Source organism: Equus quagga, chromosome 17 (assembly GCF_021613505.1).
Source record: "Equus quagga isolate Etosha38 chromosome 17, UCLA_HA_Equagga_1.0, whole genome shotgun sequence".
NCBI classification, from domain to species: Eukaryota; Metazoa; Chordata; class Mammalia; order Perissodactyla; family Equidae; genus Equus; species Equus quagga.
This window is the reverse complement of record NC_060283.1, coordinates 19,433,281-19,505,369: the sequence shown is the minus strand read 5'-3', so window position 1 is coordinate 19,505,369 and position 72,089 is coordinate 19,433,281. Positions and strand designations below refer to the sequence as shown.

General features: G+C 34.2%; 4 protein-coding genes and 3 pseudogenes across 4 annotated transcripts in view; 1 reads left to right on the top strand and 6 right to left on the bottom strand.

Annotated features, from left to right (window-relative positions):
• Window positions 1–10,733: 10,733 nt before the first annotated feature.
• Window positions 10,734–12,471, bottom strand: LOC124229581 (olfactory receptor 10AG1-like). The gene is made up of 2 exons (XM_046644870.1): window positions 12,460–12,471; window positions 10,734–11,678 (listed from the first exon to the last, which is right to left on the bottom strand). The coding sequence occupies exons 1-2, from the start codon at window positions 12,466–12,468 to the stop codon at window positions 10,734–10,736; spliced, it is 954 nt and encodes a 317-aa protein (XP_046500826.1). The 5' UTR covers window positions 12,469–12,471.
• Window positions 12,472–27,585: 15,114 nt separating this feature from the next.
• On the top strand, window positions 27,586–28,535 carry LOC124228567 (olfactory receptor 10AG1-like). Its single transcript, XM_046643095.1, is given in 2 exon segments — window positions 27,586–27,994; window positions 27,997–28,535. Coding segments are annotated over 2 exon segments (948 nt in total).
• Window positions 28,536–33,596: 5,061 nt separating this feature from the next.
• On the bottom strand, window positions 33,597–34,589 carry LOC124228566 (olfactory receptor 10AG1-like; annotated as a pseudogene).
• Window positions 34,590–37,427: 2,838 nt separating this feature from the next.
• On the bottom strand, window positions 37,428–40,170 carry LOC124228563 (olfactory receptor 10AG1-like; annotated as a pseudogene).
• A 3,318-nt stretch (window positions 40,171–43,488) lies between these two features.
• On the bottom strand, window positions 43,489–44,447 carry LOC124228562 (olfactory receptor 10AG1-like). The gene is given in 2 exon segments (XM_046643094.1): window positions 43,489–43,742; window positions 43,745–44,447. Coding segments are annotated over 2 exon segments (939 nt in total). The 5' UTR covers window positions 44,430–44,447.
• A 7,255-nt stretch (window positions 44,448–51,702) lies between these two features.
• LOC124229577 (olfactory receptor 10AG1-like) lies at window positions 51,703–52,683 on the bottom strand (annotated as a pseudogene).
• A 19,184-nt stretch (window positions 52,684–71,867) lies between these two features.
• The window catches only part of LOC124228561 (olfactory receptor 10AG1-like), a 2,624-nt gene continuing 2,402 nt past the window's right edge, over window positions 71,868–72,089 (bottom strand). The window contains exon 2 of the mRNA XM_046643093.1: window positions 71,868–72,089. This exon is cut by the window's right edge and continues 735 nt beyond it. Coding sequence (XP_046499049.1) covers window positions 71,868–72,089 — 222 coding nt within the window.

The following is a 72,089-nucleotide window of genomic DNA, read 5'->3' as shown; positions in this document are numbered from 1 at the left end:
TCCTTAAGGTTGTGCTAATTGCTGCACTCCCACCCACCATCTTTGAGAACACTTTTGTCCACATTTTCAAGTACCTGATAAATGTTTATGGTGTATGATATCTGAACAAAGTTATTTTATTTCATTTACAAAAAATTCTTTTGATCATTGAGTTTGAGTATCTTTTCACATGTTTAGCATAGTTTGTGTTTCTTTTTCTGTAAATGTGTATTAATATCTTTTATCTATTTTATTCAGTTGATCATTTGCGTACTGATTTTTGTGAGTTATTTTATACTAAAAAATATTCTTTTTACTATTGTATATGTAATTATTATTTTTATGGCTTGCATTATGTTTTGACTTGTTATAGTACATATATTGCTTTTGGCATGTAATATTGTTTTCTTTAATTTTTTTTGTTTTTGTGTCACTCTTAAAAAGACTATCCACTTCACTCCTAACAATATATTCTTCAACTATTACTTAGCATTTTTTTTAAGCATTTTTCTGGTCTTTACCTTATTTTAAAACTTTTGAGGGGCCAGACCCATGACTGAGTGGTCAAGTTTGCACACTGTACTTTGGTGGCCCATGGTTTGGCTGCTTCGGGTCCTGGGCGTGGGCCTAACACCACTCATCAAGCCGTGCTGGGGCTGCATTCCACATAGCAGAACTAGAAAGACCTACAACTATGTACTGGTAGGTTTGGGAAGAAGAAAAACAAGATTGGCCACAGATGTTAACTCAAGGCCAATCTTTAAAAAAACCAAAAAGTAAAAAGCAAAACAAATGTTTTGATCCATCTGGAATTTATTTCGATATAGAAATTAAATAGGGATTGCATTTAGTTGTTTTCTAAAATTTTGGTTGTTTTTCATAGTTGCATTATTCTCTTTTTACCATTGAATTGAAATTCGGTCTACTTTATTATCTACTACCGTTTTGTCTTGTGGAATATTGCATGTTCACTTGAGAAGAATATATATATTCTGTTTGTCATTTTATTTCCAAATATTTGGGAGATTTCATAGATTTTTTTATTGATTTTTGATTTATTTTCTTTTTTGCCAAGGAGTATGGTATGATCAAATTTCTTAAGAATTCATCATTTTTTAGTCCCAATACAGTTTATTTTGGTGAACGGAGTATATTACATATGAACTTGGAGAAAATGGATATTCTGCTGTTTTTGTCATTAATGTCAAGTTGTTTAATAGTGTAAGTCAGTGCCATCCAACTCCTTACTGATTATCTGTCTACATTTATATTGAGTAATGGGGGAAATAAATTGCATTCATTAATTAAAGTGTAGATTTGTTTATTTTGCTTTTATTTCTTTATTTTCCTGTGCATGAGTTTTGAATTTCTCTTATTAGGTGAATACACATTTAAGGTTTTTATGTGTTTTTGGTGAATTGACTCCTTTTTCATTATGCTACAGTCCTCTTTATTCCTGGTCATATTTATTTATCTGAAGTCTGCTTTATCAATATATTTACACTGGCTCACTTTTTATCAGTGTTTGCATCATATATTGATGTCCATTCCTTCACTTTGGAATATCTATTTATTTATATTTCAACCAGCTTTCTTTTAGTAAACAGCAAGCATATTGTGTGGTCTTGCTTTCTATCCAAACTGAAAATCTTTATCATTTGCTTATTGCGTTTAGGCCACTTATATTTAATAGAATCTTTGATTTCATTTTCTCAAAGTGATCTCTTTACAGTTGGTTGTTTTTATTATCAAACAGACAAGATCCAGCCGTTACATTTGTTTGGTATTCTTTCAGGTCACTTTATTTTGCAATATTCATCCCTCATTTTAATCTATTTAGTGACAACTTATTATGTTTTAATCCCCAAATGGTCCATTTAATGGCCATTTTAAAACTATTGATTTGTTAGAGATACCTGGTCAGTTGTCTTACAGGATATTCAAAACTTTTAAATTGTTTGAGTTCAAATTCTGGTATTATTTAAGTTGTTCCTTACATTTTGGTACTTCCTATGAGCTAGTAGCAACTAGAAGTAAAGGCTTCAATGGATTCAAGTTCAACTTTTTTTAGCAAGAATTCTTTTTTTTTTTTGAGAAAGATTAGCCCCGAGCTAACATCTTCCACCAATCCCCCTCCTTTTGCTGAGGAAGACTGGCCCTGAGCTAACATCTGTGCCCAACTTCCTCTACTTTATATATGGGACGTCTACCACAACATGGCTTACCAAGCAGTGCCATGTCCACACCCAGGATCCAAACTGGTGAACCCCGGGCCACCAAAGCGAAATGTGTGCACTTAACCCCTGTGTCACCAGGCCAGCCCCTGATGCTTGATTCTCATCTGTGATTAGTGTTGCCCTGATTGAGGCACAAAAAGCAACTGCTCTGGGGAGCTCCATCTTGTGCAATAGTAAGGAAGCTGTCCTTAGTATAAACTCCCTTTCCTGTTCATTCAACTGATTCCAAAGGGTCTAGGAAGGAAATAACTCACTGACCACCATAGTCTCTGCCAAGGGACTGAGGACACGGGAGGCCACACACTTCTGTAAGTAGGATATACCAGAGAGCTCAGGGTCAGCTCTATCCTTAGCAGGGAGGCCCCAGAGGCTGCACTAAGCTTGTGGGTGTGCTGCTTTCATGGCAAAGGTCATAATGGACACCTAAGGGTAGAGGCCTGTAAAAGCCTTTATTTTCAGGAGAGCCCAGTCCCTTGCAATTACCACTCTGATGGTGTGTAGCATGGACCTGAGGAGGGCAGTTTCTTGTACCAGAATTCCTTGTCAATTTATGACCATCTTGGGAGATCCCAAGACTCTAGGACCATGAGGAAGTTGCTAAGGTACCTATAATGAAGGAGCCTCTTGGACGCACCAATGCGCGAGCCAGTGTGTTGCAATTTGGATAGATTCTAGAATCTATCCAAATTTTTATCCTTCTTTTTAGGAGGCTTTGTTAAAATTGGGCCAATTTGTGAGTAAGAGGGTAAATTGGCTTAAGTAAAACTTGTAAATTAAGATATAACATCATAGTAATGGCTTTCTTACTTGACAGTATTTATTTATTTTTTTAACTTACACACAGTAAATTTTAAATTTGCATACAAAGTAAAATATACTATTTTTGGTGTAAGTTTTATGAGATTTGACAAATCCATAGAATTGTGTTACCACAAACATGATCAAAATACAGAACAGTTCCATCACTCTCTAAAATTCTCACTTCTTGTCCCTTTGTGGTTAACAACTCCCACCAACTTTATGACCAGGTAATCTATCCTATTGTTTTCACCTTTCCAGAATGTCACACAAATGGAAGCACATAGTAAATGCTTTTAAGTCTAATTTTTGAGTTGGCATAAAACATTTGGCATTACTGTGTCATTGCATGTATCAATATAGTCTGTTCTTTTATATTGCTTAGTAGTATTACAATTGCTATGATATTATAAATGGCCATTCCCCCAATCCATCTAAAAAGTACATTTTATTGTCATTTAACAACTAATCTCCTTTAGCAACTCCATTTAAGAAACTATCATCCAAGATCAGCCTGCATATTTCATAATAAACTCCGATATTGGCAGGAGGGCTTTGTTGCTCACCAAAGGTCACTTGTTTATCCTGGACATTCTCATGCACTTGGCCAATACAGATAGACAGTGGTGAATGATAGAACAAAATATGTGTAGTTTGTTATGTCACAAATATTATTAAGATATTTGAATAATATTGTGAAAATTGCCGTATTTCAAATACAACAAACTGAAATCTGTGAAGACATGAGCACAACTAATTCTTTCTTATGAGACCATTTGTGAGTATTTAGCAGACTTTATCTTAATGATGAAATTACAGTTATAGGAACTCATTATCATGATTGTATGAATGTTCAAAGGAAAGATAGATTGAATCATAACCACAATCTGTACTGATACAGATACTATTAATCACAAGCTCTTGAAATAGTTTTCCCTACTTTAGGATATTATCTTAAAATAATGGTGAAAGGGTCATATTCTTTGTAAGCCAAGTTATAAGGAAAAGCTGTAAATTCTGCAGTTTTAATAATGCTGTTTAATGTCAAAATCATATAGGAGGAGCAACAAAGTTGATGACAAAGTGAAATATCTTTTAAAACGTAAGAAATTTGTGCAGAAACTGCTTTCAAATCATCAAATGTCTAGCTGTAGGTTATCATAATCCACACCTAAAGAAACATGCAACTCTTTTCTTTGAAATATCAATAGGTCATTCTAAGACCTTTCTTGCTACTCCTCTATTGCTACTTGGAGTATGCTAAATTCTTGAAAAGTACTAGTGAAATGTGTCTGTACCACAGCTGTATATATCCACCAAAGGTCATACATCAGATGAAATCATGTTAAACACAAGCTTTGCAAAGAAAAGCGCTCTTTGAACACCTAAAGTGTTCAATCATACCATGCTTACTAAAAGTACCAAGATCCGCATTCCTGAGAAATGTTTCCTACCACAAAAGGACTTCTGCACCAGCAGAAAAGACACTAGGAGGTACTATCCACCATACATAGTGAAACATTACTATTGTAGATATTTTCTTCTATAGAATCACACTCAAGCCTCTACAAAAAAACAATTATTTACTACATATGGCAAAATTTCTGGAGGGATTGTGTGAATAGGCCAGTGTTTTTAAAATAATGATGTCACAGTGCCAATTTTCTTGCATCTTCCTCCTTTCCCATTCTTATATTGACTTCTGCAACCTTCCAGGAATGAAAGGAAATGGAAGCAAAAAACATAGCACTTGCTCACATCTAAAGTCATCTCATTAGCAAGAATTGAAACATCTCCTCATACTTATCTGGAAAGGAGGTTGGGAAGCTGAATATTTCAAACCCCCAAACTCTACATTTAAATTGCTTACAGGATAGAAGGTTTAGATTGGTATATCTTAAGCAGGGCTACAACGTCTCCTACATCATTTTGCATGAGTCAATGTATAGTCTTCTATTCCTGTTGTAATAAATTGCCACAAATTGAGTTGCTTAAAACAATACACATTTATTATCTCACAGCTCTGTAGGTCATACGTCCAAAATAGAGCTCACTGAGCAAAAATTAATTAGTGGGCATGGTTGCCTTTCTTTCAGTATACTCTAGTGGGGTTTCCATTATTCTTGCTCAGTTAGATTATTGGCAAAATTCACTTCCTTTAGGTTATAGGACTGAAGACCCTGTTTCCTGGCTGATTGTCAGCCAAATATCATTTTCAGCTTCTAGAGATCACCACATTGCTTGGCTTATGACCCCATACCATCAGTCTTTAATACCAGCAATGACAACTTGAATCCTCCTTTTCTCTACTTTTTCTGTCGTAACATATCTTTGGACTACCTTTCTTTCTTTCACTTCCCTTTTTAGAGCTCGTATGATTAGACTGGGCCTACCCAAATAATCTCCCCATCTCAAGACCTTTAACTTTAATCATATCTCTGCAAAGTCCATTTTGTCGTATTATGTGGCATATGCACAGATTCCAGGGATCAGGCCATGTTCATCTCTGGGGAACCATCATTCTATCACAATCTTACAATGAAGTAGGATGATTAGCTTATGTGCTCTTCATTTGATTGGATCAATAACTGCCATAAATGATTCACTGATGCATCTGGATTATATTTCAGGATAAAGCTGGTTCAGTCACGTAGGAGTCAAACTCTATTGTGTTCATGTTAGTCGATGAGTTTTCTATATTAAGTTCAAAGTTCAAATCTTAGGAGAAGAGCACCAAGGACAGATTCCTTCTGAGTTGTCCAGGCACTCAAGACATTAACACTTGTCCAGCCTGCCAATTTGCCAATTTAGATGTGTGTTTAGACTGGCATATCTAATGTATTTAGATTGGTATCATTCCTTTAACTACTCACTTGCCATCCTCATGGCATAGCGCTAGATGCTGCTCTTTATTGCTAACCACATCCTAATAATTTGTTGTTTACTAAGAAAGTTTATTCTCATATCTAGCTCTAAAAAAATTTCCCTTTGGTCATCTGGTAAAGACTGTGAAGATTGCAATTCATGAGACAAAATGACAGAGCTAGTAATCCCCCTCTGTCAATCAAGAAAACTCCAATCCAACATTTGAGATTCATCTCTCTCTGCTGATAGTTGGTCAACCTCAGGATACTGATTGTCACATGGTTTCTCTTGCCAGGTTTCAAATGACACTTGGTCCTTAGATTTCTACAAAGAGAAATTGTATATCTAAAGCAGAGAGAATTTTGGCTGTAAATGCAAAAACATTCCTTGCTGGATTTATTTGCAAAATGATTCATGTATGTGTTGTTACTGTTCATTGTCTTGATTGGTATCATTATGAGCATACAGTCATTCAAAAATCATTGAACAAAGATTTTGCAAAAGTCAACGACAGAAGACCAAGGTAAAACTGTTTGCATCAGATACAAAATTATATATCAAATATTCTCAGACAGGACTTGGAGATAGCCGGTGAAATAAGCAAATAGTTCATTCACAGCATGTGCCTTTCATGTGGGAAATCAATACAAAGTTTCATATAGTTGTTTGTTTGGGGTTTTTTTTCATGGGCTTAGGAATTTGAAGAAGTTCTCCTTCTCCTGTCTGGTCCATTGGTCCTTAGTGATGTAAGGATGCAGATTCCTTCACACATCCACAAGTTCCTGCATGTAACTTGAGCAGACATGTAATTTAAAGATCTAATAAGCCTATAGTGAAGCATTATAAAAGAAATCCACCAACCTCATCAGGTAAGAACCATTTATGACAATCAAGGCACATTGTCAAATCCTCAGCTACTTTACTTTAGCAAAAAAACAATTGTCTAGTGTGAACAGAAAAATGGTTCCAACTGGATTTAGCATTTAAGAGGTGTGGTGGTAGAATGGATCTTGTCACTAAATGCAGATTCACCTTAATGTCAAAATAAGCACTGAGTTATATATAATGGTGTACATTGTAGCATTATGTCATATATGATGAAATGTAGTATTTACATAATTTTATATATATTTATTTAACAATGTAAATAATATATATAATTGTATCTAAAGCAGTGGCCATTTCCAATTTTTAATCTAACTAGTGCTTTTTATCCTCACTTAAGAACCAGTCTTCTTTGGCAATTCCATTTAATGTAACACTCTTTCAAGCAACCAGAGAGTAAGGAGTCTAAACAGCAATGTGAAAAGATTTACCAGAACTTTAATTCTTATTACTAAAGTTTACTACATCCTTGGAAGATAGTGATATATTGAGACAATCAGTATACAGAATGTGTTAGGAATGTAGTTCAGAGAAAATAGGCCACATACTATTTTGTGGGTTAAAGTCACTATGTTAAAATCTTTTTATATATCCTCCACAGATAAATATTTGTCATATGTCATAAAAGTAATTGATAAAACAGGCTTTTGTAAATTATAATCAACTACAACATTCTTATGGATAATCATGCTTAGGTTTTGCAAATATTTTCTTTGCAGGGATATTATGGAAAAAGTATTACCATTGTTAAAGAAACAAGATAAGCATTCTTTGTAGAGAGGCAATCTTCTACATATAACAACAGTAGTATGAAATAAATCCAGACAGGAATGTGCATGTTTCCTTTCTCATTAAATAAATATTTTTGATGATGCGCTTATTGAAGCCACTATTTTAACATAACGGAGAATCTAAATCTTCAGCAAGTGGCTCACACGTTGTACATTGGATCCCCATATGTTTTGTGGCCAGAGGTCAGTAAATTCTATTATCCAGAAAACTGGTGTGTTTAAAAATTAAGCAACATACTTGAGAATATTTTCTTGGTCTTTACTTCAAGAAATAAATGGAGCCCTAGGTCGCACTCATGGGCTAGTCAAAGAACCATATGAAAAATCAGATGAATGTTTCTATAATCTATGTCATAAATTGCTTTCCAATCAGCCCTAGTTATATTAGCTGGTAATGGATAGCACATAAATAATTAAATGAGTCTAGGGAATAATTTCTAGATGCTGGTCATTGTGAGTTAACAGATTGCGAAGATAGGGAGTAGAGAAATAAAAGGAGAAAATGCAAAGGTCTCGAGGAATTTGATAAAAGTATGAAGAAGGTCATAATCCTATACTTTTTGCTAATTGAACCTGAGTCCATCATGATATACATGATAATTAATATTTTCTTTGGATATTAACAAAGATTTAGCTCTTTTCTATAGTCCCTGTTTAGATGAGCAAAGACTTGACTAGCACATTTTTGAAAAGCTAAACATAACACCTTAGTGAAAAGAAAATAATTCCAGTGTGTAAAAAAGTGGGTTTTCTTCCTTAGGTAATTGATATTGTGGAATGTCCTTTTCCTCAAAAATAGCACTGTAATGATTATCTTCATCAATTTGAATATAAAATACAACAGAGAGAGTAATTCCATTAAGAATTCTACCTAAATACAGCCAACACTTCAATTTTGGTGCTTTAAGCTTTTCTAAATGCTTTTCCATGCTAGGTGGATATTTGAGCCCTATAATAATCCTTGGAGTTCACAGGAAATAGTCTGATCTCAGTATTTTACTAATTGTAAATTGTTAAAGACAAGACCATAGGCCACAAATGGAGCTGCTTATGCTAATCCTCACATCACCAAACTGGAATTTAACTTGGTTCCAGCTTCAGCTCTCCCAGAAATGAAATCTTAATCCAATCAATCAGCTATTGCTTGCTTTGCATTAGTTAGGTAATCTACTTAATAATGCTCTGCCATCCCCTATAAGGAAAGTACTTTACAATAATCAATCCAATGTTTTTCCTACTATAAGTTTGTTGACCCTGCTCCCTTCTGCCTATAAAATCTTTTGCCTTGCATAGTTCTTTGGAGTTCCTTTCTATCTGCTGGATTGGATGCTGCCTGACTCATGGATTGCTGAACAAGATCTTTAAAATTTATTCAGTTGAGGGGCTGGCCCCGTGGCCGAGTGGTTAAGTTTGCGCACTCCGCTGCAGGCGGCCCAGTGTTTCGTTGGTTCGAATCCTGGGCGCGGACATGGCACTGCTCATCGGACCACGCTGAGGCGGCGTCCCACATGCCACAGCTAGAAGAACCCACAACGAAGAATACACAACTATGTACCGGGGGGGCTTTGGGGAGAAAAAGGAAAAAATAAAATCTTTAAAAAAAAAATTTATTCAGTTGAATTCTTGTCCTTTAACAGAATGTAATGAAAAGTAGCTAAGTGACTTGCTCAAGATTTGGGTAAAGAGAAGATTAAAAATCAATTATCTGAACTCCTGGGACAGCACTGTCCCCATTACATTGTGATTCCCGCTTTACTAAATTTCAGAAATAAAAATTACCATCCCTACTATCTCCAGTATAATTATCAATTTTATTATCACTATTATAATTATCATCATGGACCATGTATGAAAGTCTTATAATATATAAAAAATTAAATGAGAAGGGGTATGAACATATATACTTCCATCAATAAAATACATAAATAAATAAATATAGTACATTATGTTACATTACATGGCAGAGGATATAAATGAGTTGAAGTAAACTATAAATATCTATAGAACAAGATATAGCATTGTCTTACATGCATATATACAACTATAAGTAAAGCTACAGAATGGCATGTTTATCAAAAGAACTGCTAACAGAAGTTCTCAGAGATGGATGCAGTAAATAATCTCTTAATGTAAGTTACTGATTTAAGAATCTGTAATTGGGAGAACAGCCATCAATCGCTCTGTTGACGGATGCTCACTTTCCTTGATAATACCAATACCAGTTCAAAAGTTTAATAACTGTAAATACTTTAGAAAGGGTTAAAGACATGGGAGATTATGCACAACAAGGTAAATGCAACTTTTTGGACTTTGAATGATCCTGAAAACAACTTCTAACACCTCCCTTCACTTTTAAACTCATTGGTATTTTCCTTTAAAAATATATATTGGAATCGGAGTAGCTGTTTGAAGTGCAGTTATGAAAGAGATGAAATAATCCAAAGTAAATTATTTGGGGACCATAACTGCTAAGTAAGCCATAGAAATATGTGCAAAGTAAACTGGTTGAGATAGGTGGGAGTGTTCTGTTATGTCATGTGCTTTGGCAGGAAGTTATTAGGAAGAAAACTAAGTGCATGCAAACTTTTCTTTTGGTATTATTTTTAGAGTAATTCCACACAGGTGCATAGTAGGTGAAATAAATACACTCCCTTTATTGATGTTCTAAAATCTCTAGATTTTGCCAAGAGTCTGAGGTAGGGCAAAGCAGTATTCATTTATCCATTCACTCATTTAATCACACACTCAATAAACATTCATTATTCAACTGATATTAGCCGGTCTCTGTGCTATAGAACCAAAGATTGCTAATAAAAACAAGTGTGAAGATTTAGGAAATTATTTAGGTAGGTAATCTTGTATACTCTCCAGTATATTTAGGCCAAAAATCATAACAGATTGAATTCTATTTTTAGTTTTTATAACGAATATGTGAAGCACATTACTATTTTATTCATGAGACAAGAATATTCCTTAGGCATGGAGCATTGAAAATATGTTAATTTGCCTAGTACACACCCAAGCACCATAAATTTTAGGTTAGTATATAAAAGTATCTATAAGTACATCATAAACTTGAAGTGGTTATTTTTTTAAAGGGGGAATGTAGAGGATTTGAAATGTTTCCCTGATAACTGTGTGGCAAGCAGTTAAATCACTTGCAATTAAACTCATCACACTACTTTTTAAGTAATAATTTTCTCAGTGCTGCAATAACATCCTTGTTCCTTAGGCTGTATATCATGGGATTAAACATTGGCGTCACTATGGTGTAGAAAAGAGAGAGTAGTTTGTCAGTTCCTGCAGAATGATTGGATTTTGGTCCTAAGTAGGTAATGGTAGCAGATCCAAAGAATAAAATCACAACCAGCAGGTGGGAAGAGCACGTGGAGAAGGCTTTGGCTTGTCCTCTGGCTGTTGGCAACCTCAGAATGGTGGAAATGATTTTGCTGTAAGAGGCAAGTATCAACATGAATGGTACTGCAACAAACAACATGGCTACTACATAGACTGACATCTCATGTATGGAAGTGTCTCCACAGGCCAGCTTCAGAATGGGGGGTATGTCACAGAAGAAGTGGTTAATTTGGTTAGAATTACAGAAATGCAGGGAGAAAATTTGACATGTTTGCCCTATCTGGATTGGGATGCCACTGATCCAGGAGCCAATAGCCAGTTGGATACACATCTTTTGGTTCATGACTAGAGGATAGCGCAGAGGGTTACAAATGGCCACATAGCGGTCGTAAGCCATCACAGCCAGGAGGAAACATTCAGTGGCTCCCAGCATAAGGAGGAAGCACATTTGGGCAGCACAGTTTCGGATAGAGATGCTTCTATCCTGAGTCCAGAGGTTTACTAGAATCCTAGGGAGAGTGACAGACACATAACACATTTCCAATGAGGAAAAATTTGAAAGGAAAAAATACACAGGTTTCTGCTGTGCAGTGTCAAGCCTGGTTATTATTATTATGAGGCAATTTCCAAATAAGATAATAAAGTACATGATTGAGAACACTCCAAATAGTAACCCTTGGAGATTTGGAAGGTCAGAAAATCCCAGGAGTACAAATTGAATCACTGTGGAAACGTTGTCTTCTGCTTTTATCTCTTCATATTCCATCTGTGAGAATGATTTAATTAGAAGTAAAGTTACGTAACGTTCCTTGGCTTTTGTTTTCTTATGAATAAATGGGACAGTACGCATTCAAAGTTTTCCAATTCCCTATGAAAACAAAACCTATAACTGCCAGGTTCTCTAAAAGTGTGGTAAAGTATATTTTTCATTTTTATTAGATGTATTCGCAAGAAAAAATCCTGTTACTCTTTTCTTTTCTGCTACAGATTATCATATTTCTTTGTGTATGAAGATATATAACTATAATTTTACTATTCATCTGAACAGTCAAAAATGCAAAATCTGAATTTATGTTCAGTTGTAGTAGTGATTCCATTCTTTTAGCTGACATTTTGTTCCTCCTCACCTGTCAATTCTATTTTCTATTATTTTTAATTCAAAGTTAATTTCATTGCACCAGTAAATATTTTGTAAGCTATATAAACTAATTTTAGAGATGACTACAATTAATTTTAAAAGTGGTGGTTTTCCTGTGGTATTTCCAGAGTCTTGTTTAGCTTTGATATGCTGCATATTTATTTTATTATTAAAAAAATTGATAAGCGGACCAGTAAATATTACATACAAGATGTTATTTAATCTTTAAAACTGTGTATTTCAATGTAAAGTCTATGAAATTGGAAGTCATGATTTTTATTCAGATTTTGCAATAGAGATAAAAGAAACCCTAAGATTGTTTTCCTGTCTAGGAGCACTCAAGAAGCCAAGTTCATCTAGCATTTACGTTCAAGAAAGCAATTCTTACTAGAATGTACACCCCTCACACATTTATCATGTAAAAGACACATCAACCACAACTCATCTCTGAGACCTTCCTAATTATTCATATCAATAACCACTATTATCCTGACCTCATTTAATCCACTCATTCTTTCCCTTGAGTACTTTCATGTGTGTTTCATACATGTGAGTGTGTTGGGGTGAGATTGCTCATCTTTATTATGTACTTTTCTCATTGCAGTAACTAGATTATAAGCCTCTTTTGATATTCTACACATCTTTCTATGCAGTGCATACTATATTTGTTCCACAAAATGTGACTTGCTAACTTCTTGAATAAATTTCAAGTGGATCAAATCGGTTGTTTCTTTGGAATACTCCCCAAGGTGGAAGCATGGGTTCCTACCCAAAATGCAGACCTTCCCTCTCCATCCCTTCTGACATAGATCAAGCATGCCTTCTGTGTGTGTGTGTGTGTCTGTGTGTGTGTAAGAATTAGACTCTTTTCATTCGCTCTTGCAGAAGTGTAAATTACTTCAGTGTTTCCAGTATGTTCTAGATAACTTCCATATTATGCGATAAGTAATTTGATAGCCAATAGAGACTAACTCACTGCAAAGAAGAGACACATTTATAACCATCTTCTCAGGATGTTAAGTGTGGGCAATTGTCAAGATTTCAGCTACAAAAACGTAGACACAAATGGGGGAGGAGCAATAGTCCAAGAAAAACTTGGGTTCCTGAGGACTTTCTGTGACTAAAGAAAGTTAAATAATAATTTATTTTACAATCTGCAGTATTCCAGACTACATAATAAGGGTAATTAAACCTTTCCCCATTATTATACAATTCTCCCAATGAAAATTTGACTGTAGAGGTAGTAAAAATGCTGTAACTGAGTCTCTAAGATGGTCAGAAACTAGCAGCTTATAGGTGACATTATTAACATATGATTTCATGTGTATAAGTCCACGCAACCACACTTTTTTTCACTGCACCATCCTGCACTCTTTTAACCATGTTTTATTTACCTATTTAATTCAATGTAGAGTCTAATACTTGGACATGATTAAAATTGTTTGTGGAGTGAATCACCACATCTTTCTAGACTAGAATGCATCATTCACCCACATTTGATGAGCTAAACTTTGCCCTCCGGAACTGCCAGTCTCTTTGTTCTCCTTATTGTGTCTGCTCTTATGCTAAGATGTTCTCTCATTTTTTAATACCCCTTCTAAATTATTCCTTACTGTTCAAGCAGGGTAGTACATTTGAAAAATGAACTGAAACTAGGGTGCCAAAAATATTACCAAGTAGAGGCAAGAATAACAGAACTTACGATCAAGAATATACTGGTCTACATCCACTGAAATCTTTTTTTTTTTTTAGCCTCAACTTTCGTCAAATGGAGCAAGAATTTTACGAGTATTACATAGAATTATCAGTGTAAAACCATTTGTAAAGTAAAAAGAAATATCATTATTCAAATCCTATCCAAATTGTATTTATCTTCTAAAAACAATCTCCCCCCAAAATTCTCCCTCAAAACTTGCAACGCAGCTACTGATTTCTCTGACTTCTGAAAACCTTTAGATGCTTCTCTTTATACAAGTCAGAAAGAAAACCAAGATATAATTCAGCTAAACGTAGCCATTTATTTTTATTCAAATACTTAATGCTTATTTTTCTGATTTTTCTCACTGTAATAATGATTTTCTTTGGTTTGGAGTTTGTGATATTAATTATACCACCTATCATCACAATGTATGTAGTGCTTACATTCAGAGCCTGTTTATTAAATCAAATTGAAGATAGGAAATACAAATCGAAATTGGTGAATGCGATTCAGAAGGCTTTTTCCTTCAGAATACGTCTGTAAATCTAAAACAAAACATACAATAACTCTAGTATGATCAGATTCATTTATCATAGAACTTAACAAACGGGGAATCTTGTTGGTACTAGATGGATGCAAAGCCATTTAAATAAAGTCCATTCACTAATTTGCTCCTTAGTTACACATAACTAAATTTTTATGAGATATGGTTTCCAGATTTAATACATGCAATATACTTAAATACATGCCGAATACATAGTAATCACTTAATAAATTGTTGCAACCAAGATGATGATAATGATGATTACGATGATGATGACAATGATAGTAATCTTTGATATGTTGTCCCATTATATTACAAAGTACTTTGCATTTTCTCATTTAATGTTATAATCAAAACTGTAAAAAGACACAGGCTATCTGAGTAAGTGTTGTAAAATTAAACAACAACAATAACAAAAAAGAGTTCCTTTCTAAATTTTCTGTAAATGGGCATTATTTTCTAATAACAAAAATAGAGCTATGTGTAAAAATAAATTTGGTATTGGACAAAAACAATTCATGCTTACCTGTTCAGACTGAAGTTAAATACAATACTTCCCTTTACCAATTGAGCTAAAAGACAGAGAGAAAACGAGAATGAAGTTTCTTTTTTTTTTATTTCTTTGGGTCTTATTTGAAGATTGGATAATTGACTTTTATTTGAAATAGAGGTTAATCACCTTCTTAAATATGTTCTATGGCCATAAAAACTAGTGCTCTTTAAGTAGGAAATATTCTTCACCCTTGGGAGCAGCTTCTTCCCCATGGTACTTTTTAATTGAACTAAACCATTCTGCCCGCCACTCAAGGAGTTTGGTACAACCACCAAAACATATCTATCCATACCACTCCTTCTCTAAATTGTCTACCTCTCTTAATTTTTTTGTGATTATCAAGAAATATAGGCATTGTAAAATAACAAATTTGTAATTGCATGTTACTTTTTATATAAACTAAGATCTTCTAATAAAGACCCAAATGTATAGTGTCTAAAATTAAGCAGAAGTTTACTTCTCTGTCATCAAAAATTCAGGAGTAAGAAGTGTAGGGCTGTTCGGGTGGTTATGTCATTTTCAGCATAAATCTTCTATCTCCACACCTACATTAGCCAGGTATACTGTGTCATCTCCCAGATTACAGAAAGGAGGAAGGGGGATAAAGGAGAGCACTGCTTATTCCTTTTTAGAAGTACAAACTAGAAACAGCATTCAGAATTTCCTGGCACAATCCCTCAGGTCTAATTTAGTCACAAGACCACCGATCACTGGAGGACAAACTAGAAAATATTTCTAGCCATACTGCCATGTGACCAGCTAAGACTCCCTATGTCTGTCATTAACTACCTTCAATTGTCAAAACCTAAAATTCCAAGTAGTTATCGCATCAAGTTCCCAGCCAAGGATGTCCTCAGGTTAATTGCCGCTCCTCTCAGTGTAGTGATTATAAAATAATTTAAAAAGCTCCTATAATAACTTCTACAAAAAAACACACATAGACACACATTTATAAAATATAAGGGAGGAGAGTATTATGTCTAATTAAAGGAAGCAGGAATAGATTTATACTTGTATAAAGACTAATAAATAGAGAGATAGTAAGCAGATTTTAGAAACATCATGGTGCATTCATTGAAAGCTCTCACTCTTCAAGGGCTATATATTCATTCAGCAATTTCGAGCTAATTGTTTTGTGATTTATTTTATTTTAATTCTAGCCATTAAAATACATATGTATCATAATCTCACTTTGCTTTTAGTTTGCACTTTAATAATGTCTATTGATGGTGAACATCTTTCATGTGATCATTTGACTTCTATATACCCCCTTTAGTAAAATATCTGTTAAAGTTATTATACATTTGGGAATTAGCTTGTTACTTCTCTTACTATTGAGTTTTGAGAGTTCTTTGGATATTCTATATACATTTTCTTTTTTGGAGTAATGATGCACAAATATTTCCCCTTTGGCCTGTATTTAAATTCTCTGAACAATGTCAATATCAGAGCAAAATATTTTAAATTTGATGAAGTCCAATTTATAAATATTTTCTTCTATGGCTTGTATTTTTGGTAATACATTTAAGATCTATTGCTTAATCTCAGATCACAATCTTTTCCTCTTATGTTTTCTTCTAATAATTCTATAATTGAACACTGTACTTTTAAATTAATGATGCACTTTAAGTGAATTTTTGTGCAAGGCATGAATTTTAGGTTTAGATATATTAAATGAGTCTTCAATCATTCTAATGTTATTTGTTAAAAAGAATGCCCTTTCTCCCCTGAATAGCATTTGTAGCTTTATCAAAAATCAATTTCCCAGACTTCCATAGAGTCACCCAAATTCACAAAAATCAAAAGAGAGCCTTGGTAAAAGTAATTACATAAACAACTATAAAGCATGGTACAAACATATATTTTTCTATTTTCCCTCTTAAAACTTTTAATGACAAATATTTAAAACAGTAGTTCAAAAGCAAGAATTAAAAACTGCATTTTTGTGTACAACATGACTGATTCTAAAGAATAAAAAGATTATAAAGGATGGCATAAATAGCTTCAACCAACCAATTAGACAGCTTAGACAAATGGGCACATATCTCGAAAGATGCAACACCTGAAATGACACAGACAAGAAGGAAAGTATAATATCTACATAGATCTGTAACAATTACAGTTACTGGATTAGTAATTTAAAAAACTTCCCACACAAAGAAGCTGAGGACCAGGTGGCTTCTCTGGTGAATTCTACCAAATAGTAAAAACAAATAATACCAGTCATTCACAAAGTCTTCCAAAACAAATGGTAAAAGAGGTATCAAATCATTTTATGAAAAAAGTCCTACCAAAACCATGCAAAAGCCTAACAAGAACAGAAAACTACAAAGCAATATACCTCATGAATATAAAGAAAATGTCCACAGTGAAATATTACAAACCAAATCCAAAATATATAAAAAAGGATTATACACAATGACCAAGTGGAATTTATCCCAGTACCACACATGTGCTTTAACATCTAGAAATCAAGGTAATACACAATTTAATGGAATGAAAGACAAAAAATATATGATCAACTCAAAAGATGCAGAAAAAGCACTTGTGCAAATGCAATACTTATTCATGATTAAAACTCTCTACAAATTAGGAAAGAAGGGAACCTCTGGACCTGATAAAAGCAAGCTATGAATAATCTATAGCTAGCATCATACTTACTGGTGGAAAACAGAATGATCTACACCTAAATCAGGAATAAAACAAGAAGATTCACAATAACCTTATATTTAACCTTGTATAGGATGTTTGAGGTGGTGCAATCGGGCCAGAAAAGGAAATAAAAGACATCTAGATTGGAAAAGAAGCAGCAAAACTCTATGTATTTTCAGAAGAAATGCTCCTTTATATTACATATAATATTTTATATTATATAATAAATATACAATTAAAATAAATATACTACATAATACATATGAATATATAATAAATATATACTAAAAACCCTCTCAGATTACAATTATAAATAGATACATGACCCAACTAAAGTGGAACAAGGATTTGAATAGATGCTTCTCTAAAGAAGATATACAAATAAACAACAGCACATAGAAGATCCTCAATATTATTAAGCAGAAGAGAATTGGAAGTTAAAATCACCATGTGATACTACCTCATGCCCAATAGAATTGCTATAACCAAAAAGACAGATAATAACAAGTGTTGATGAGTATATGAATTAATTAAAACTCTCATATATTCCTTATCTAGATGTAAAAAGAAGCCATTTTGCAAAGGGTTTGGCCATTCCTTCAAGTGTTAAACATAGACTTACGTGATGATCTTGCAATGCCACTCCTAGGTATATAACACCCAAAAACAAAAATGTGTTCCCATAAAAATTTGAACATAAATATTTATAGCAGTATTATTTACAGTAGCCAAAATTTAGAAACAGCTAGATGCCCATCAACTGATGAATAGATATACAAAATTTTGTATACGCATATGCTACAGGGTGGGTAAACTGAAAAACATTATGCTAAGTGGAAAAAAATTTACAAAAGATCATATGTTTTATGTTGCCTCATGACCCTTTGCAGTCATTGCCTCATCCCCAACCACAGCCCTAGACATCCAAGAAATTGTTTTGTCATTGTAGATTAGAATCGTCTTTTGTAGAATTTCATATAAATGGGATCATACAGCATGCACCCTTCTTTGTCTGGCTTTTCTTTCACCTCATTTTTGAGATTCATTCATGTTGTTGCATGTATCAGTAGTTTTCTCCTTTTTATTGCTGGATATTTACCCATGCATCTACTGATGGACGCTTGTTTTCTTCCCCCATTTTGGCTATTACAAATAAAGCACCTACAAACATTTTGCACAAGTTTTTTGTATGAATATATATTTTCATTTCTCTTGGGTAAATACCTATAAGTAAAATCATATGCCCACATGGTAAGTGCACATTTAACTTTGTAGTAAACTGCCAAACTGTTATTATTGTTACTGAGTTCTAAGATTTTTTTTTTTTATAATCTGAACAAGTCCTTTGTCAGATATTCTAATTGTACATCTTTTCTCAGTGTCTTGTTTTAATTTTCTTAATGGTGTCTTTTGAAGAGTAGAGGATTTTAATTTGATGTAGTCCAATTTAGCAATTTTTTTTCTTATTTTATTTGTTCTTCTTGTGTCCTATGTGAGAAATTTTGGCTTACCGCAGGTTTTCTTCAGGTTTATTCTAGCAGTTTTATTGTTTTCCTTTTTTGTTTAGGACTATGATTCATTTCAAGCTCTTTTTGTGAATGATGTGATGTAATGGTGTGGTAGGTACAATCGAAAATGGCCCCAATTTCCCTACTTCCTGGTATTCAGACCCCCCACACTCAAGGAGGGCTGTACCCAATGACTCACTTCTAATTAATGGCAAAAGCTTAAAGTGATTGGATGTCACTTTTAAGATTAGGTTAAATAAAGACCATGACTTTTGTTATGCATTTCCCTTCCCTCTGTCTGTCTGTCTGTCTCTTTCTCTCTCAGTCCTCACTCTAAGGGAAGCAAGCTGCCATGTTGTCAGTAGACCTATAAAGAGGCCCACAGGCCAAGAAACTGATGTCTGCTGCCAACAGCAGTGAAGACCTGAGGCTTGCCATCGCTGTAGAGTAAGCTTGGGAGCCAATCTTCCTCTGGTGCAGCTTTGAGATGACTGCAGCTTCAGCCCATACTTTGACTGCAGTTCAATGAGAGATCCTGAGTCAGGCCTTCTGATCCAGACATGCCTGGATTCCTGACCCACAGAATCTGTAAGATAATAAATGTTTGTTGTCCTAAGCCACTAAAAATGTCAGATATTGTATGATTACCTTTATGTGAAAAGTGCAAAATAGGCAAATCTATAGAGACAAAAGTAGATCAGTGCTTGACTAGGGCTGCAGAGGGTGACGCCAAGATAAGGAGTGATGATGGTTGCATATTCTATGAACCAACTAAAATTATTGAATGGTAAATTTTATTTTTTTATTTTTTCTATTGTGGTAACATTGGTTTATAACATTATATAAATTTTGGGTGTAAATCATTATATTTCAATTTCTCTGTATATTACACCCTCTTCCCCACCCAAAGACTAATTACAATCCATCACCATACACAAGTGCCTGATCACCTCTTATTAATGGTAAATTTTAAATGTCATTTTTTATGAGAATTATCTCAGTAAAGACATTAAAACCAATTGTAATAAATGCAATTACTGATGAACAATACAAAATGAAATTAAATGTTCAATTCCATTTACAAGAGGATAAATTAATAAAATGTTTAAGAATAAATTTTCCTAGAAAAGTGCAATACTTATACATTGACAACTACAAAATATTGCTGAAATAAATCTTTGAAAGTCTAAATAAATGGAGATAAATCCCTTATTCATGTATTGGGATACTTAATACCATTATGATGGTAATTCTTCCCTAGGTGATCTTTATATTCTAAACTATCTCCATCCAAACCTCAGCTGGCATTTTGCAGAAATGACAATCTGATACCAACACTCAGATGAAAATCTAACAGACTGAATCTTAAAAAAGAACGAACTGGATGATTAAACTTCCTGATTAGAAATTTGCTACAAAGATATATTAATTAAGATAGTGTAGAATTGACAAATTGATAACATAAATTAATGCAACCAAATTCAAGGCCAGAAAAAAACTCCTTTTCCAAAAAAGTTGAAAAGTCCTTTTCACAAAGTCTCCAAGGCAATTCAACAGAGGAAAAGATTCCTTTTCAACAAGCAGTGCTAGGATCATAGATATATATGTAAAAGATGAATTTCAGCTTTATCTCACAAAATGCACAAAAATTAATATAAAATTAATCACAGATGTAAATGTAAGAGCTAAAAGGATAAAACTTTAAAAAGAAAACATTGAAGGAAACTTTATGGTAGTGGTTTAGACACAGAAGTCTTAGATGCAAAACCCAAAAAATAAAATAAATGATAAATTTGACTTCATCAAAATTTGAAACCTTTACATTCTAAGCAGAATCAGTAAGAGGGAAAAAGCAAGCTATAGAGAAAATATTTGCATATCATATATTTGGTAGAGGACTTGTATGCAGAGTATTTAAAGAACTGGTTCAACTCAGTAAAAAACAAATAACTTCATTAAAAACGTACAAAAGATTTTAATATACATTACACCAAAAAAGATCATAAGTACTTTATCTTCATTACAGTTTAATATATTGAAGTACAAATATTGACTCAGCTTTTCATTCCCAAGACAAATTACTCTTGAGTTGGTATAGTGTTATTTTCATATATTGCTGGATTTGGTTTGTTAATATTTTGTTGATTATTTTGTTTCTTGATTAGTGAAGGATATTAGTATCTGGTATTATTTCTTGGCTTTGGCTGTCTATCTGCTTTTGACAAAATGCTGACTTCAAAAATGAGAAGTTTCCCCTCTTCAGCTATTTTCTGGAAGATACTGTGGAGACTTGATATTATATCTTGTATAAAAAATGTGCTTATTCATCAGTGAAACCATCTTGGCCTGGAGATTTTTTTTCTGGAAGAGTTTTAACTAATAATTTAATTTTTAACAGTTACAGTTTGTCAGTGTTAGATAATTTGTTTCATATTATTCTTATGAGTATTCCTTTATATTCATTCAATGTCTGTTTTCCAAGTAGCGATATCCTCATTTTCATTCCTGATAATGGTAATTTGTGTTTCCTTTTCATTTCTTTGTCAATTTTTCAAGAGATTATTCAATTAACTGACCATTTAAAATAACCACCTTTCGTTTGATTCTGTTAATCACAATTAATAAATAGAAGCAGTGAAAGACAGTATGGCACATCGGAGCCCATAGTCAAGCATAGTCAAGCTTCATAGCCCTTCATACGATGCACATTCACAAAATTGTGGTGTTAGTATAATCTGAGTATGTAGCTTTCAGCCCCTTGACTTCAAAAGGATCACTTATTGGGCAATTGTGCAGGTACAGTTGATGGGCTGATGGTCTCAAGCTGCCTGAACTGGATAAGTAGTCAACTCTCAGTTCCTTTAAAATCGTTCAATTATTCTGTTGATAAGATGGGGTCAGTTGAACTGGTCCTAGGAGGCATGTGGTTACATGTCCAAATCCTAGTAGCAGAAACCAGCACTGACAATCACAGACATATGAATACACAGACACACACATAAAACACATAGACTTGTTTCAAGAAATTGGCTATGTGTTTTGGGGGGCTCTAAAGTCTAAAATGTGTAGGGCAAGTCAGACTCCTGAAACTCTTAGGAAGAAGATATCTTGAGGTAGAATTTCTTCTTCCTCAGGGAAATCTCAGTTTTGCTTGTAAGGCCTTTCAACTGATTGGATGAAGCACACATTTTCAAGAATGACCTCGTTTACTCAAAATTAGTTTATTCTACCTGCTAACTATATCTACAAATTACTTTCAGAACAATGGTTACATATTGTTTGATTGTATACCTGGGTACTATGGCCTAGACATGTGAACATATAAAACCACCCATTCGAGTCCATCCCTGGTCAACTTGGCAACCATACTAACCCCCTTAAACCAGACTTAATCTCCAAACAAAGACAATACAAAGCCAAAATATCACTTCACATGATACAAGTATTCTATATGCAACTGATAACAGGTTTAGCATTTTGCCAGAAGAAAGATGCAAAGTCCTTGGGTGATTTTACTGTGGTTCTTGATATTTTGATATATTCATAACAAAATGAGGAAGAAATACTCATAATAGTTACAGTCCTTGTTTCTGCCACTAGTCATTGGTCATAGCTGGTATCTATAAGTTTCTCCTTCCAACATCCAATCCATATTCCCGTTGCCTTCAGAAAGCACCTCAGGTGGTCATGGTAATTTCGATTGGCTGATCCAAAACTTCATTCCTGAAGGGTCTGGGCCATTAGTAGTTCTTCCTCAATTGGCTTGTTGTAGTTTTCCATTGAATTTAACAACAGGATATATATATATATATAAATACACACACATACACACACACATGCACAGATTGTATACATTACTGTCTAGAGTAATGAAGACAGTAAAGTGTTCGTGGAGAGATAGACACCAAATCAATGGAATTTAAGACACTTCAAAAATTGCCCTATACAAATGACAAACTGATTTTTGACAAATGTTCAAAACCTTCCACTGAGAAAATATATTGTTTCAAGAAATAGTGTTGAAAATTAGACACGCAAAGCCCCCCAAAAAAGAAACACAAAAAACTGAACCTCTACGTAAACCTCAAACTCTACACAAAAATTAATTTAAAATCAATCCAGTGAGGGATGGGAGTTGTGGTGACATTAGTGAAACAAGATTGCCTATGTTTTGCTTGTTTCAAGGGGTTTGCCTGTATTTTTTTCTCTCCACTTTTGTATATGTATTTGAAATTTTACATGACTTAGAGGAAAAAAAGAGCCACGGTTCTAGTCTTGTGTCCTTACAAACATCAATTTTTTACTTCTCAATTTAGCTATCCACTGTGTTTTATTTATAAGTCACAATTCCTCAAAATCCTGGCAGTGATATTTCCCTTCACAAATACTTTTGAGTTTATAGGTTCTTCTACTTATGATGCATCTTTAATTTATTCACATGAGCACTTTATATGTGAGTAACAAATTAGGGACCATTATAAATGTCAGGAGAGTACTTGTAAACTGTAAATTTAGTATAAACTATAAAACTGTTCAAAAGAATACCTGAAAATCAGTAGTCTCATAAAGGCATTTATTAAAAACACTACAGAATATCTAAATAGTTAAAAATACTTGATTGCTTATTGGGGAAAGCTACAAATACAAAGACCAAAACACAAAAGAGGCAAAGCGCCTGAAAGAATGGTCGAGTAAGACGTCAGAGAAGGAATGTTATCCGCAGGGATTCGTTTGTTTTCCAAAATATTTGAATAGTAAGTGTAATAAGTCAGTTCAATTAAAAAGTGATATGGCAGAGTATAAATTCTCACAAGATAGAAATAAATATCTTTTACTTAAAGAGCACTATTTGCTTGAAAGAAAAAAGGGTTTAGAAAGATATTTGCCTTTCCTAGCATTCAAATAGCTTAAAACTGAATTTCAATAGAACAACATTTAAAACTCTCTTTATCACAGAAAGAAATAAATTGATTCCCATCCATAAAGGTAAGAGTGAATTTTTTCATCAAAGGTCTTATTTACATTTTAGCTTGGTTTTCTGAGCTAATGATATCTTAAGAATCAAAGATAAGAGAGAACAAATATTTACAGAATATTAAGAGAATCATATAATGAACTTGATAAGGCAAAACTGTATTTCAGGCAACGTGCACTTTCCTGTTTTTCTCTTAGAAGATCAGTGAGATAATGACTAAAAGAATGTTGAAATGCAATTTTTTGAAGTATTTTATTAGTTATAGTGTAACAAAACATGATAACGGGTAATTTTGAAAAAAATTATAATATAAGAAAACTTACTGAACAAGGCAATAAGTGGATATTTTAAAGCTAAATGACCACCCTACCATCAGTGAAATAAATCATTATTTTTAAAGAAACACTTTCTTGAAAGGGAATCTGAAACTTTCAGGATATTTAAAAAAATGTTTTTGACACTGTACTTTTCTGATTAAAGAAATACTACAAAATCAGATGAATTTAGAGATCTGAGCTCATTAGCTAGATGAACAGAGAAATTATCCTGTGTCCCTGAGAAAAAAAATCCAACTGCAGCAGAAAAGCCTCTATTAAAAGGAGGAAAGAAGCAAGTCTCTGTTTACCTTTCACTTTGAAGGACTTCTGAGAAAGAGGATTGTGAGTAATGTTAATTTTAGAGTAGTGATATGACATTTCTTTGCTGTCTTCTGTGTATAATGAAGGAATACAATTGTGAAAGCAAATTATTCTTACTATACAAATCTCATCTCCAATGTTTGGCATGGATTTAATTAATTTAAAATACTGGAAGTTTTACTAATTGTTAAGGTGGCTATTTTGTTATGAAAATACTTAGAAGAATTCTCAGGTTGTGGCTTTTCCATCCTTCCCTAGCTCTTTCTCACTCTCTCTCTCTCTCTTCCTTTCTCTCTCTCTCTTTCTTTCTTACTTGCTTTCTTCCTTTCTTTCCTTCCTGTCTTTCTCTCCTCTCCTTCCTTCTTTCCCTCTTGCTTGCTTTCCTCTTCTTTCTTCCTTTCTTTTCTTCTTTCTTTTCCTTCTTCCTTCTTTTCTTCTCTCCTTTTTTCTTTCTTTCCTTCTTTTCTTTCTTTCTTCCTTCCTTAATTCCCTTCTTTCATTTCCTCTTTCTCTCTCTCCCCTCTCTCTTTCTTTCTTTCTCTTTCTGTTGCTTGAATTTCATCTGATTCCTGTTCTATTATTGCCTGTGTCCTCTGAAAAGATAAAATATGCACAACCTTATGGTAGATGCAGATAATACTGCCATCTCTGTATTGCAAAGCATTGTAATTTCATTGGAAAATTTTTGGAAATTAAATATAAACTAATTTAATACACATAGAAACTGTCAATCAAAGTCTGAAATATATAGTGGAATTAGAAAAGATTTGTAGTCTCTGATTGGTCTGTGGATTAATTCTCTGAAACTTAACTCTCTCAAATTTTATGGTTTATTAAAAAGTTTAAGCTTAATTTATTAACCCATCACAATGTCTAATAAATATTTAATATATTTTAATATAGTAATAAGTCTGTTTGTGAGTTGCATTACTGGAATAAACTGAAAAATTTCCAAATTCACAGAGAAAATTTTGAATATTGTCATATTAGGGAAAGATTTTATGATACTAAAACATTTAAGGAAGAATTAGATATTGGATAGAAATTACTTAATAATTCTGCCTCCTACATTTCCAAAGTCTTCATCATGCAATAACTCATTTGATATTCACATTGTGTGTGGAAAATTTTTTTAAAATATACATTGGTACTTCTTTTTCAGAACTTGCCTCAAATCCCATTTGAACAATTTTGTGACTCCGTCAGTTGTAGATTACAAGTTTCTAATTTCTTTTTCAATTATTTGCTAATTTTATTTTGTTCTGCTTTTTCCAAAATTCTCATCTGTTAGGATATTGGAAAAGAATTAAGACAGGACCTTGGTGTGAAGGGAGAGAGAGAGGTGAACAAAAGACACAATACTGAGAATAGCGTATCCCACATCCATCATTGCTGGACTCTATAGTACATGCTGGTTAATAATGTAAATTGTTATCCAGTCATAAATCAGATGCTTATTGAGTTATCTGCATGCATTAGATACCTAGTAATAATACAGTATACAAACATTATATTCTAGAGTCCCCTGGTATTACCTATTGTAGTAAAAGTAACTTGGATTTTGAGTTGTTCAAGCCTGAGTTCAAATCTCAATAATACCATTTATTTCCTGTGATCTTGGTTGATTTATATAACACTTTTAAGTTGAAGTTTACTCATAGGTAAAATGGTGACACACATGCCTCGCAGCCCCATTGTGAGGATTAAATAAGACCGTGTCCGCACATGCTCTAATATCTGTTGATTCTCTGCAGGTGCTCTTTAGCTTCCCACTTTCACCACCTGCCCTGACAGTTTGCAAGCTGATTTCACATAGTTTCTTCCTGCCTTCCTGCACATAAGTCTGTCTTCAAGAAGCTACATACTTAAAATACAATCCTCAGGTACTAGAATAAGTGCACATCCTTCATTCAGTACCATAGGAATGATACCATCAAGGCCACCAGTATGAATAAGTTTCAATTGTTCAAGCACTGGGTGACCCAAACACTTGTGGAGTTCAACTGTGTGCTGTGGGTATCACAGAAAGATTTGTAAGATGTATTTTAGCAGTTTATCAGAGAAAGAAAGTGTGTTGGGAGACAAGAGAGCTCAGGAAACACTTGGATGTTCTAGGAGAACCTGATAAGAAATTGGGACATATGTGCAACGTACAGAATACTTTAGTGAAAAAGGATAGAAATACACAAAATGAACATATGATCAGAGTTAGAAGCACAGCTTTCTGTCTGGACCAGAAAATGCTTTTAGATTTATCTTCCTTTACTTAAGTCTTTAACGAAAAGTGTTTCAGGAATTAGCACTCAAATGTAAAATCAGTATTTGAGATTTGATAAATATTGGTTTCCCCTTTGATAGTCAGCTCTTTATGACACCTTTCAGTTGAAATAAACTGAATATAACAGCTATTAGAATTTAAAAAATCAGGTTTTGTGCAGGAAAATCAATACTCCAGCATATTTTTGAATATAATTCCACCTCTCAAGTAATATTTTAGACAGCTCAAGTCAAAATGTGAATAAATGCAATTATTTTCAAAGAAATAAGATGCGAAAGAATCAAGGGAAAAGGTCATTCGAAACAAAATTGTCAAATTACTTGCTATAATATTTTATTATTTTTATTTTTTGTTTATTTTTATTCCAATTAGACTCTGACATTCCTATCATCAAAGGCAAATAACAACATACAATATTAATAACTCCTTATCAGTAACAATAGTATATAGCCTCCTCTCAGCATACCTAATTTCTGTTAGGAATGCTTTCTGATGGATAATTTTAGTGAAAGAATGAATATCTATTTTTTTTTTTTTACCACAGTTCAACATCAAATTCAGATGTTTTTATAGGACTCACTCTTAGTGACTGTGATTTTTGGAAACACAATGTACCTAATTATATTTCAGTAAATTGCTCCTCAGGCAGAGGAAGTGACTTTACATATTGAATTCTTTATTTTCACACATGCTTCCCAGAGACCAAACAGCAGAAGGCAATTTATCTTCAGTCGTGGTCTTTGTTCTCCTGGGATTTTCTGATCTCCCACACCTCCAGGTGCTCCTATTTGGAATTTTCTTTCTCATCTATATATTCGTCTTAACAGGAAATGGTCTTATCATAATAATTACAAGGGTAGACTCTGTTCTCCAGACACCCATGTATTCTTTTCTTGCAAGTTTTTCCTCACTAGAAATCTGTTACGTGTCTGTCACTCTTCGCAGGGTTGTGGTGAACCCTTGGACTCAGGATAGAAGCATTTCTTTCCTGGGCTGTGCCGATCAAATGTGCTTCTTCCTTGTTCTGGGAGCCACAGAGGCATTTCTTCTGGCAGTGATGGCCTATGACTGCTATGTGTCCATTTGTAACCCTCTGCACATCCTCTTGTCATGCACCACAAGATGTCCACCCAGTTGGCTATTGGTGCTTGGCTCGGTGGAATTCCCATCCAGATAGAACAAACATGTCAGGTGTTCTCACTGCCCTTCTGTGCTTCTAACCAAATCAACCACTTCTTCTGTGACATCCCCCCATTAATCAATCTGGCCTGTGGGGGCACTTCACTCAATGAGATGTTTGTCTATGTAGCTGCTGTATTGTTTGGCATGATTTCTTTTCTATTGATACTTGGCTCTTTTGTCAAAATCATTTCCACCATCCTAAAGTTGCCCTCCGCCACAGGTCGGTCCAAAGCCTTCTCCACCTGTTCTGCCCATCTCATAGTAGTGGTTTTATCTTTTGGCTCTGTTACTCTCACCTATTTAAGGCCAAAATCAAATCACTCTGCAGGAACTGACAAAATGCTCTCTCTTTTCTACACTATTGTGACTCCAATGTTTAACCCTATGATATATAGTTTAAGGAACAAGGATGTGATTGTAGCACTGAAAAAGTTATTACTCAAGAGAACAGTGTGAGCATCTTTTTTTTTTTTTTTTGAGGAAGATCAGCCCTGAGCTAACATCTGCTGCTAATCCTCCCCTTTTTGCTGAGGAAGACTGGCCCTGAGCTAACATACATGCCCATCTTCCTCTACTTTATATGTGGTATTCCTACCACAGCATGGCTTGCCAAGCAGTGTCATGTCCACACCTGGGTTCCAAACTGGAGAACCCTGGGCCTCCGAAGTGGAACGTGTGCACTTAACCACTGTGCCACTGGACCGGCCCCCAGTGTGAGCATCTTAAAGGTAGCTCTTCAATGCATTGGTCACATAGCTATCACGGAAATACAATTAAATTTCACTCTACCCATGTTTAGTGATGGTGTAATCATTAACAATCATTATGTAATTATCTACAATTATGATATATTTTAGATTCCCTGGCCAAAGTCACTTATGACCGCATCTTTCATAAGCAAATTAGTCAATTTTCAAATGCGCTAGTCTTTAGGACAAATCTTCTTCTTCACAACATATTATAAACTTATCTAACTTTAAAATTCTCAGATAATTTAAACTGTTAGGATGGTGTTTAAGAATTTATAGAAGAAATAGGATTTGCCTTTACAATTTGTCAAATATTTAAAAATATTATGCAGGCATTCCCATTTATATTCATGACACGTTCACTTTTTCATGGTAAGTTTACATTAGGTATGTGTTGAAGGAGTAAACACAAAACTAAATTACAAATCAAATATTTAATTATGAAAGAATTTAAAAATAAAATGAAAATCTTTAGTTGCACCCACTTTCTCAATATGAATTAAGAAAATGTTTCCATGTGTATCTAGAGGAAGCTGAACAACTGGATCATTTTTTCCCACTTCTGCCCAGAGTGTATGGCAATTGAATATCAAATATCTGACCTGGTTCTATCATCCTGCTTTAAATATGTTTCATCATTGTGCTTCATACTGGATTCTGAAATGAATTTCCAATTTCTCAGAATCCTTTGCTATAGCTTACTTGATTTATCAAAGATGCAATGAAAAAATATATGACTTTTCTTATAATTAATTTAAAAGAACACATTTGAAATTTAGAAAGGGAGAAAGAAAAAAGTTAAAACAAAGATTCACACTTAATTACTTAATATCACAAATAATAACATACACAAAATGAAGATGCCTAATACCATGTACCTACAAGTTGTATTTAAATTAATGACTGTAACTAATCTTGCCCATTGTATCTTTCTCTTATTTATTTGAAATTTACCAAAGAGTACAGATAAAATCCAGAACTAGTCAATCATAGATATCCTAACAGGCAAAAAAGATGAGGAATTTAACAACATTGCACTTAACACTCACTTTTCTGTTTTGAATGTGCAACTTGGGATACTCAGTCTCTATTTCTAAAAATTTATGTTAATACTTGCAGACTGTATCATTTATCTAACAATCATATCACTTTATAGATTTAATTATGCTTGTAAATATTCTGAGTCTTCAGATTAGTTTCTCTTCATAAGGGCTTACATTTTAATTGTAAAGTTTGGTTTATAAATTAGAATTTTCATTTCAAGGGCTTATGCTTTAACCTTCCATCAGTTAACATGAAGCCCTATAACATCTTTGTTTTTGTATGTAGGTATGAGTGTAATTATCGTAATCTACCTCACATATCTTCTTGCATATATCAAAAATTAAATGCATTCTTCATGGTGATAATAATGATGGTATTGAAGATAATTCCAATATTTGTGGAAGCGCTATTTTTCTGCTCTTAGATAAGCACATGACATGGTATAATGAAAAGAGCATTAGTTTAGGAATCAAGAAAATCGATTTTTATTTCTAATTTACTTTAAGCTGAGCATTCTTGAGTAAGTAAACTATCCTTTGCATCAACTACTCTGCCTGTAAAGTGGTAATAATGCCTAATATCACTATCTCACAGAAATATAATCATGATCTTGGTTCCAAGGAGTCTTGGAAAACTCAAGAATGTTGGAGAAGGAGGCATTCGTCAAAATCTAGTTTTCTTGAGAACGAAGCCTACATATTTAAACATGGAAATTATTCTGGCATTAACTTAATGTCATTGAAAATCCTTCCATAACAGCTTCCAGATTTCCCTGTACTTTTAAACCTTTGGGCAGAGTTTATTCTGCTTTGGCTTCTCAAGATATGCATAAAAAAAAATCCGGGATTCTGCCTTCCAGGGCCTGTCATTATTTGTAGACGTGGAACATAGTTTAGCTTTATATCAATTCTCCATAGATCATACTATTTTCTCATATTTATGATCTCTTCTTGCTTCTAGTAAATTGAGTTTCAAAGTATCAGCCTGTAGAAATGTTTTCTAATTAATTAATTATATTTTTCTAATAAATTTCCAATTATCATTCCTTATCACACTGAAAGAAATCAGACAGTTTGTTACTTTTCTTATTTTACTTACAATTGTAAATGTGACCTCACTTAAAGAGAAAAGGGCAAAGATTTTCTGAAATCTCTTCCTTTTATTTTATTTAGGATATAAAATAGTTTTCTAATGTTTACATGTACCTTTGATATAGAAACTAAATGTATAGGGCAGCCTGGTTAGTAATTAAGAGGCTCACTGTCTTGCCAAATATTTTGGATTCCTTAGAATAATGCCCCTCAAAGACACATCATATATATCAGTATATGTATATGACCACTATAACCATCAGAAATATAATTAGTTGCATGAAACCATCTAGAAATTAAGCAAACAAATGTGTTTGTGCACATGTACATACAAACTATTTATCTATCTATCTACCTATCTATCTATTTACATATCTTCTATCATCTGCCATACCCTCAGAAGGTAAACGTGCATACATACATATGTGTACCTTTTGTGCATACAGCTTATTATGGCAAATTTCAACAATTCTACATCTTTGAACTTTCAGCATTATCTTTCCAGAAACTTTGTTCCATGATTTATATAATTTATTTTTTCCTAATTCTACTTTAGTCCGTAAGATCACCTTCCTTTTATCTTCTAATTGTATTATTCTATGTCCACATATGTAGATTATCTACCATTACACCTGCATACTATTTTACAGCCAAGAATCCACAGCTACAAATACAAATTTAAATTGTAAATACATTCAAATTTTTCCTTCCCAAAATCAAGCTGTGTAAAGTTTCCACCCATATTGCTGATCTCCGTCTCTCGCCTTATCAATTGGTGTCTGTCCAGGAAAGCACTCTTGTTCTCTTAAGTGCACACACAACTTGTATACACAAACACACACAAGAGTGAGTACCTACATAAATAAATGTCTGTGTTTATAAAGAATAAAAGTAAGTTTTTTAGAACTCTGAATCGTTCTAGGAAGAGTACAATTCAAATAATAGGAACAAAAGATTATCTTGATGATAAAGATATTGATAATTTACAAAGCACATATATTAGCTGCATATATTCATCGTGTTTAAAAAATTGGTGGTACAAAATTTTTGGCATATTATTACCACTGGAAGAAGTGATTACCTCAGATTTTTGTTTATAAGTTGTCTAGATAAATGAGAAAATAATTTTTGATACTATTCACAGATTTTTTAGGGGCTATGGGACATCATTATCTAGCAAAAAAAATAATGACAGAGCTCTAAGAACATAGCTCTTATTTGCTCTTCTATAAAGAGTTAGATTAGTTCATATCCATTAGAGCAATTAATATTTCATAAACGTTTTTCCCTTTGTTAGTTATCTCTTCCTTCTCAACTTTTTCTTCCCTATATTAGGCAGGAGGATCAATGAAAATGAAAGAACTTCAAAATATCTGTCTGAATCCATTCCACATCTCATAGCTCAGGAGTTAGCCAATTTCTGCTTGAAAATTTTCCTGGATTTTTTTGTTGTTGTTTTATGTTTCTCCTTCTTGTATTCTTTTCTTATCTCCAATCATGCCCATAATATTTTTATGGTTTCTGATAGGCCCATATATACATGTGAGTAGAACTCACTTTTTCACTTATGGGCTAAAGTTGTAATAACAGGTGCGAGCTTCACCACATTCTTTTTCAACCTTAAGTGGTAGTGACAGGTCATGGTTCCTTAGAGATGTGTTACCCACATACACAAATATTTCAATACATAATCACAAGTATTAAAAATAACTATGATTAATTGTATCAAAACAAGCAATTGACCATAATGATTTTCTTGATACACAATGATTACAGATTTATTGTTTACTTTTCATAATTACATGAATAACACAGACTTATTGTAATAAACTACAAATATCAGTAGAAAAAAGAATATTTTACTCTGAGATACCCACAATTATCATTGATTATCATATTTTTACTGATCATTTCCAATGTGTGTGTATATGGTATACAATTCTGTGTATGATCTCTGTGTTTTCATAGCAGATATATTTATGAAAATTTATTTCCTTTCCTCAAATTTATCATCACTACTATTATCACTGGGAAAATGTATTGTAAAAATATGCCCATGACTTTCTCTTGTCTTATCATATGCAAATATTTTAATAATAGCATTTATTTTTATCAAATCATGCGACCATATTATATAGAAATATTTAATTGATATAAACATAAATCATGTTTAGTATTCACTACTATTTCTTTACTAAAATCATTTATAACACTACATTCCTAAGGAAAGGTGGCTTTTTAATCTATAAAATGATTTCTTGTAGAGCCATCGCTAGACCAAAAATAAAATATATATATATTTATATATATGTATTTAATGTCCATTGCATACCTAGTTCTTCAAATGGCTGTTACAGTTCGATGGAAATGAATGATATGGTTTCCCATAAGTGATACAACAGGGTCTCTATTACAGTGGAAGTTTTTACATTAATCCTTGTCAAAAGTTCTTACTGAGAGAGGACATTGCACAATGACGTTATAGAATTACCAATAGAATGATTTGCTGTTTGATGACATGTACATAAATGTGTATTTAAGACATTAAAACAATACAAGTAATTTTTAATTTGGAAAGAGTTACAATTGTATAGACAGGTAAACATTGTTTAATACAAATATCTATTGAAATTTCAATACCAATATAAGGGAATTAATTCCTGCAAGTATAGCTCAATTTTTAATGAAGTAAATTTCTTACATAGCAATTTTCTCAGTGTGATAATGGCTGCCTTATTCCTTAGACTATACAATGGGGTTAAATATGGGAATCACAATAGTGTAGAAAAGAGAAAGCACTTTGTCAGTTCCTGCTGAGTGACTGGTCTTGGGTCTTAAATAAGTAATAAAGCCTGATCCAAAGGACAACGCCACAACCATAAGATGAGATGAACAGATTGAGAAGGCTTTGGACGACTTGTAGCTGATGGCAGTTTAAGGATTATGGAGATGATTTTGCCATAGGAGATAAGTATCAACAGACATGGAATCATAGCGAATAACACAGCAGCTATGTAGACCATCCTTTCATTCACAAAGGTGTCCCACCAGGCTAGCCTGAGTATTGGGAGGATGTCACAAAAGAAGTGGTTGATAAGGTTAGAACCACAAAAGGGCAAAGAAAAAATCAGAAATGTCAGCCCAATTTGGACTAGAGTAGACACAAGCTGGACACAAACTTTTTTGTTCATGACTAGAATATAGTACAGAGGGTTACAAATGGTCATGTAGTGGACATAAGCATCACTGCCAGAAGGAAGCACTCTGTGGCCCCCAGCACAAGAATGCAGCACATTTACGCAGTGTTGGCGACTCAAAAACTGGTTCTTCTCTGGGTCAAAATATTCGTGGACAGTAACTGATACACAGCAGATTTCCAAAAAGGAAAAATTGTCAAGGAAAAAATACGTGGATGTCTGGAGAACAGAGTCCAGTTTTGTTATTAGAAATATGGTGCCATTGTCCATTAGGATACTGATATAGATGATTAAGAACAATCCAAATGAAAACGACTGGAGATGGGGAACATCATCAAAGCTCAAGAGAACAAATTCCATCAATTCAGTTAGATTTTCTTCTGGTGTCTTTTCCTGGTGTTTCATCTGTGGAAAGGGGAAATTTAGCATGTGATTTTTATTTTACCTTCATGGACCATGCCTGTTCTTTAAATTGCATCAGGATATCAAGATTGGTTTTCATGAACACTGCAATTGCTTCTAATTTAATAATGTTACTACTTATGTATTTCCCCCTTTCTTAGTTTAGATCCTATGGATTATCACTGTACAAACTCCCTTGAAATTTCCTTTAACATCATTCCATATACTTCCTGCCTACAGTCCAGGATCAAATAAGCTATTTCCTGCTCAGCACAGACATTGGAAAAAGTGGCAACTCGGGGATAGACCCACATCTTTGCCATAGTATCTCACTTTTAATTACTTATGTATCTTCACAATCCTATTGTACTTCTCTATGATTTTTCACTATCACACCTCAGGAGAATTGTATCAGAAATTGTCTTCCCCACACACTTTCAACTGCCTATTTCAACCCTTCATTTCCCTTCCATCGCTTGATGATCTTGAGCATATGTGTCCTTATTATACAGTTTATATTGTCAGGCAGTTTTCCTACAAATAATTGACAGAAAATTTTATTTTATTGTGCATGGGGGAATAAAATAATTATCTTGTGGTAGGATACTAAGTGGGGAAGACAGGAGGGTTTTATTCAGGAAAAGTTGCCTGAGACCACAGATACAGGTAGAAATAATAAAGAAGGTAACCCTAGAAAAGCAGGTATGGCCTGGAGTGTGTTCATTACCTGTGTGCAGGTTTGTGGGCAGACGTAGGGAAGATATTTACTGCTATGTTTCACTCTGTGTGCTGTGTGCACCTCCACTAACTTTGTAATTATATATACAGAGAGGAAGCAGGAACCATTGAGTAATATCACAATTATATTTATTCTTTGAATCAATCAATAAACTGGCACACATTTGAAGTTATGCAGGAATATGCTATTGCCACAAGTTTGTACTTACAAAAGATTGTAAACCAACCAATTGTGAATAATCATGTGCATTGTCTCTCTTTGACTTAATGAGTCTTAAGTTTGGTATTGTCATCTATTCTTTTGCTCCCACAGCTATATGATACCTCCAAAATATGAATTTTATAATTTATCCAAATTTTTCTAGTGCTTGCAACAAGAAGACTGGTATGCTGTGACTCAGGGTATCTTAAAAAGAAATGGAAGTTGTTCATTTGTTTTAAATGTTGGAAATCATATGCGCGTTGGCTTTAAGTATGTCTATTTATAGAAGTTTTCATTAATTTCTTCAAAATGATTGCGTAGTATCCCCAGTCTTGAACCATATTTTTGCTATTGATTACTATTTTTTTTGAGGTAAAAGGCAATTTATTTTTCTGAATTAGTTTCAGGAAAAAATAGAAGCATGACATAAAAATTATAGAGTATCAGGTTTTTCTTTTCATTATAAACATGATATATTCATTAGCGAAAATTTAGGAAATAGAGGGAACAATGAAATATATATATTTATATGTGTATATATACATTTATAATAAATGGGCATTCCAAATAGTGTCTTTTAACCTTAACTGAGAGGATGTGCAGAGACATGGACAGTGTGATTATGGCTCAAAAATATGCTTCATCCACATGTATGTAATTGTGTTTTATTCATTTTTATCACTCTGGTTTTCTTCTGTGTGCAGTTATCACAATCATTTCCATTCTAATTTGATAAGAATTTGGCATTATGAATGATGCAAAGTTGAAGATTCTTGGACATGTCTGATGGCAAACATACTCATGCACTTCTGCTGGTACATTCCTAGGAGTAAGATCCTCCAGGTAAAGTCGAGCTGTCTGCTAGAGTGGTGTACCAATTCAAACACCAGCATGTGATAAAAGCTGCCATTAATTCACATCCTTTACACATCTAGTGTGGTTAGTTTTTTGGGTGTTTTTTCTTAATTTTCATCTGTCTGATTAATGTGTCAAAACTCTCAGTAGGGATAATTTGCATTTCACTGTTACTAATGAGTTATTTTCTTTTTCTCCTAGCCATCCAGATTATCCTCTTTGTGAAATCCCTCTTTAAGTTTCTTGTCAATTTTCGTCCTAGTTTTCCTTGGTTTTTGATTTGCAGAACTTCTTTATATATGATGTATTTAAACCCTCACTGTTGAAAAATTTCACTCTGAACAGCTGCTTTGCATGCAGAGTGCTTCCAAGTCAACGCAGTTCAACTTAGCAGTGTTATGCACTACAGTTAATAAATTTAGTAAAAATATCTTTCTTACACCAAGGTCACGAGGTTAATATACATTACCTTTGAAAGATTCATTATGTTGTATTTCATATTTAGGTTTACACATTATCTGGAATTATTTTCTCTATAAATTATATGAAGTAAGGGTCAAGTTCTTCATTTTTATACAATTAAATTAAGATAATTTACTAAAAGACCATCTTTTCTACACTATTCTGTGGTACAACCTTTTACATGTTCAAGTGCGTCCATGTTCTGTAGTCATTCGACAAATATGCTCTAGAGGCTTTCCATATGAAATCTTTTGTTTACGTAAATAATAATAAATGGGAGAGGAACCAAGATATACACTAATAATTTCATGGAAAAGATATTAGAACATGAATTGCAAGATAAAAGAGACTGTAGTTTTCAGTAAACAGTCTCAAACTGGCAGTGAATTTGGGCTGACAGACTAGTTCACTAAATATGAGATTTGCTGAAAAATTCGTTTATCGTAAATACCACTCGGGATATAAGCCTAATATCAGGAATTCTAATGTAAAACGGCAAGTTCAAGAATAAGTAATGATAATCAATCCATATTAAGGCAGCAAGGTAAACCACAAGATAACTTCTGATTAGACAACAGCAGAATTAAGTGGGAAAACAGGTAATAAGTTCAAATCAGGGACGAAGGCACTAAAAATTGAAGTAAGCATTTTCTCAAGGCCATTATGACATCCTTATTCTTCAGAATTGTATATCATGTGAAACATCAGGGTGACAATGGTATAGAAAAGAGAGAGAAATTTGTTCTGGAAGAATGTTTGGATTTGGGTCATAAAAATGTAACGATCCTGGATGCACAGAATAAAGCCATAACCATGATGTGAGATAAGCAGGTGGAGAAAGCTTTGGATCTTCCTGTTGCCAATGGCAACTTCAAGATGGTGGAGACGATTTTAGTGCAGTAGCCAAATATCAACAGAAGAGGGATAATAACAAACAGCACAGCAACTGTAAAGACCAACATCTCATTCAGAAAAGTGTGTCCACAGGCCAACTAGAGAATCGAGGAGATATCACAGAAGAAGTGATAGATTTGGTTAGATCCACAAATGACAGAAAGAACAATCTGACAGGTCTGCCCTATCTCAACAGGAACTCCACTGATCCAAGAACCAGTCATCATCAGCTGGATACAGAGCTTGTGGTTCATAACAGGAGGATATGGCAGAACGTGACAAATGGCCATGAAGTGGTCATAGGCCATCACAGTCAGCGGAAAACATTCTATGTTTCCAAGCATGAACTGAAAGTATATTTTTGTGGCTCAGACAAAAATAAGACACATTTCTTTTCTGGGTGCAAAGGTCTATGAGTATTCTGGGAAGAGTGATAGATACATAATAGGTTTCCAAGAAGGAAAAATTACTGAGAAAAGAATACATGGGGGTTTGGAGAGCCTGGTCAGCTCTGGCTATGAGAATAATAATGCCATTTCCCATGAAGATTATCACATAAGCAAGAAATACTTCACAAAAAGAAATACTCAGAGTTTGAAAATACAACAAAATCCCCAAAGAACAAATTCCATTATTAGAGTGAGATTTGCTTCTGTTTTTTTTTTTTTGGTGCTCCATCTGTAAAAACAATGAAATTAGTCTTTTATCCTTTTGGTTTGTTTTCTATTGTCAAGAGGAGTTTTAGGAATTAGTAATATAACGTGTCATATCTCCATTCAAATTCCAGCACTTTATAGCCTAACATCAAAGAGCAAAACTGAGTCCAACGGTGAGTGTTTGCTAAATCCTAAACATATCAACACATTTAACATGCACTAGTAGGTTTGTATTTTAATAGAATTGAAGCGTTCTAGAAATATGAATTTTCATTTTTTGTTTGTGGATAGAGCAAAGTGAGCCTTTTTACTCCATGTAATAACAAACAGAATCCTACAGCAGAAACTTTTATATCTGTCACAATTCCCAGTGGACTGGGAAGTATAATTTTCCGTAATGCAACTCTTCCATGGAACTTTTTGCAAGGACAGTATATGCCTTTCCTTACCTATAGTACTTATTCTGCATGAACTTTGCTCTGAAATTGTATCTCAGTTTCTTTCATCTATCAAAATCAAAGAAAGATAATTACCACCAGGCATTATATTTCAAGATCTTTCATTTACCATATCCCATCATGCAGTAGATATTCAATAAATGTTTTTTGACCTATCGGTTGGCTAGTTAATAATGGAATACATTGCATAGATGATATGATTTCAGGAACTCTGCCCAGTCCATGTAATCTGCAGTGACTCACTATCAGCCATTACTTAGTTGTTCTCATTAAAATTTTATTTTAATAATATATCTGAGATGAAGCATATGAAAATCCAAACTTAACAATATTAATTGTTATAAAGTATAATTATTAGACAGTTGCCCAAAGGATCAAACACTGAAATGTTGGCTTGAAGTTTTTAGTTCTCATTTTAAGATACAACAAACCATCCCATGAGGGAAAAAAATCGAAAGATGACTAAGAAATGAGAAGTCCCACATTTGTAAATTACTATTTTAATTCTACCATTCTGAATAAGAAAACATTTCTAGAAAGCTGTATATTTTGGGAAAAATTATAGATTTAATCTCCCTTAACATAGTATACATTATTTTCTGTAGTGCATCATAAAAGCATATGTAAATAAATAAAGATAAACCAGCATTTTGATTATTAAAAGGGATTTGGTCCAAATAAGTTTCAGTTATTTACCTGATCAATTAACAGAAACATGCTGTACTTATATAGGGTTCTATGATCACCCAAATGTTTTAGTATAAATTTTGCTTTCAATTTCCCCTATTGCAATCAAAGTGAGAAATCCAAATCTTTAGCTTTGATTTGAGTGCAAAGTTTGAACATAAAAACTTTACATGTTGAGTATCCATTGAATCTTGGTTCTCAGAGTCTTACAGTTTTCTAAATTAAATATAGAAAATCAAAATTCTTATTAACATAAAATAAGCTATACTTTTTCTTCTAGATTTAGTTATAGCTTCTTTTTTCCCCTCAATAGAACAGTTTAAGTGTGTATGCTTACATCTATCTACCTACCTATCTATCTATATACTTGTACGAAACTTTTGTTTTAATAAGAGATTGATATTTTTTCTCATAACTGAATGTCATATCTATTTCAGGCTATACGTGCTTTCAAAATACAAAATTCTCTTTAAATAAAAACATTCCTCTTATTCTATTGGTTTTATTTATTTTCCACTTACCACCTTAATATTTAACTTTATACTTCTGTTTACCACTCACTCTAACTAGTTTTTCCAGCCATTCTGGCCAAAGCCATCCTTCTGGACAATCACCCCTTGGATTCACGTACATTGGCCATCCAGCTTTCCACCCATACCAGATCTTGGCGGGGAACAAGAATGCCCTTGAGAAAGCAGCATCACTTAATTGTCCACTAATATTCACTAGAGAATGTTCAAACCCAAAATTGTGCGTGTGAGACTCTTTCATTTCTCTACCCTTTTAAATGTTTTTCCCTTGATTCTTCTACTTGGGCCTTGGAATATAGCCATATTAGGCTTCTCCCACCATTACATGTGCATGCTTTATTTACTGTGATCTATTACTTTTCTTTTTTTAACTAACACAATCCTGACTGTAAAATTATTATTATTTTTGTCATCAACAATTTATTATTGTGATAAAATATATCAAGCCCCTAAAATGATATCTACCTTGTAGTGATCATTGAATACAATACTCTTGAAATCAACTGAATTAAATGATTTTAAAATATTGAGCAATGCAAAACTTTGATTTGGTCATGGTTGCAATTGTGATTTTTACTGGAACTATGAATGTATATATATATGTATTTACATATTTACATACAGAATTCACATTTTCTTGGAATATTGTGCATTTCTTTCTGTTATTTGTAGTTTCAATGTTATACATGGAAAATTCTCTTAGATTTTAAACAAATAACATCAGTTCCTTGGATCATATTTTCTCTCATCTTCTTAGGTATGATCATGTTTGCCTTGTCCTCCCTCAGTACAACTTGTCCCAGGGTACTTGGCTCTGTTTTTCAAAGTACTGCTCCATCAAATTTAGCAAGTTCTAATTTTTAATATTTTATTTAATTTTTGTTTTTATATATGTTTATAATTTCTTCAGATTTTTGAAATTGTTTATTTTATAACTGTGGTAACTACAGTTATAGATAGCCAAACATTTCTGCTCCCTGCTATACACACAACTCTTCCTTGCTGTTCAATCACATAGGCATTATTGTAAGGGAATTTTGCAGATGTAATCAAGGTCCAAAATCAGTTGAGCTTAAATTAGGGAGGCTATCCCTAATATAACTACATAAGTCCTTTAAATATAAGTATAGCATCCAGAGATAGAAAAAAGATTAGATAGATTGATAGATAGATAGATAGATAGACAGACAGATAGATAGATAAAGACATATCCAGAGATATCAGAGATTCAAGGTGAGGGAAATAGAAGAAGGCAGGAGACATAGAATGCCATTGGCTTCTAGGAGCTGACAATTGTCCCTAGCTGACATCCAGCAAGGAAAGCGAATCTGGTCTCACAACTTCAAGGACCTGGATTCTTCCAAGAACCTAGCATCAAACATTCTTCCCCAGAGCCAAGACAAGAATTCTGTACAGCCAGCACCTTGATTTCAGGCTCTGAGACCCTAAGCAGAGATACAAGCCACACCATGCCAGACTTCTGACGTTTAGAAACAGTGAGATAATAAATTTGTGTTGTATTAAGCTGCTAAGTTTGTGATTATTTGTTATTTAGCATTCGAAAACTAATGTAATAACTTAACAAGTATTGAATTTAATTGTTACCATTGTGGAGATAAAATTGATATACACCTGGCCTGGAAAAGTCCTGTCTTTTTCTCTGGGAATGTCTGGACGCCTCCTATTTGACTCTTGGTCAAGATAAGACCACTGGACTTTATGATATGCTGTGTAAGATCTAACACTACTCTGGAGACCCCAATCAGTTTACTGATGGTTTGCAACTGTCCTAAAAAAAATCTTTTAATAAACATTCTTGAGCAAATACATGTTTAATAAACACTCTTAAACAAACATATGAAATAATCATTCTTGGACAATATTATTTCTACAATATGAAGTTTCATTATTACAGTTTTTAGAATGAAAGGATAAATATTCTAGTTTTTCTTTCAAAAGAAAAAAATGCTGGGGCCAGTCCAGTGGCGCAGTGTTTAAGTTCACATGCTCTGCTTCAGTGGCCCGGGGTTCACTGGCTCAGACCCCAGGTGTGGACTTACACACTGCTTATCAAGCCATGCTGTGGCAGGCCTCCCACATATAAAATAGAGGAAGATGAGCACAGATGTTCGCTCAGAGCCAGTCTTCCTCAGCAAAAAGAGGGGGATTGGCAGCAGATGTTAGCTCAGGGTTAAACTTCCTCAAAAAAAAAAAAATTAAAAAAAGAAAACAATGCCAAATTGCTGCCCCCAAAAAACACAGAATTCATTGCAGAAAATCAATATAAAAGCACTTTAATGAAAAGACTATTTACATGGTATATTACTGTCCTAGATCTACTGCAACAAATTACCACAATTGAGTGGCTTAAAACAATAAAAATTTAGTTTCTCACAGATCTAGAAGCAAGAGTCCAAAATCACAGTGTTGGCAGTCTCACTCCCTCTGAACACACTAAGGAAGAATCATTTCTCACTTCTTCCAGCTTGTGGTGTCACTTGACCTTCCCTGGTTCATGATGCATCACTCCAATCCCTGCCTCCATCTTCACATGATGTTATTCTCTGTGTCTCTGTATTTATTTTCTAAACTTCCTCTGCCTTTCTTTATCATAAGGACATTGGCTGCAGAATTTAGTGCCCACCTTCAACCAGGATGATCTCATTTCAAAATTGTTAACTTAATTAAAACTGCATAGGCCTTTTTTTCCAAATAAGTTCACACTTACAGGTTCCGGAGGGGCATATATTTAGAGGGACTGATATTCAAGTCACTGCACATTGACATGCATAGCCTATAGTGAAAATTCCAGAGCCTTCTAATACTAAATAGATATTAACAAAGTAAAACCAGAAGCTACAAGGTGAAATAATGATGTTACCAGAGAACAAAAAAAGTGCTGGGATAATAGAGGAGGTAACACTCTCAGGGTTTGTAGTCTTAAAGCAACATGGGCAGCAAGAAGAGATAGAAAGAAGAAAAAATGCAAAGAAAACACTAAGATTCCCCTGATTCCACCATCTTGGCTGCTGCTGGTTTTTCTTATTAGCTGAGTCCAATCATAGGTACAGAGAAGGGCAACAAATATATCTGAAAGAAAATTTATCACAGAGCATGACCCCAATTCCTTGTTACATGCCACGCTCAGTTATCTATAATTGTATTGCTGAGGAAATATCTTAAATCACTAGTTTATAGTGAGAGGAAAGATGGATCTTTGAATTAAATGGTTGCAATTGAGATAATTTGTGCTTTGATTATACAGAAGTCCTTAATTTAATCATCTGAAACTAAGGTCCTGTAACATAATGTGAGGTTGCTATGATGATATTAATTTTCATTATTTAGGAAAATAGGAATAAAATTAGAAGACATTTTCTGTTGTATCTACTTGATAAACATATAAGCAAATTGTTTCTGTAATTTCAAGTCTTTGAGTGAACGTTAATAACTTAGTAGTTTTCTCAGTGCCACCATGATGTCTTTGTTCCTCAGAGTATATATAATGGGATTCAAGGTAGGGATCAACACAGTGTAGAAAAGACAGACCAATTTCCCAATTCCTTCAGATTGATTAGGTTTGGGTTGTAGATAAGTTATAGTAGCCATTCCATAGAATAAGATGACAACTATCAGGTGAGAGGAACAGATGCAGAAGGCTTTAGCCCTCCCTCTGGCTGATGACAATTTCCAGATTTTGAGATAATTTTGCCATAGGAGACAACAATCAGAAGAAATGGAACCATGATAAACACTACTGCAACTACATAGACTGTGATCTCATTCACAAATGTATCTCCACAAGCAAGTTTGAGTACTGGGGGGACGTCACAGAAGAAATGATTAATTCTGTTAGACCCACAAAAAGACAGAGAGAAAATCTGACATGTTAGCCCAATTACAACTGGAGCTCCACTGATCCAGGAGGCCGTCACCAGCTGAACATTGACCTTGTGGTTCATGACTAGAGGATAGTGTAGAGGGTTACAAATGGCCACGTAATGATAATAGGCCATTGCTGTCAGGAGGAGATACTCTGAGCCTCCAAGCATAAGGATGAAACACATTTGTGTAGCACAGGCAAAGAAAGAAATATTTCCTTTCTGAGTCTATAGGTCCATGAGCATTCTTGGAATAGTGACTGTTACATAACAGATTTCTAAAAAGGAAAAATTGCTAAGGAAAAAATACATGGGGGTCTGGAGAACAGAGTCAATTCTTGTTATCAGTATTATAATGCTATTGCACAGCACGATAGTCAGATAGATGACTAAAAATATCACAAAAAGAATCCATTGGAGATTGGGAACATCAGAAAACCCCAAGAGAACAAACTCCAACATTGTAGTGATATTTGATTTTTCTGTTTTTAATTTGTGCTTCATCTGCAGATATAGTAAATTAAAGATGGTTAATATTTTTGAACCACATTTTCCTTTTCTATTAACTTGATAAGTGCATGAATGTATTTATATAATCTTTTAAATTATTCCCACCATACTTTGTTTCTAGGAAAAGAGATTTGAAACAAGAAATGATGTGAAGTTAAAATCAATCCAAGAAATACAATCTGAATATATATTTTTTATACTTGGATGCAGCAATGCCAGACATAAGGAGAGGTGTCCATTGTTATTTAGAGCTTATTATGGAGCAATAATATCTAATTATTGTATCTAATAATATCTAATCAGTCTATTATTGAATGGAACTATGAAACAGACTTTTTCTATTGTTTTTGCTAAATTCATCATTTTTTTCTATATTGATAGACTTTTTCCATCTTCTTTCAATCCAAATCTTTTCCCTTAAAGCTTTTATTTAATTCTTATTCAAAATGAGTTTTATCTCCTCCCATTTACATCCCAATGAGAATCAATTTTGTTAAACCAATTCTTTGTTACTGAGGGAATAAATATATGCAATATTATCATTCCACTTTATATACCTCTCCTATCGCTTATACTAAATATGGAAAGCATTAATCCCATCATGCTCTTCAATAACTTTCCCCATGACACACTATACAGTTTATGATAAATATTAATTAATCTTCAACTCAATCCTGAAATGTGACCTATTCATCACAATATTTTCTCATATTTCCCTCCATACTTATGTAAGATTTTACGATCCATCGTCATATAATTCCCTTGCAAATGAGTACAATCCCCTTCCTCTATTTCACCTTCATAATTTTGCCTAATAAAGGGTAACTTTGATTAAACCCAATTATTATTTACTTCATGCATGCAAACGGCCAGAGCATATACATGATACTGAAAAAAAAAAAGAAATACACACACACATACACACTCTGTCTTGTTTCGCTTTGTATTAAGGTTATCCAATATTAGACTGTCAACACTGCTGGACAGTTCTCATTATATTTTATAAATATTTGTTATCCAACTTTCCAAAACAAGTATCATGTGTTTTCCTATTTCATCAAATCTCCTACACCCGTCTCTATCTTCTCACCCCACCAGCTGATATTTTTACCCTAATACTTTACTGAATAAAACTGAGAAAATATTCTCTCACATTTCCCTATTTCCATTAGTACCAGTTTTCAAAATAACCTTAAGTGAAGATTTTTATTATAAATATCATTATTTGACGTGTCTAATTTTATTTTACTTTATAATTAAGAATGTTAAGAACTACAGGAGTTATCTTAAGTGGTTAACTCATTTTTAGATAAATATCTCAGAATTTCAGGCTTTTTTGCTTTATTCTTTGTATCTTGATCTTCACATTTAGAACTATCCTAAAAACAAAATAGTCTAATGACACAAATATAGCTTACCTTGATGTATTTGCTTGAAACTATCTATGTGACTGCAAGTGTTTTTTTATCCTATAAACTTTGTAAGTTCTTTTGTGTTAGGAAGTCACCGTAATTCTATAATATTCTTGCTAGGTTCAACATTAGCCGATGTTAAAGAGGAAGTAGTCATGCTCACCCTGGGGAACATCTTCTCTCATGTATCAAATTAATTTCTAGAAGACTACTTCTTTTTGGCAACCATTCAGATATAATTTTTAAAACTACCTTCTCTGTTGATGACCTGTCTTTCTCTTCAACCCCTTCGTGGCATAAAGTTCCCCTATAATAGGGAGAGTTGCTTTGCGGAGAAATACCACTTAATTGTCTAGTATTACTTTCAGGAATAAAAAATCTTTCTATCTATTGCATTTCAGAATTTGAACAATTGGCGTGGAGTCTTGCCTTCCTTAATTTTAGTTCTGTAATTCATTCAGATGTAGATCATCCATGTCTTTAGAAAAGTGTGTCATGTTTCATCACATCAACATGGTTTGCTTTGTCTCTTTAAACTATTGGGTAGTAGATCCATTTTCTTAGTGGAACGCTCTGTTCCTCGATTAACTTGTGAAAATTAAATCATGTCCTGTCTGCTGACAAAAATCTGGACGGTTTCACTCATGTTATGATGTCTACTTGGGCATCAGAGAGGTTATCTAGCTTATTGAAAATGTAAGCCACCTCAGAATAAACATTTTAAACACAATTATTTAAGACACACAGTCATGGTGCACACAGGGGCGGCATTTGTCATATCCTTCTGTGTATCCAATGAAATTAGACAATTTTTGTATGACATCCCTCCTGTCCTCACCATTTCTTGTTCTGACATGAGCAAAAACCATCTTCTAGTCTTCTACTTTACGGGCGTTATTGAAATAGTCACCATCTTGACTGTCCTGGTCTCCTACGGTTTCATTCTGTTGGCTATCCTGAGGTTGCATTTGCTGAAGGGAGATGAAAAGTCTTTTCTACATATGGCTCTCACCTAACAGGAGTGTCACTTTATTATGGAACAGTTTTTTCCATGTATGTGAAACCAAGTTCCAGCTATTCTTGGGACTGGGAAATAATAGTGTTAATTTTTTACAGCATTGCCATTAACATGCTGAATCCCATCATCTACAGTTTAAGGAACAAAGATGTAAAGGAGGCAGTAAAAAGGGTGTTTGGAAAAAGTTGATTTATCAATAAAGTATACTCTTCAAACTAAACATTAAATTGATACCAATTAAGATTAATGTTTTTTGTCTCCAATATTGAAAAGTCATGATTAAAGGATTTTTCCTTTTTAGTTTTGTAGTCCCTTTCTGTCCTTCTCAGAATTTTGAATAAAGATCATAGTCAATCCAATATCTATGCAACCTTTACACATGCAGAAAGCTGTCATCTATCTGCTTCTAAGTTTATACATATATATGTTTATGTATATAAATATCCCCCGCATACACAGAAACCTATGTTCACACATGTATACATATAGATGCTGATGCCAGTTGTACTATTGTGCTGGGGCTGCCATAACAGAATGCCAAAGACTGGATTGCTCAAAGAACAGAAATTTATTTTCTCACTCTACTGGATGCTAGGCTTTTAGATCAAGGTGTTCACTGGGTTGATTTCTTCTGAAGCCTTTCTCTCCCTGCCTTGCAGAAGACCATCTTCTCTTTATGTCTTCACGTGATCTTTCTCTCTGAATGTTCATATCCTGATGTCCTCCTCTTATAAGTTTAACAGTCATATCGGGTTAAGGCCCACACTAAATGCCGAATTTTAAGATAATTACCTCCTCAAAGACTCTGTCTCCAAATACAGTTCTATTCCAAGATACTGAGGGTTAAGAGGTCAACATAGAAATACCAGTTTAATTACACACACACACAGAAGCATATATATATATTTAACTCTATATTAAATTGTAGGTATTCTCTTTCATTCACATTTTACTGAAATAGACACAAGTCCCCATAGACCCATAAAGGTAAGGTATGAAATGTGACCTATGAGGAGGTACGCTACATTCCAAAAGAACTACTTGAGTTTTCTAATTTATACAGACAGTAATTTGGAAAACATGTGTAGATAAAGGGTGTGGGATAATGATGGAAGAAACATAACATTGGATCAGGCCAAATTTATTGATATGAATCTACTAAGCAGAGACTCTGCATTTCATGTTGCAGATCAGGGAGTTAGAAAGGACTGTAAGAGTTTGTTTGAATACTTGGTTGAAACATTGAGCAAAAGGTGGCCCATAATGAGCAAATTGGAAATGTCCAGTTTGCCTTGGTTTAGTGTAGGGAAAGGGATTCAAAGTCTTAGGGGATTAGAAAATTAGAGTAGATGCATCATTTAAGATCTACTCGCCCACATTGGGAGTATTCAGAAGAATACCTTTCACCAGTACTGTGAGAAATAAATCTGTCAGGGGAGATTCAGCATTCCTGAAGTACTCCCTGACTTGTCTTCACTATAGGCCAAAACTTACAATGAGAACTCTAGCCACTGAATTGGGAAATCTAAATGCAATGGTAATAATTGGATCCTAGGGTGTCATGGACCAATTGGTAGCATGCACCACCAAGGGCAGAGTGGGCACAGTCATGGAAATGGACAGCAGAATCAAAGCAGCAATCAGAATAGTCTAATTCACACAGACCTCTAGTGTTGACTAGCTAATCATGGCTTTCCTAGAAGTGAAATAGATGAGTTCATTAAATTCTTCCTTGATCTGGATAAGCAAAAAGTCTCCAGATCAAGTGAACCAAAATCTACTCAAAGTCACTATGATAGTCACAGCCCATCAGGTAATTCCCAAACTTGATAGAGTTTACAGACCCAGAACTCCTTGAATGAAAAGGAGTTGGGTCCCCTTAAGGAAGGGCCCAGTACACTACCCCAAAGTTTATACTGTTAATCTTTCTCCCAGCCTTCCCTAAAGGGACCCATCAACGTATGTCATGGTAACTGCACAGGAGAAGAGGAAATAATCATAGTTTTCCCAGAAGATAGATGTTGAAGAATGACAGTAGATTATCATAAAATTAACCAAGTGGTGACTTCAAATGCGACTGTTGTTCCGGATGTAGTTTCATTGCTTGAGCAAACTAACACATGCTCTGGTACCTGTTATGTAGTTGCTGATCTTTTTCTCCATACTTGTCCCTAAGGCTCACCAGAAGCAGTTTGCTTTCAGCTGGGAAGGCCAGCGATACACCTTCATTCTCTCACCTCAGGGGTGTATAAACTCTCCAACTGGCTGTCATAATTTAGTTTTCAGGGATCTTGATCACCTTTTCCTTTCCAAAAAAGAATAACCCTGGCCCATAACATAGATGACGCTATGCTGATTGGACCTAGTGTGCAAGAGGTAGCAACAACTCTAATCATTGGTATGATATTTCTCTACTATAGGATGAAAAACAAATCCAACTAAATTCCCGGGGCCTTCTATCTCAGTGAAACTTCTAGAGGTCCACTAATGTGGGGTATGTGGAGACCCTGCTTTTAAAGTGAAGTTATGATAAGCTGCTACATCTAGTCTCTGCTACAACAAAGAAAATGGCAGAATACCTAGTGAGCCTCTTAGGATTTTGGAGGCAGCATATTCCTTATTTAGGTGTGTTACTCTGATCTATTTACCAAGTGACCCAAAATTTTCCAGTTTTGAGTGGTACCCACAACAAAAGAAGACTCTTCAACAGCTCCAGGCTACTGTGTAAACTGCTCTGTCTCTTGGACCAGTTGCTACAGTAGATCCAATGGTGCTTGAAGTATCAGTGGCAGATAGGGATGTTGTTTGGCACCTTTGACAGGTCCCTATAGGTGAATTACAGCATAGCCCTTAGATATTGAAGCAAGGCCCTGTCATTCTCTGTGGATAAATTTCCTCTTGGGGAGTGAGCTCTTGGCCTACCACTGGGCCTTAGTAAAAACTGAATGGTTGACCATGAGCCACCAAGTTACCACATGACCTAAGATACCAATTTTGTACTGGGTGTTATAAAAATGTTAAAATTTTTGCTTTAAAGATCATATGCATTTTAAGGAAATTAAAATGAAAGCACAATATTTAAAGTTTATTTTTACATTTACTATTGTTTCATGTTATCTATTTCTTTATAAGACGCATACTTTTCTCTGGAACCGTAGTACGACAGGCTAAAGGGTTTGTTTGGCAGTTCTAGTAGATCAAGTTTAGTAGTAACGGATTGCACTTTTTTTTTTACTTTAAAATTTCTGTTTTGATTTCAGCTTTTTTTAACTATTTGAACAGCTTTGTTAATGTTTCATTGAAACATAATAAAAACCCATATTTAAAGCTTATAATTTGACACATTTTGCATATATATACATCCAGAATCCATCGTCACAACCAAGAAAAGGAACATATATATCAAACCCAGAAATTTCCTCATAATTCCCCCCTCAATCTGCCCCACAGAAGTAAAATGAAATTGAAATTTAATTCCATTGTAATCAGAGAACATATTCCATATTCTTCTTACTTTTTTAAGTACAGAGATTTTTTTTTAATGATACAACTTTTGGTTTATCTTGGTAAATATTTTGCTCAAAAAGGATACATATGCTGTTTTGGGGAATTGTAGATAAAAAAATTAGGTCATACATTTTTATCCACAAATTCAATATCTGACAGCATGTATATTTTTCCCCTTTATATTATTAGCAATGGCCATTTTAACTTTTATTTATAGTACTCAGCACAGAGACTTTTATTTAAAACCAGAGAGTTTTATTTTGTGAAAGAAATTTTCAGACATACAAGGAATTAGAAAGTCTATCACATGTCGGCATTTCTAGGAAAAACAACTAAAATGTACATTTAAATATAGAAAGAGATAAATTTTAAAAGTCTGTGAATAATATATGGCTTAAAGATTTAGTAGAGTATGTGACATAACAGTTTCAAACTGTTAAAATAGCATATGGTAATTCTGTTTAAATTTGATTTTTATCATTATATGGTTTGTATATAAGCTGTGGCTTCTTTCTGTTTTCCTTCTCATTGTCCAGGAGTCCAGTCTGGTCTTTTTGACTTAGTGATGGAAAGATTTCCATTGCTGAAAAAGACAAGTCTTAATTCCCAAGTACTATTCATGTTTACTAATATCCCATTCACCAGAGATAATCACATGGATAAATCTAGAGTCAAGGTGGGAAGAGATGACAAAAGGGCATGGATACGAGAAGAAGTGATTTATCGGGAGCTATTACTATACAGGTGTAACGTGGTCTTTTTAATAACTCCATAAACATCTACTATATTTATATACCATATTTACTAAAATATTTCTCAACAGAAATGTTCGTTTTTCTAGTTTTTTTGCTTGGAAAAATAGTGCTGCAATAAACATTATATTAGCCATTCACTATTTTTATTAGTCCTTCCTCTACATATATCCTTTGCATTTAAGCTTTTATTTCTATAAAAGAATTGTTTAGTATGGACTCTGTAGCATCCAAGGATCTTTATTTCTTTAATAGAGAATGTTAAGATAATGTCTAGAAAGGCATCAGCAAAAGAATAAAAAAGGTATGGTTTCAATTACAGAATATGCTATATATCACATCACCTTGTTTAGTTACACATCTTCATTTATTAGTTTACAGTGAAGAGGAAACTGATCTTAAGTAAAACTGTTAAATAAATGAACTCAATTGTCATAACTCTAGGAAAATAAGAATCTACTCAAGGGAATTACACCACTAGCTTATTTAAAAATTTAGGAAAATAGTGAACAGTAGATTGCAATTAAATCTGCATGCAAATTAATTATATAAAACAATAATTTATTGGGTCGAATGTTTCACAATGCTGAAAATTTGTGAAGTACTTTTCTCAGTGCCTCTCTGACATCTTTGTTCCGCAGGCTGTATATCATAGGATTGAACCTTGGGGTCAAAATGGCATAGAAAAAGAGACAGTAGTTTGTCAGTTCTTCCATACTGATTGGATTTAGGTTTTAAATAGTTGACAGTGGCTGATCCATAGAACAAAACTACAACTATGAGGTGGGAAGAGCAAGTTGAAAATGCTTTGGTCTGTCCCGTGTTTGATGGCAATTTCAGGATAGTAGAGATAATTCTACTATAGGATCCAAGTATCAACATAAAAGGAAGAGTGACAAACAATACAGCAAGTACGTAGACCACCATCTCATTCACAAAGATGTCTCCACAAGCCAGTTTCAGTAATGGGGGAATGTCACGAAGAAGTGGTTTATTTTATTGGAACCACAAAAGGGCAGAGAGAAAATCTGGCATGTTTGCCCTATATGGACTGGAAGTCCACCGATCCAGGAGGCAACCACCAGCTGGACACAAACCTTGTGGTTCATGACTCGAGGATAGTGCAGAGGATTACAAATGGCCACATAGCGGTCATAGGCCATCAGAGCCAGAAGGAAACACTCAGTGGCTCCCAGCATAAGGAAGAAGTACATTTGTGTAGCACAGGCAAAAAAAGAAATAGTTCCTTTCTGGGTCCAAAGGTCCATGAGCATTCTGGGAAGTGTGACAGATACATAACAGATTTCTAGGAAGGAAAAATTGCTGAGGAAAAAATACATGGAGGTTTGAAGAGTGGAATCTACTCCTGTTATTAGAATTATGATGCCATTTCCCAACAGGATAATGATATAGATGACTAAGAATACCCCAAAAAGAAACCAGTGGAATTGGGGAATATCAGAAAAGCCTAAGAGAACAAATTCAATCATTATACTGAAGTTGGTTTCTATAATTTTCAAATTATTTTCTCTCTGTGGTCTTACATTTTTTGGCTGCATTTTCCTCTTTTACAATTGGATTGGGACATTTGTTTTGGTCTTTATAATTTCTCAACTCCTTTCTGACACTTGTATTCTGTAATTCTGGGAGATTTGATGTGAAACCAGGAGCTATAAAGTCATCTGCTAAAAAAAGAATTAATTTAATAAATAAAATGCTTAACTGATTTATAATGTTAGATTTGCATTGTAATTAGATCAATAAGATCCATGTAGCTACACTCTCATTTATTTATTTATTTTTGGTGAGGAAGTTTGGCCCTGAGCTAATGTCTGTTGCCAATCTTCCTCTTTTTGCCGGAAGAAGATTGTTTCTGAGCTAACATCTGTACCAATCCTCCACTACATTATATGTGGGATGCTGCTACAGCATGGCTTGATGAATGGTGGGTAGGTCTGCACCCAGGATCTGAATCTGTGAACCCCAGGACACAAAAGTGGAGCATGTGAACTTGACCACTATGCCACTGGGGCAGCCACTAGACATTTTTATTTAATTTCACAGTGTGAGAAGGGAGAATGCAGATGAGCTATTTCTTCCAATCAAAACCCCAACTCAATTATCAATTGACCAGCTTTCATGAACTTCTTCCCAATTAATCTAGTCCATAATATAACACCTGGCAAATGAGATCTAGCACAATATTCGACTGACTGTTTGCATGCATATCTTTTCTACCCTTGACATTACATCCCATAATTCATTCTATAAAGAATATAGCACAAGGCTCTCCCCGTAATATGTTACTCCATATATGAATCTGAATTAAATTAAAAGTAGAAATTATTATTAGAATTGGTTTTCTATGAAGTGAGAGAGAGTAATTGAAAATACAATGAAAATATAAATGACAAATCTTTAATTTTCAATGTCATGAAGTTCAAGTAATTCTCATTCTAATTGTTGAAATAAAATGGATTTTGCTGCTTAAAAACACAATTTTGGCATTTAATCATTTTTAATCCTAATAATATTTAGACATTGTAGGGGAGGAAAACAATTCCTCTACCCTCTAGGTCCTTCTGGCTGGTCTAAGAATTAAACTCACATGAGACAGAATATCAGGAGAAAATCAAAGCTTTATAACATATATATATGGGAGAAACCTGGAAAAACTCAGTAACTTGCCAGAATGATGAAGATTGCTACCTTAAAAACCATCTTCAGGGGCTGGCCCCATGGCCCAGTGGTTAAATTCACATGCTCCGCTTAGGCAGCCAAGAGTTTCACCAGTTCGGATCCTGGGCACAGACATGGCACCACTCATCAAGACATGCTAAGGCAGCATCCCACATAGCACAACCAGAGGCACTCACAACTAGGATATACAACAATGTACTGGGGGCTCTGGGGAGAAGAAGAAGAAGAAAAGAAAAAAATTGGCAACAGTTGTTAGCTCAGGTGCCAAAAAAGAAAAAAATTCTTCAGCTAAAGACAAAGCAGGAGACGTTGGGGATCGGAGGAGTCAGTTATGGGAGATTAACAGAAACAGCACAGTAAACAAGAATAAGATTATTATGCAGATTTAAGACCTTGCCTTCCACATTGATAAGAATTTCTACAGATAAGGTCAACCCCTCTTCCTGGTACAGAGAAGGAGACACCTTTACAAATGGAGATTTCCCTTACAAATGTAAATATCTCTTACAAAGGGTAACTTCTACCTGGTTTTCAAATTTTCTCCCCTTCTACAGTTAAAAACAAAAACTACCCAAGGGGCTGGCCTGGTGATGTAGTGGTTGTAGTGGTTAAGTTCACCTGCTCTGCTTCAGTGGCCCATGGTTGGCAGATTTGGATCCCGGATGCAAGACCTAGTACTGCTTGTCATGCTGTGGCAGCATCCCATGTAAAATAGATGAAGATTGGCACAGATGTCAGCTCAGGGCCAATCTTCCTCACATAACAAAAAAGAGCCCAAAATAATCCTCATGCCAAAGAGACATGTCTTAATATGGCAAAATCTGCTCCCATACAAGTACATTGCTTTATTTTGAGCCAAAATTAAATATTTATAGGGAAAAGTAAAATCAGTATATGAAAAGTTTAGGAAATATAGTCAGATAGTGAGTCCAAATCCTGCCAGGTTTATTATCTGATTTGATTGGGTAACATAAACAACAATGGGCTATGTGCCAGAAATATTGTGCACACAGTTTTGCAAGGAAATTATAGAGTGGATTAAATTAATGTTTCATATTTTCTGCAATAAAAGGCAATTCCCTAATAAAAGGAGAGTCCTTATAGAAATTCTTTTATTTATAAAGACAACATTTACTTTATTATCAGTGTAGCAAAATATGTTTAATTTGAATGCAATGTCATTCTTTGATTATATTTTCATAATATGTCAGTTCTTAAAATGAATAATTTTAACATTATTGTAATTGTTAACAATAGACAAGTTAGGAATTTACATATTTCAAATGCTTCAAACATATTATTTAATTTACCTTTTTGATTCAGAACATGAGAAGTCTACAGATGCTGTCTTAAATAATGAATGCATTTTCAACCAACATATACTCACGACTTTAGTTGTTTGATATTATTTATTGAATCTTCATCCTAAAGTTAAAATTTCACATTGAATTGAAACAGAATATCAACACATCAATGGTTCTTATTTACTTTTTTCAATTTTGCTGAATTTCCTTCTTTCTCATTCATGACTTTTCATATTTTTAAATATTAAATTGTTCAGGATCTATACCATTTTTAAATATGAAATTAAATTGCTTTTTAAAGAGCAGCTGTTCTTTACAGAGGAAATAGTCACTGCTTGCCGGTGGGAATATTTCTTTTCCCTCTTTACATCTAAATTGCTAGTTAAATACTCCTGTTTGCAATTAATTTGTTTTATTTTTCAAAAAAATTCTTCTATAGTAGACCAAAGTTTCCTTGAGTCTCTCTATGGAATATAATTTCATGAACTAACATAGCCATTGCACGTGGATGTCCTAGAAGAAACATGTTTCTTTTTTTTTGAAGAAGTTTAGCCCTGAGCTAACTACTGCCAATCCTCCTCTTTTTTTTGCTGAGGAAGACTGGCCCTGAGCTAACATTCATGCCCATCTTCCTCTACTGTATATGTGGGATGTCTACCACACCATGGCTTTTTGCCAAGCGGTGCCATGTCTGCACCCAGGATCCAAACCAGAGGACCCTGGGCTGCCAAGAAGCAGAAGGTGCACACTTAACCACTGTGCCACCAGGAAGAAACATTCTTAATGGTCTGATATCACCTGCAGGAAAGTGTTCTAACTCCTTATTTATTGGTTTCTTATGAGTCTTAATTAATTTTCTTTAATTCCTATGAATCGACCTTTTCAGCAAATCATGCATTTTTAACATCACATGAACATATTCTCTTATTTTGTCATCTTTAAGGGATACTAGTTTGCTTTGTTGAAGTAGACGTTTGTGGGTGTGGGGTAAATTTTGAAGGCAAAAGCAATTCTGTATTGTAGAAAGTAAGATTACTTTATTCAAATTATCATTTTCTCTAAGACACTATGGGAGCCCTGGCCTAGATAAACCTAGCTCATTAATGGACCCTATAAACAAGGATTAAGAACAAGTATTATTGGGGCCGGCCCAGAAGCATAGTGATTAACTTCATGCACTCTGCTTCTGTGGCCTAGGGTTCACAGGTCTGGATCCCGGATGTGGAACTAGCACCACTTGTCAAGCCATGCTGTGGTGGCATCTCACATAAAATAGAGGAATATTGGCAAAGATGTTAGCTCAGTGACAATCTTGCACAAGCAGAAAGGAGATTGGCAACAGATGTTATCTCAGGGCCAATCTTCCTCACACACACATAAAAAAAGAACGTCTTATCTATAATTTGTTTTAAAAACTTTCCCTCTTTCTTATTACAACTTTTAATAATTTAACATTTTTCAATTTTAACCCTCCACCATGCACTTTATGGGGAGAACTACTTCAATCATAAACCTAATATTTCCTACCCCAAATTATTGCTTTACTGTTAATTAAATTTTGTTTCCATTTCAGTTTGCTATTGCTTCTGTAACAGTCATTTTTGTGTGGGAGACTCTCCTCATCTTCACTCTATCAGAAGAATATTTCTTCCAACTTTGGTCCATAGCATTTTTTTCTTAGTCAGGAGGTTAGAGTTCCTTTCAATTCCTTCACTGCGCTTGTATTTGGAAATGGGAGTTGCTTCAGACCTCTAACCTCCACTGGCTGGACAAAGCACCCCCCAACTCCGCTGCCAAAGAGGGAGAATTAGACACTAATGGGCAGAGCTAGGTCTTCATATTTTCTGACTCCAAATAATGTGCTCCTGCTGTCCCCACTGGTTTCAGGGATAGTGTTTATCAGCTAGGAGGTGCCAAAGGGAAACTTATAACTGATTGTGTAATATAGCAAATTTTGGCCATCTGACTCAATCACATGTTCTTCATACTAAAAGAATATCTAAATGTACAATTTATACATAGTGAGAATTAGAGGACTATGAATAGGCTTCACACAAGCCCACTATGGCCAGAAAAGAGAAGATTCATTTTTTTCCCCATACGTAACAGTCCATCACTGGGAGAAATTATGAGAAAGGACTCCTTGCTGGAACTACAAAATATTCTCATAACCAGCTGGAGGTATCATCATAAATCTGTGTTCCTTTACCTCTTTCTCTGACACCCCTGCCCCTTGTGGTAATCACTAATGTGTTCTCTTTGTCTGTGTGTTTGTTTATGTTCCAAATGTGAGTGAAATCATGAGCTGTTTGTCTTTCTCTGTCTGACTTATTTTGTTTAACAAAACACCCTCAGGATCCATCCATGTGATTGTAAATGGGATAATATCGTCTTTTTATGGCTGAGTAGTATTCCATTGTATATATATGCCACATTTTTATCCATTCATCTGTTGATGAGCACTTCAGGTGCTTCCACACCCTGGCTATTGTGAATAATGCTGCAATGAATATAGGGGTGTATAAATCTCTTCGAATTGTTGATTTCAAGTGCTTTGGATAAATACCCAGTAGTTGGGTAGCTTGATCATAGGATATATCTATTTGTAATCTTTTGAGAAATCTCCAAATTGTTTTCCATATTAACTGCACCAAGTTTGCATTCCCACCAACAGTGTATGAGTGTTCCCTTTTCTCCACATCCTCTCCAACATTTGCTATTTTTGTCTTGGTAATTACATCCATTTGGACAGGTCAATGGTGATATCTCATTGTGGTTTTGATCTGCATTTCCTCAATGATTAGTGACCTTGAACATCTTTTCATGTGCCTGTTGACCATCTGTATATCTTCTTTGGAAAAGTGTGTGTTCAAATTCCTTGCCCATTTCTTGCTTGGGTTGTTTGTTTTTTGTTGTTGAGTTTTATGAGTTCTTTATAAACTGTGGAGATTAACCCCTTGTCAGATGTATGATTTGCAAATATTTTCTCCCTGTTGGTGGGTTACCTTTTCATTTTATTCAGTTTCCTTTGCCTTGCAGAAGCTCTTTAGTCTGATGTAGTCCCATTTGTTTATTTTTTCTTATGTTCCCCATGATTAAGTAGACATGATATTAGAAAAGGTACTAAAATTGATGTCAAAGAGTATACTCCCTATATTTTCTTCTAAGAGGTTTATGGCTTCAGGTTTTACCTTCAAGTCTTTAATCCATTTTGAGTTAATTATTGTATATGGTGTAAGATGGTGGTCTACTTTCATTCTTTTGCCTGTGGCTGTCGAGTTTTCCCAGCACCTTTTATTGGAGAGATTTTCCTTTCTCCATTGTATGTCCTCGGCTACTTTGTTGAAGATTAGCTGTCCATAGATGTGTGGTTTTATTTCTGAACTTTCGATTCTATTCCATTGATTTGAGTATCTGTTTTGGTACAAGTACCATGCTGTTTTGATTACAATAACTTTGTTCTATATTTTGAAGACAGGGATTGTGACGCCTCCAGCTTTGTTCTTTTTTCTCAGGATTACTTTCGCTATTCAGAGCCTTTGGTTGTTCAATATAAATGTTAAGATACTTTGTTCTATTTCTGTGAAGAATGTCATTGAGATTGTGACTGGCATTGCATTGAGTTTGTAGATTGCTTCAGGTAATATGGATATTTTAACAATGTTTATTCTTCCAATCCACGTGCATGGAATATCTCTCCATTTCTTAATGTCATCTTCGATTTCTTTCAATAATGTCTTATGATTTTCAGTGCATAGGTCTTTCACCTCTTTCATTAAATTTATTCCTAGATATTTAATTTTTTTGTTGTGATTGTAAGTGGGGTTGTATTCATGAGTTCTCTTTCTGCTAGTTCAATATTAGAGTATAGAAATGCAACTGATTTTTGTACGTTTCTTTTGTGTACTTCAAATTTCCTATAGTTTTTGATTGTTTCTAATAGTTTTCTGATGGATTCTGTAGGGTTTTTTTATACATAGAATCATGTCATCTGCAAACCACAAGAGTTTCACTTCTTCCTTTTGTGGGGGACTGGAATTGGCCACCCCAAGATATGTCTCTTTGGCATGAAGATTATTGTGGGCTGGTTACTCTTAAAAACTGCAGATGGGAAAGAAACTCTGAAAAGTAGAATCTACTTACCCTTTGCTAAGAGATATTTACATTTGTAAAGGAGATCTCCATCTGTAAAGGAGTCTCCCTTTCTGTAACAAGAAGAAGGAGGGATGACCTTATCTCTAGAAACTCTTACCAAAGCTGAATGCGAGGACTTAAATCTGCCTAATAACCTTCTTCTTGTTTACTGTGCTTTTTTGATAACCTCCCATGATCAACTCCCCCCATCCCCAACATCCTCCTTTGTCTTTACCTGAGGGTGGTATTTTAGTTGAGAACTTCTGCCATTTTTGCAAGTTTCTCAGTTTTGCCTCAGTGTCTCCCATGTTTACATGTTATAAGGCTTTGTTTATTTTTCACCTGTTATTCTGTCTCATGTGAAATTAGTTCATTGTCTGGCCAGAAGGATGCAGAATGAGTAGAGGAAATGTCTTCCTCCCCTACAGTTTCCAATTTGGATAGGTTTAATTTCTTTTTCTGGCCTAATTGCTCTAGCCAAAAGCTCCAGTACTATGTTGAATATGAGTGATGAGAGTGGGCACGTTTGTCTGGTTCCTGTTCTCAGAGGGAGGGCATTTAGTTTTTCTACAATAAGTATGATGTTGGTTTTGGTTTTGTCATGTGGGGGCTCTATTATATTGAGCTGCTTTCCTTTTATTCACATTTTAATGAGAATTTATATCATATATGCATGTTGGTTCTTGCCAAATGCTTTCTCTGCACCTATTGAGATGACCATTGGGATTTTATTCTTCATTATGTTAATATTCTTTATTACATTGATTGATTTCAAAATGTTGAAACATCTCTGCAGCCCACTTGATCATGGTGTATAACCCTTTTAATTTATTGCTGTATTTGGCTTATGAATATTTTGTTGAGAATTTCTGCATCTATTTTCATCAGTGATCTTGGGCTATAATTTTACTTCTGTTTGTTGCCCTTGTCTGGTTTAGGAATAAGAGTGATGTCGGCCTCATAGAATGTGTTGGAAAGTGTTCCATCTTCAATTTTTTGGAAAGAAGAATTTCAGAAAGACAGGTATTATATCTTCTTTAAATATTTGGTAAAATTCTGCAGTGAAGCCATCTGGTCCTAGACTTTTATTTTTGAGGAGATTTTTGATTACTCTTTCAATCTTTTTATTTGTGATTGGTTTATTCAGATTCACTATTTCTTCTTGATTCAGATTTGGGAGATTGTATGAGTCTAAGAATTTATCTCTTTCTTCTAGGTTATCCAATAGTTTTTCATAGTATTCTCTTATAATCCTTTGCACTTCTGAGGTATCTGTTGTAATTTCTCCTCTTTCATTTCTAATTTTATTTATTTGAGCCCTCTATTTTTTTCTTAGTGAATCTGGCTGTTTGTCACTTCTGTTTATATTCTCAAAGAACCAGCTCTCAGTTTAATTGATCCTTTCTACTATTTTCTTGGTTTCTATTTCATTTATTTCTGCTCTAATGTTTATTATCTCCCTTCTGCTGACTTTGAGCTTTATTTGTTATTTTTCTAGTTCTGTCAGGTTTAGTTTAATATTATTTGAGATTTCTTTTGTTTTTTGACTTGGGCCTGTATTGGTATGAATTTCCCTCTTAGATATCTTTTTGAGGCATCCCATAAGTGTTGGTATGATGTATTTGAATTTTCGTTTCTTTCCAGATATTTTTAGATTTCTCCTTTGATTTTTTCATTGATGCAGTAGTTACTCAGAAGCATGTTGCTTAGTCTCCACATATTTGTCACTTCTCAGATTTTTTTTTGTAGTAGATTTCTAGTTTCATAATATTGTGGTTGAAAAAGGTGCTTGAGAGGATTTCAATTTTCTTAAATTTTTTGATGCTTGCCTTGCTTCCCAACATGTGGTCTATCTTTGAGAATGTTCCATGTGCACTTGAGAAGAATGTGTATTGTGCTATATTTCAATGGAATGTTCCCTATATATTTATTAGGCTCATCTGGTCTAGTTTTCCATTTAATTCCACTATTTCCTTGTTGACAGTCTGTCTGGATGATCTATCTATTGATGTAAGTTGGGTGTTTGGGTCCACTATTATTATTATTTTGCTGTTAACTTCTCCCTTCAGGTCTGTTAATATTCTTTTTCAGTACTTTAGTGCTCCTGTGTTAAATGCATATATATTCATACGTGTTATGTCCTCTTGGTGGAATGTCCCTTTTATTATTATACATTGCCCCTTTTGTTTCTCTTTGCCTTATTTATCTTGAATTCTGCTTTGTATGCTATAAGTAAGATTAACACCTGCTTTCTTTTGTTTGCCATTAGGTTGGAGTATTGTCTTCCACCCCTTCACTCTGAGCCTGTTTGTCTTTAGAGCTGAGATGTCTTTCCTGGAGGCAGTGTATTTCTGGGACTTGTTTTTTAATTCATCCTGTCACTATGTGTGTTTTGATTGGAGAATTCAATTGATTTACATTTAGAGTGATTAATGATATATGAGGGCTTTATACTGTCATTTTATCTCCTGTTTTCCAGTTGTTCTATATTTTCCTTGTTTCTCTTTCTGTGTATTTCTGACTGCCATTTCAGTTTGTTGATTTTCTATGATAATTTCCTCAATATTTATCATGTGCATCTCTGTTCTGATTTTTTGTTTAGTCATTACCATGAAGTTTATATGAAAGATCTCATAGATGAGATAGTCCATTTTCTGATAACCTCTTATTTCCATTAGCCTAAGGAGGTTCCATCCCTTTCCTCTTCCTTGTCTAATTTATTGTTGTCACAAATTATTCCATTTTGTGTTGGGAGTTTGTGATTAAAATGAAGTGTTTATAGGTATTTTTGATGCTTCCCTACCCTATATCTTTAATGCTATAATTAAATATTTGCTAACTTGCTCTGATAGAGAGCTGAAATTCTCTGATTTTTCTGTCTATCTCTTTGCTCAAGGCTTTGTAGACCTTCATCCTTTTTGTTTCAGTTATGAAGGCATTCTTTGTCATTTCTTGTAGGTGGGATGTTGTGGCGATGAACTTCCTCAGCGTTTGTTTGTCTGGGAAAGTTTTTATTTCTCCATTGTTTCTGAAGGATAGTGTCATTGGATAGAGTATTCTCAGCTGAAAGTTTTTGTCTTTCAGTATTTTGAATATATCATTCCATTTTCTCCTATCCTGTAAAGTTTCTCTTGAGAAATCCACTGAAAGTCTGATAGAGTTTTGGATTTTTGATATTTCATTCTTGTGGTCCACCATAGCCCTCAGCATATAAGTACATACCTTTATAGGATTGAATTCATACTAATTCAACTTATTTACATCAGAAGATAAGTTCAATCACTTCATATTTTCATAAAAATGTATAGAAATTTAAGCTACAATTTAAGGAAATTACAACATATTTCTTCTGTTATTGCTTCATAGCCATTATCTTGAAAAAACATCAAATAATGAATCCACCATTGGATAACTAGAAAATACTGTCATTGATATATAAGAGACAGCTGGATACTTGAATTGCAATTTTTTCAGTAGCGTTGATATTTTGGAGAAATAGTACAATTGTTAATGATCTTCCTTATTGATTTACAGATAGTAGCAAAGCAGATAAGGCCATTATCTTCTTTGAAATGAAAGTCTATTTGAAATAAAAATGAAAAGGCCATTCTAATTCACTTATGCTTCTTTCTTAGATCAATTTTTAGGCATTTTACATGAGATGGAATTGGATCCCTAATACTGTTGGGCAATTAATTTGGACCAGATGAAAATTTTACCCCCTATAAACGAATTTTTTCATAGAAAATGTATTCAGAGCATGATGTCAACATTCTCTTCATCTAAATCGTAAGTATTGATTATATATGTGTGCATTCAACACTTATTCATTAATTAATTTTGAAGAAGAATGTTGTACTTCATGTCCTGAATTGAGAGTTATTACTTGAAGAACATATTACTTGATTTCCCTTTAATATTCCAGGTTCATTATTAACAGATTAGGTTTCCTTAAAAAAAGTCTCAACTATTTTTCTTCTGCTTCATTTGTATAGTTACATTTTCAAAATTCTGGTCTACTGCATTCTTTTTCCTTCTTTATTTCTTTAGACAGAGTTTATTAAAAATGAACTGTTATCATAATATCATTAATGGTAATGATAATGGCCTTGTGCTATGTACAACTTGATATAATATATATATGTATTAGACATATATATGTCTACAATAAAGGTGTGTTTTCAATAACGAGACATAGGTTTTATGATTTTTATGCATATTTGCTTAATTTGTTAAAGCCTGTCTAGCACACAAAATCACCCAAAAATAAATAAGCAGAAAACTATAGTTTAAATTGCTACATTTAGCCTGAAATAAATATTTTTATTTCTCTAGATATAGATACATTTTTATTCATGCATTCATTTATTCAATATTTATTTTTAGCCCTTACTGTATAGCAGATGCTTTTTAAGCACTGAGGTGAAACATTGAAAATATCAGCAAAAAGTCACTTTCCTCCTGGTATTTAGACACTAGTGAAGAAGATTGATATTAAACAAAATAAGAAACATGTAACATATTATCTAGAGTGATAATAGCTTAAGAGAAAAAAATGAAGTAGACAAATATTTAAGAAACATGTGAAGGAGAATTGAAATTTTGGGTAAATGTCTCACTGAGAAATGACATTTAAATAAACAATGGAAAGAAGTGAGTGGGTAAAAGAGATGTGAATATTTGTGGTTAGAACAATATAGCAATACAGATAGTGGGAGAAGCTCATGGGAGCTCAATAAGTTCAAGCAGCAGCAGGAGGCCAGCATGGCTGGAAGAGATAAAAGAAATTTAAATGCTAAAGTAATAAAACGGAGATTTTTTATGTTTCACCATGATTTCTATTTCCTAATATTTTATTTTTCAAAACACTTAAAACACTTCAAAAATTGTAACATTTGTTTCTATCCAGTAGGCATTATCACTTTCATGTTGTCCCCAAATCTTTCTTTTTTTACTGTATAATAATTCTTTGTAGCACACAAATTTTAGGATATACACCTTCAAAATCTCTTACCAGTCTGAATTTCTCAAGTTTTCCATAAATGACAATACATATATGTAAATATAATATATATGAATCTATATATGAAATATATATTAAAATAAAATAAAAACTATTTTACACAAATTAAATTTTAAAATTTTTTATTCATGGCTTCTTTGTCACTTCAAATGTGCCTCAAATTCTTGTTTCTAGTGATGAGGATTATTTTAGGCAGGTTACTTATAAAAACTGTTAAAGATGAGAAGGAGGCTCTGAGGAGTGGAATTTTCTTGCCCTTTGATGAGAGACATTTTCATTTGTGAAGGAAGTTTCCATCTGTGGTGGTGTCTCCCTCTCTGTACCAGGAGGAAGGGGGGATGACCTTATCTCTAGAAACTCTTAATGGTGATGGCAAGGACTTAAGTCTTGTTTATTGTGCTTGTCTGGTAACCTCATGTAGCTGACTCCCCCCGACCAGCATCCTCTGGGAAGCATAGGACATTATGACTTAATCTGGTCTGATTCTTATCTAGAGTTACAAGACCCACCCAATAACCAGACCCCACCTGCACTGATACCATTTTAACAACTTTTTTTTTTTTACATATTCTTTCCCTTGTCTTGTAAAGAGATAACTCACATACCTAGGCCTTAAACTTAGCCTTACTCTCAACCCATGTTTGCAGCAGAAGCAGCTCCTCTTGCCATTGGGTCCTGTCCCCATGCAGCAGCAGCTCTTTACTGCCCATGGGTCCTGTCCCCGTGCTATTCCACACTATTCTCTAAGTAAAAGAGCACCACTGCCAGACCTTGAGAGTCCAAGAAATCTTTCTTTCAACTCCTTGGCTCACTGACCCTGCATCACCAGTGATAGCAGTAGTGATTGTTTCCTCAACTTTTCTGCAAGTGAAAACGGTGTTCTGTTCAAAACAGTTTCCTGCTTATACTATGGGCATGCAAACATGCACGCATTTTCCTATTTTCTCTGGCCTAAAATGCTTCTCTGTTTTCTACTGCCTATGATAATTTCACCCTCTTTTCATGCTTCAGGCCAACTCTGTGCCTTCCCCAAGAGTTCACCAGAGAGGACTTTCCTCAAACAAATACATAGCCTGAGAGTTATATCTGTGACCCTGGAAATTCTAACCTTGTTATCTCCCTGATAATGTGCATATTTTCACATTTAAATTCTAAGTAAGCCCCTTAACATGGGAACAGAGGCTTCCAGTATAGTGGATAAAAGTGTTGGCTCTAGAGTCTGAGAAGAGAGTTTGAGTTTTCTTTTGTCATAATTATCTTCTGTGTCATTATTAGAAATTGCTCTACTCTCTAAGACTCGGGCTTTTAAACTGAAATTAGGCTGTGACTTGACTTCCTGCATTTCATTTTCCTCACGAATAAAATTAGATTGATTACATCAAACTTCCGATATGTTGTAAAGTTTAAATGAAATAATGTATGTCACGTACTAAGCAAAGAGCCTGGCATAGTAATCCTTATTAAATGGAAACTTGCATTAATATCTCAGCAAGGGAAAAGTCTGTTTCTTCACTGGTACAAAGTGACTACTCCAGGAATACAACATTGTCATATTCTCATATCCATCTGTCACTTCTAAGTTTTCAAATTTTTCAGAGATTAACTTTCTTACTCCCTGCAAAGCACCATGAGATTTTGTAACTGAAAAGTGCTTTTTTATTTACATCTTTTACTACCTTATAAGATGGGTCCTTTCTATTACCTTGATAAGTACTTATTTTCTTAGGCTTGTAAGGGGCTGGAAATACAAGCTCTGAAGTTAAATACTCAGACTACATTAAATTGATTTGAGTAATAGAAGAGGGAACAATTACAGTGCTTGGTGTATTTCAGGGGAAAAACAATAATGCAATTTGAGCACTTTCTTGCAGAGGATCAGAGAACAGGTCTTAAGAACATCTAGGAAAAAGGAAGTTGAGCAAACAGATAAATCAGTTGAGGATTTAAAAATTAGTTTTCAAGAGGGGAACTGTGTTAAACATATTCTCTTATTCCCAGCAAAATTATCAATAAAATCTACTTTGCATACTAATGCAAAAGAATTGCTTAGCTAGTATTGGACAAAAGGTGATGCTATGCATGAGTTGTCAGATCTAAGTTACACATTTTCCACATTTGGTAGTAGCTAACACAGGACTTAAACAATGAGACTAGATGAATCAATCTAAGTATACTATCTGTTCTGGCCCAAATACTATGTCCAAAGGCAACATAGTAGTTCAGAGTGTGATGGCACAAGTTCTAAGCTTGTTTCCGCCACTTTTAGGTGGGTCACTTTTTAATGAGTCATTTTGCTCATTAGCAAAATGGGGATCATTGATACTGTCTTCCCATAAATTGATGAGGATTTATATTACTGTAGTACTACATAAGATCACATTATAATTAGTATTAGGGACTCATCAACCAAATCACAAACACGAGACTGAGGGGACAAGAATAAGAACACCCCTGGTCTTCATCTTTCCATTTCTGACGTATCAACACTTAATTCTTCCCCCTCTCACATAAATATGATCTTAAGTCTTTCTTGTTTACATGCCTCTCCATAATTTTTAGCTTTAATATTAACATTTGCACCATAGTAAACAGATAAATGTTGGTGAGGCAGCTCTCTTCTACCCTTATTCAATGCATGATCAGATAATATATGATAGGCTCTAGACTTACAATAGTCATCAGATACTAAAGCTTATGAGTTTTCATTGGACACATGGTAGTAAATATAGTATATATGTAGCATAATGGAGTATATATGGGTATGCTTTAGAGCTGGAGAAATTCTTATGTGTGACTGGTAAATTACTTTAATTATTTTAGCTTCATTGTTTCTTTTAAAGCTGTGAAAATTAAATTTTATAAAGTTTGTAGCATAATGCCTGACATTTAGTGAAGCACTCAATAAACGCTATCCACTCATATTTTAAACTTCACTAAAGATAATGCTATTATAAATACAGAAATTCAGTCAAAACTCCATGCATTGTCATGTTCAGTAGCTGAAATATTAAAAAAAGAAGAAGCTGAGAAAGTATATTTGAATTCCTTAAGACAAAATCAAAGCGGAGTCATTCACAAACCAAATTTAAAACATCTCTTGATTTTTGCCAGTTCTCTCATATTCTTTAGTTACTCTGGAATCTCTCTAATGCTAAGGTTTTAAGATATCTTCATCATTTCTCTTTGCTCACCAGATTTCAGAGCATGTTGAAAAGTGAGACAGGAAATAGATTCACTGAAGTCAACCTATTATTACTCAAAATAAAAAAATTTGAGAACAGGACTTTCATTGTGTAGCAGAGTGTGTTTGAAGCCTTTCATCATTTAACAAGGCAGACTTATCCATCCAGTTACTGGAAATTCTGGACAATCATAAGCTTTGTTCATAGAGGCAGGTTTCTTAACACAACAGAGAACAACCCGGACAAATCCTCTCTGCAGGTAGATCTGAAGTGGGAAGATGGGGGTGAGCTGAGAAACCTAATATCTTCTCATTTATTAATCAATAAGATTCATCACTGGATAACCACAAGAGCCAGTAGATACTACAGGAAATGTTTAATGAAACGTGTGTGATAAAGTAAAACTTTGGAATGTCTAAATTATTTCATGCTCAAGATCGCAGGAAAAATAAAGAAAAATAGTTAACATGCTATCATCTGCCCCATATAAGTGTATTTTCTTGGACTACAAAAGTAACAAGAATATTTTAGACTCCCCCCCACTTCACTCTAGCTGGAAAATTTTTCCACAAAGAGGTAAAGTCACATATTTCCTGGAAGGGAAGTAACAGGGATGCAAAGACCTTGGGAGATATCAGAAAGGCTAGTAGAAGTAGACCCAACATTTTTTCCTCCATCTGAATGTACACCTTATTCTTGACCCCTTCTTGAGTTGGTTAGGTTCTCTCCATTTTTACAGCCAAGAGACTGGAGCTTACAGCTCCACCTTTGTCTCTTGACCTTTGATCTTTACTCCTCTACTTAGTCTGATTCTAGATCTTTGCCACTTGCTTTATGTTTCCACCTCCTTTCTCTGTTGAATTCACAGTTAAAAGACCAAAGGAGAATGTGATAGGGTCAGTTGATCACCGGGCCACCCTAATTCTGAACAAGGTTTACCCCAGACCACTCCATTGGCTGCTTCAAAGCCTGAAGGTGGCTAATAGGGGTCATAAGATATATTCTTTACTCTGTCAGTTTCAATCACCTCAAAAGTCAGAAGAAAAAGCAGGGCAACTGATGTATGTGGACATACAACCTTTTTTATCAGAAGAAAACAGTGTCAGTCAGAGATTGTGTCAGTTTCCTGAATTGAGCGTGTATTATACATGGCAAAACATGAAAAAAAATGTTCAGGATGACCTTATCTAGTTGTTCTCGAGACAGGTTCCAAACTGAAGACACTAACTTCCTCCAAAACTACCTTATTCCTCCCTCATCTACACATAGACATACACTCTGCCCATTTTAGTCTAAAAAAATAGCTGAAACCTGAGAATGATGCCTTCATCCCCAAATTAAAACTGAAAGTCAAATTATTTTTTTCCTTCTGGGAATGTCTTTGTTTCCCTTTTCTCTCTAAATTCCTAATGCCACGGAACTTTATTAAATTCTTGTCATTTTTAATTTACAATAATGAGCCAAACTCCAAATTTCTCACCTTGCCTTTAAACACTCTTCCCTATAATTCAGCCACTAATCAAAGACTCTGGATTCCTCCTCCAACTCGTTGTCTTTGCGGAACATTTTGTCTTTATTTTGTAAAGAAATTTCATTGTAATATTCATGATATTGCTCATACAAGTTTATTCTTACAAAACATCATTTAACTTTGGCTTCTAATCTCAGAGGAAAATGAACCTCTTCACTTTCCAAAGTGACCTGGAAATTTAAGGAAGGATAAGGACATCCAAAAGCAAACAATCATATGCAATATATTAAAGACATTCAGAGAGAAGCAGCCAGCTACAGATAGGATTATGGAGCTTGAGTAAGTGATCAGTAGCAGAAAGTCATATTTGGGAAAATTTGCTCTACATGTTGTGTTGAAAGAAATCTCTATAGGAGTAGCCTTGTATCCAGGTGAGAAATGAGTTGTCCATTGTTGGAAAATATCTCTTTTGCACCAAGCACTGACCAAAACAATGTCTTTACTAATATATGAAACAAAGATATTCTCCTTGTGAAGACAGTATCTATCTGATTGACTATTATATTCAGAAACCAATGTCTGAGGATGCCTCACCAGCATAAATGTTGGAATCCTCAGATTCTAACGTCCCTAATTCTTGCTACAGAATTGGAGTGTGGGTAGGAGCATTACAGATTCTCCATGTCACAGACTCATTGGTATCTATCAACACAGGTAAAATTCCTCCTAAATTAGAGGATAATAAAGCCACCACTTCCTCTCATCACTTCAGTCAAACCCATACTGACAGCTTTAGAGGACATCGTCTTCCAACGTCTCATTTCTTCACTCTAGAAGGCCTCTTCCAAATGTTGCCTTCATGAAAGGTGTTGTAAAGGTAAATAACCACAACTTCCTGACCTGTCTTGACACATTCTGCCAGAAAAATTTGGAAAGCTTTCTTCGTTTCAAATATAGCGAATTATTACTGCTTCTCCCTTTGTTCTCTGGAGTCAGCAGAGGTCAAACTTCCAATAAGTTAACATTTCATGTCTCTAAAAACCATGTAGTATTTTGCAGCTCAAGCGATCGTCTTCATATAGGACTCAACTGTATCGTGCCTGCTCTCCTCGTCTAAGAAACCAAATTCCTGTGCCAAGGAAGTTCATCCTTCTGCATTGCAGTAATATGACCAGGACAATCCTCTGGACCAGCCAAAGGTTTTGCCACTTTTCATAGTCCTTTTATGACTATTCTTGTTCCTCTCATTTTCCTCAATCGGGATTTCTAATATGTAACATGTAATACAAAATACTAACTTTCAATATTTTAAAAGGAAATAAAATTTGGATGTTAATATGTTGACTGAATACATAATTTAGAATATAATCATTGTATATACCAATACCCATGTTTTCTTCTGCTACTGCACAGATCTTTCAAAGTATCAATATTCCAAACATGATAGACAGCTCTGATCTTATTGAGGGAGGAGGCAGCTCCAGAAGTAGCACTGCCAAACAACTATATATAAAAAATTCCCCAATATGTCTTTTGATAGCCCTTTCACACAAAATTTAAGATCTCCAATATCTATTTATTTGTGATATGTTTGGTACTCTCTTTTATTGTGATGAAAGGACAAAGCTATATTTTGTTAAAATTGGATACTATTATTATCTTGAAAATTGTTTCTTTTACTTTTTTCACCTTTTCTCTTTAAGCTGGGGCTTTATGACAGGAAATAATTGTACAGAACTTGTGTTATATGTAACATCACACTACCTTCTAAAGAACACTGGAGATAAATGTGATAGGAGTGAAGGAGAAGTAGGCGGCGAGTAAAAATGTTCTGTACTTTGAAAGGAACACCGTAGGAAGCCTGGTGACAGCACCTAAGACACTGCAAAGGTTGGTACCAAGAAGTTTACTGAATGCACAATTATGTGAAGGAAATACCTGTGAGGAGAAGAGAGGAACAATATGTGTTTTATCAAATTTTGCTGCTTTAATGTTCAAATTTACCCTTTCCTGTCTTCCTATACAGGCATTCCTTTGTTATTAAGACTATACTGTTTCTTTAAAGAAAGAAGGGAGGGAAATTGCTGGTTTCTACCTCAAGAAGGGAATTGGTGGTACGAAAAATTACTCTCACACAGCCCAGAGCTAACATTTTAGTAGGTTTATATAAATTCCCTGTTTTGGCTTCTCAAATACCTTTATTTTTCTCCCAAACCCCCACAACTTGTACCATCTTTGTGAATTTAAAACCGCCATATGAAAATTAAAATCAAGTATTCTATTTAACGCAATAGAAGTGAAGGCAATTTAGGTAGAATTCTACAGGAAGACTGAATTCTGTAACCAAGATAAAGTGGCCCGCTTTTTCTTATATGAATTTGGCTTTTGGGAAGTAGCTGATGAATCACCAATAAGAACAGATAGAATTTTAACTCTGCTTAACACATCAATTCTACTCACTATTGTTGGTTTCAAATCCTTCCTTTCTTTGTGTTAACTTTCTTGATTATAATGCAATTATTGATCATGAGCAGGTAAACTATCAATAGTTAAACTTTTGCTATTAGTCATCCTTTCAATCTAACAAAGTTAACTAAATGTCTATCATTTTTCAGACAATATGTTGGAACTGGAGATATAAAGATGAAGCATTTTTCGTGAAATAAAAAATTTAGCCAATATTCTAAAATCTTAAAAAGTAACAGCAACCTTAAAGACTCCAATGTGTTATTTGAGATATTTCAATATCTTGGATTGAGTTTGGGATTATTATTTTATTTAAAAGTAGCAGCAGAGTTTCTTTCATGTGATAAGTGTATAAGATCAATCAGAATAATTAAGATTCCTAATAAAATTTGAGAAGAATCAATATTAATGTATGCAGACTGTGATAAATAAGAAACAAATTTTATGAAGTTTTGTTTTTAAGTCATAGCACAATCCATTTTGGTAAGAATTTTCTCAATGCCACCATGACGTCTTTGTTTCTCAGACAATATATTATAGGGTTTAGCATTGGGGTCACGATGGTGTAAAAAAGAGAAAGGAATTTATCCATTCCTTTTAAATGGCTGGACTTTGGTCTCATATAGGTAATGATGCCTGATCCAAAGAATAAAGCCACAACCATGAGATGAGAAGAGCAAGTGGA